This window comes from Spea bombifrons, chromosome 1 (genome assembly GCF_027358695.1).
Source record: "Spea bombifrons isolate aSpeBom1 chromosome 1, aSpeBom1.2.pri, whole genome shotgun sequence".
NCBI lineage: Eukaryota > Metazoa > Chordata > Amphibia > Anura > Pelobatidae > Spea > Spea bombifrons.
In genome coordinates this window covers 491,593-563,681 of record NC_071087.1, presented here as the reverse complement: position 1 = coordinate 563,681, position 72,089 = coordinate 491,593, and the positions used below count along the sequence as shown (strand labels likewise).

Here is a 72,089-nt window from a genome sequence, read left to right as displayed (position 1 = left end):
GTGTGTGAGCCTGAGGTCATGCTCTTTGGTTGTCTTCTATCATGCATTCATCAAAATGCGAAAAAAAAAAAAAGCCTAGCAATCGCAGGCCGCACACCACAGTAATTGAACACATCATTGCATAGGGCTTATCAGTGTGGATGTCTGTGCGCATCTTGAATAACTTAGGGTGAGGACAGAATGCTGCCCTCTGTTGGTTTTACATTGAGTAGCATAATAACTTCAAGCATATGCAACAATGCTACTTAATGTAAAACCAACAGAGGTCAGCATTCTGTCCAAAGATATATTAGACGTATGTGGCAGTGTGCTCATTTGCATTTATTCAAATAAAATATATTCCCATGATCCTTTCGTCTAACAGTTTAATAAAAAAAATAAATCAATAAATAAATAAATAAATAAATAGAAAAAAAAAAAAGAGTTTGCAAGTTCGACAGAGTGCGGACATTTAAGTGTTGCAGCAGGGAGACCAGTGGATCAGCGGGAATATATTTTATTTAAATAATTAATAAATGAAAATGAGCACACTGCCACATATGGCTGATATATCATCGGACAGAATGCTGCCCTCTGTCAGTTTTACATTGAGTAGCATAATATTCTGCCCGAGAATAGATTATATATACATGGCAGTGTGCTCATTGGTCTGCCACAAAGTGGCCAGTGGGCCAGTGAACCAAAAGAAAAAAAAAAAAAAAAAAGGCTGCAAAATGCAGAAAAACCACATTTAGGGGCCAGGGGGCCAGGGGGCCAGATCATATCCTTAACCCCTTAACGTCCATTGCCGGGTCAGGCACGTCATGCAAAACGGTCACTTAACGACCTATGATGTGCCTGACACGTCATGAGACTTAAACAAGCTTAGAAAGTGATCAACGATCACTTTCTAAGCTTAAACGGTGTTGCTGTAATGCCTCGATGCCGAGGCATTCAGCAACACCGAGATCGGCATGATGGGCCATGTCTGGCCCCTCCCCGGGGCGTCAACATCCGCCATACAGTGTATGACGGCGGACGCCCGTTTTAAAAGCGTTTAGGAGGCGATCAACGATCACCTCCTAAACTTCAATGATGTCGCTGGAATGCCTCGATCAGGAGGCATCCAGCGACACCAAACACTTACCCCAGGGTGGGCTGTGACCGCTCCGGAGAGCGGTCACAGCCGCAGCTGCACGCTGTCTTCGCCATCCGCAAGATGGCGACGGCCCGGGAAAAAGAATAATAAAGTTAAAAAAGTTAGCTAGACGGTCTCCAGACCCTCTAGAGAACTCTGGCTCCACTTGCAGGTTGAATACAGGTACTGCATTCAACCATACAAGTCAATGGAGCCCAGCTTTCTAATCACTATGTGATTAGTAAAATATTTAAAAAAAAAAAATTAAAAAAAAAATTAAAGTCAAAAAAGAAAAAGCTTAAAAAAAACATGGTAACATTTAAAAATTATTATGCTTTAGAGGAACTATCCAGTTCCAGCAAAATGTAAAAAAAAAAAGTCCAAAAAGAGTAAAATAAATAAAATAAAAAAATAAAGTTTATTATTATGAGCAAGTGCTAAAATTAGCGCTGTATCTTCCCAAAAATCCTGACATGGAAAAATTTAAATAAAAGCATTTCAAATACCCAAGGGGTGTCTAATTTAAAAAAAATTAATGGTTTGATGGGGTAAATTGGAGTGGCCGGGCTCAAAGATAGGGCATAGGCACAGACTGACCGAAATGGGGGGAAAAAAGCGCACTTCTAAAATGTGGCATTTTAACCCCAAACACCAGACAAACCCATACATGTGGGGTATGACTGAACTCGGGAGATGTTCCTGAACACATATTAGGGTGTTGTTTGATAGTGACGTATACCAGGAGCTATAAATTTATACCCAAAGTACAATTTGTGTGAAAAAAAATACAAAAAAAAAATACTACCACAAAGTGTGGCAAAGGCTGGTGGTAGAATCTGATGCATGGAAAGGGTTAAATACTACCATTTTAAGTACCTTGGGGTGTCTAGTTTTCAAAAATATATGGTTTTATGAGGTAAATTGTAGTGGCCAGGCTCAAAGATAGGGCATAGGCACAGACTGACCAAAATAGGGGTAAAAAAGCGCACTTCCCAAATGTGGCCTTTTAACCCCAAACAGCAGTCAAACCCATGCATGGGTGGTATCACTGTACTCGGGAGATGTTGTTGAACACATATTAGGGTGTTGTTTGATAATAACGTATACCTGGAGCTATAAATTTATACCCAAAGTACAATTTGTGTAAAAAAAAATACAAAAAAAAAATACTACCACAAAGTGTGGCAAAGGCTGGTGGTAGAATCTCATGCATAGAAAGGGTTAAAATACTAGCATTTGAAATACCTTGGGGTGTCTAGTTTTCAAAAATATATGGTTTGATGGGGTAAATTGAATTAGCCGGCTTCAAAGATGGCCCTATTAGGACATGGGGGCAGAATGACCAGATGTAAAAGTTCCAAGTTAAAAAATGTGCACTTCCTAAATGTGGCGTTTTACCTCCCAAACAACCCAACAAACCCATGCATGAGGGGTATGACTGTACTCGGGAGATGTTGCTGAACACATATTGGGGTGTTGTTTGAAAGTGATGTATACCAGGAGCTGTAAATCCATACCTGAAGAGCAATTTAGCGATAAAAAACACAAAATAAATTACTACCACAAAGTTTGACAAAGGCTGATGGTAGAATTAGTGCATGGAAAGAGTTAAAATTGTAGCATTTGAAATACCTTGGGGTGTCTAGTTTTCAAAAATATATGATTTGATGGGTAAATTGCATTGGCCGGCTTCACAGATACCCGAAATGGCGCATGGGGGGAAGAATTACCAGATTTGGAAAAAATGGCTTTGAAATAGCAAAACGCTACCTGTACTTAATGCTCCATAACGTGCAGAAAAAAGCAAAAAAACATAAAAACATTGGGTATTTCTAAACTCAGGACAAATAGTAGAATCTATTTAGCAGGTTTTTTCCTTAGCTTTTTTGGATGAGTAAAAGATTTTTGGGGTAAAAGTCAGAAAATGTGGGGTTTTTTTACATTTTTCATCATATTTTATTATTTTTTTTTATGGGAAATTAGATAATATGATTAAAACAATGGTATCTGAAGAAAGCCCTTCTTGTCCTGAAAAAAACAACATATAATTTGTGTGGGTTCACTAAATGAGTGAAGAGAAAATTACATCTAAACACGAACACCGCAAAAGTGTTAAAACAGCCTCGCTCCCAATGGTACAAAAGGTAAAACACAGCCTGGTCCTTAAGGGGTTAATAACCTAAGGTGAGAAAAATAACATCTCAGACCATCTTAAAAAGCACTAAATTTGCATATCAGACTGCTTCCACCCCTCAGAGAAGCTCAGGCACAAAATAAAGCCAGAAACAGAGAGTATTGAAGTAGCCACCTCAATCGGAACACACCAGCTTGGGGGGAGAACCAATTTTTTTATTTGCTTGATGTCCCCCTAGTTGTTGTGAGCAGGGACACCCGTCTGTGTATATTGAAAATAACTCAAGGTGATAAAACCAACATGGGAGCCTCATCTCAGACCAAGAACAGACAGTGCCTGCCCTATGAAATGATAGGAGGGGCAACAGCATTTTTAAAGCGTTACAGAGAAGATCTCATCATTACCATATCAGACAGATTCACCCATCAAGGCAGTCCAGTCCCAAAATGCATGGCAAGGCTCCACTGGATGAGGAATAAAAAAACGGCAAACATTTCATGCTTTCATAGGCATCACCGGTGTGCTATGGCTGATATAAGACCTCAGACCAAGAAAGTACAGAGCTGAAACAGCTTGCCCTAAAGGAAAATACAATCTCAGGTGCATCGCCATCTTTTCGCTCCATTACATTACTCTCTATGAGCTTATGAGATCGGTATCACCCATCAGGACAATCAAGACCCAAAATGCACAGGAAGAGATCGCTGCACAAAGAACCCAGCAGGCACAGATTTATTTTGTAGCATCTCGTAGAGCTCATCAGTGTAGTGCAGCTAAGTCTCCCCCATGGACGGTGAGCCAGAGACTCACACATACACTTTTCATGAACAACTTAAAGCAAGAAAAAAACCATAGGAACATCATTTTAGACCAAGAACCAACAGTGCCAAATTATCACTGTGTACTATTTGGGGTTTGTGATACCGATGGGGTAAAAATTCCGAAATTGGAAAGGAGTGATGAGGCGCCAGCGAATGCTTTGGTGGGTTGTAGAAATGCTTTAACTAAGCAGAGTTAGACCACGCCCTCCAGATTGTATGCAAATAAGCCTGTACATATGATTTCAAACATATTCCCAATTGTTCTTTAGAAGAATAATAAACAAACAAACTGTCCTTAAATGCTTAACATTAAAATATCTGTTCCTCACATGTGCAGTTGTATTATTAATTTCCTCAAATATCAATAGTGAAACATCTGGAAAAAGTACTCACCACATGCTTAAGGGGACGGTTTTCAGCATGGAAGAGACTGATGTGCCTTTTGCATGTTCAGTGATTGTAGCTTTTTTGCTGTTTGTTTGGAAGCTTTCCAGCGCGGAAGATTAGGTTGCCGGCTTAATTGTTGGCAGAATGTCCAGTTTGCTGTTTTTGGGTTGGCTTTTTGCCGCACTGTTCTGATTCTTTATGGCGGGGCTGGGAAGTCTGATCGTCCGTGCGCTGCCGATAGTGAGCCTTTTGCTCATTCGTCCTAAGGCTGTATGATGAACTGTCTGCGATTTTGTGCGTTTTCTTCCCGCCGCGGTATTAAAACAAAACCAATTTTGTTAGGTACTTTTTATAATCTTAGGTGTAACATGTTGGCACTGGTGATGCTGCTTAACACAAAAAGAAATGGAAGGAAATCAGGCATTTATTTTTTATGTGATTGTATTAATTAGTATTTTAGGTTTTTTGTCCATTGTGTTTGTTTTATGCGTGTTCTTTTAATGTAACCCACTGTGTTTAATTGTAAGATTGCATTATGATGATAAAAGAGCCTTTTACTAAAGATTTCTGTGGGGAGGAACAGCTGCAACCTAATCTTTCCACACGCATAGAGCTTCCCAACTCATGTTGGAAAACTTTTAGATGAAAGGATCATGGGAATATTTATATTTGAATAAATGCAGATGAGCACACTGCCACATATGGCTAATATATCTTCAGGCAAAATGCTGCCCTCTATTGGTAAGAAACATTGAGTAGGATTGTTTCATGTGCTTGAAATCCAAAGTTATTCTGCTACTCAATGTATAACAAACAGAGGGCAGCATTCTGCCTGAAGATATATTAGCCATATATGGCAGTGTGCTCATTTGCATTTATTCAAATATAAATATATTCCCATGAGCCTTTTGTCTAACAGTTTAATACAAAAAAACCCCCAAAATTAATAGAAAAAAAAAAACTTTGCGAGTTCGACAGAATTAATGTCCGCGAGTGCGGCGGGGAGACCAGCGGATCATGGGAATATATTTTATTTAAATAATTAATAAATGAAAATGAGCACACTGCCACATATGGCTGATATATCATCGTACAGAATGCTGCCCTCTGTTGGTTTTACATTGAGTAGCAGAATATTCTGCCCGAGAATAGATTAGCCATATATGGTAGTGAGCTCATTGGCGGCCCCCTGCTGGCGACCAATAGAGTTGCTCATACGCACATTTAAACTCCTGGCGCCAGAGCCGCTGTGATACGCGTTAACCCCGTCTTAACCCCTTAACCGGAAAAAACAAACACGAAGAATGTCCACGAATATTCGCCCGAAGAGAAGACAGGCACGGTTATTTTTTTTGCCGAAGACGAAGAGGCCCCTGGTGCCCAAGTCCAGTTAATATGTTACGGATAGTCCCTCGATAAAATCTACATAAAAAACATATGATTCCCAAGTTTCATAGAATGTTTCCTATAAAGGCCAAAGGTGGGCAAGGAATAATCTAGGGGGCGATTGCCTCCCCTTGCCCTCCTTAAATATACACAGCGTATTAAGTTATAATACATATACAGAGGATTTTATCTTACAACATACATTCATATAACATATATAAACATACCCAGCTCAATATGATATAAAACATTTACACGCTATATTATGATATGATAAATCCTGTACACACATCATATTATGATATTTAAATATATTCAATGCATTATGCTATCATAATATACAAGGCACGTTTTTTATAATGCAAATACACAGCATGGTATGATATAATTATTATGCACAGCTCGGTATGTCATAACAATCTATGTATCAAAAATATCAAAGTATGTTATAATAAATATTCACAGCACAGTGTGTTAAAATTAATATGAACCGCATATTATGTCACAAAAATATACACAGCACATTATGCTATATTAACTATGCACAGCCCATTATGTTATAAAAATATACATATATCACGTGTGATAATTAATATAGACAGCTCTTCATAACAAATATACAAACCACATTATCTTTGTTACAAATATACAAATGACATCATGTGATAGTGAATATACTTATCAAATTATGAATTAATGAATATACAGAGAGCATTTTAATAAATATACACAGCAGATGACGAAAACAATACATATTGCATTATTTTGTAATAAATATATAAAGTGCATTATGATACTATATTATGATAAATATACATAATCACATTATCATATAATATACATACACATTAGATTAAGATATAGTACACATACACATCACATTATGTTATCATATATATATATATATATTATATAACCTTATTTTATAATACACATATACAGAGTGTGTTAGGTTGTAATATATAAAGTAGATTATACTGATTGCATTATAATTATTTTTATTATACACAGCACATTATGTTAAAAAACATGTACATAAAGCATGACGTTAAAATAAATATACACAATGCATTATGATATAAGAAATATACACACTTCATTATGTTGTAATAAATATGCACAGAACATTTCATTATCAAAAATATACAGGCTACATTTTTAAAAGTATCAATACACAGCGCATTATGTCATAAAAATCAACATATCATAGTATGTTATAATAAACAGCACATTATTTTATGGTACATCTATATACCACACCATGCTATAAAAAAGTATGTACATTTCAGTTTATTTTATAATAAAGATACAAAACGCATTCTGTTCTATTAATTATACACAGAACATTATGTTATTATAATATGTATACTGCATAATAGTAAATATATAATAAATATACACAGCACATTATGTTATTATAATATGTATACTGCATAATAGTAAATATATAATAAATATACACAGCACATTATGTTATTATAATATGTATACTGCATAATAGTAAATATATAATAAATATACACAGAACATTATGTTATTATAATATGTATACTGCATAATAGTAAATATATAATAAATATACACAGCACATTATGTTATTATAATATGTATACTGCATAATAGTAAATATATAATAAATATACACAGAACATTATGTTATTATAATATGTATACTGCATAATAGTAAATATATAATAAATATACACAGAACATTATGTTATTATAATATGTATACTGCATAATAGTAAATATATAATAAATATACACAGCACATTATGTTATTATAATATGTATACTGCATAATAGTAAATATATAATAAATATACACAGCACATTATGTTATTATAATATGTATACTGCATAATAGTAAATATATAATAAATATACACAGCACATTATGTTATTATAATATGTATACTGCATAATAGTAAATATATAATAAATATACACAGAACATTATGTTATTATAATATGTATACTGCATAATAGTAAATATATAATAAATATACACAGAACATTATGTTATTATAATATGTATACTGCATAATAGTAAATATATAATAAATATACACAGAACATTATGTTATTATAATATGTATACTGCATAATAGTAAATATATAATAAATATGCACAGAACATTATGTTATTATAATATGTATACTGCATAATAGTAAATATATAATAAATATACACAGAACATTATGTTATTATAATATGTCTACTGCATAATAGTAAATATATAATAAATATACACAGAACATTATGTTATTATAATATGTCTACTGCATAATAGTAAATATATAATAAATATACACAGAACATTATGTTATTATAATATGTCTACTGCATAATAGTAAATATATAATAAATATACACAGAACATTATGTTATTATAATATGTCTACTGCATAATAGTAAATATATAATAAATATACACAGAACATTATGTTATTATAATATGTCTACTGCATAATAGTAAATATATAATAAATATACACAGAACATTATGTTATTATAATATGTCTACTGCATAATAGTAAATATATAATAAATATACACAGAACATTATGTTATTATAATATGTATACTGCATAATAGTAAATATATAATAAATATACACAGCACATTATGTTATTATAATATGTATACTGCATAATAGTAAATATATAATAAATATACACAGCACATTATGTTATTATAATATGTATACTGCATAATAGTAAATATATAATAAATATACACAGAACATTATGTTATTATAATATGTATACTGCATAATAGTAAATATATAATAAATATACACAGAACATTATGTTATTATAATATGTATACTGCATAATAGTAAATATATAATAAATATACACAGAACATTATGTTATTATAATATGTATACTGCATAGTAGTAAATATATAATAAATATACACAGAACATTATGTTATTATAATATGTATACTGCATAATAGTAAAGATATAATAAATATACACAGCACATTATGTTATTATAATATGTATACTGCATAATAGTAAAGATATAATAAATATACACAGAACATTATGTTATTATAATATGTATACTGCATAATAGTAAAGATATAATAAATATACACAGAACATTATGTTATTATAATATGTATACTGCATAATAGTAAATATATAATAATTATACACAGAACATTATGTTATTATAATATGTATACTGCATAATAGTAAAGATATAATAAATATACACAGCACATTATGTTATTATAATATGTATACTGCATAATAGTAAAGATATAATAAATATACACAGAACATTATGTTATTATAATATGTCTACTGCATAATAGTAAATATATAATAATTACACACAGAACATTATGTTATTATAATATGTATACTGCATAATAGTAAATATATAATAAATATACACAGCACATTATGTTATTATAATATGTATACTGCATAATAGTAAAGATATAATAAATATACACAGAACATTATGTTATTATAATATGTATACCGCATAATAGTAAATATATAATAAATATACACAGAACATTATGTTATTATAATATGTATACCGCATAATAGTAAATATATAATAAATATACACAGCACATTATGTTATTATAATATGTATACCGCATAATAGTAAATATATAATAAATATACACAGAACATTAAGTTATTATAATATGTATACCGCATAATAGTAAAGATATAATAAATATACACAGAACATTATGTTATTATAATATGTATACTGCATAATAGTAAATATATAATAAATATACACAGAACATTATGTTATTATAATATGTATACTGCATAATAGTAAATATATAATAAATATACACAGCACATTATGAAATAATAAAGATACTCAGAGCGTAATGTTATAATAAAAATACACACCATATTATGTTTAAAAAATGACACATCACATGATGTGATAATAAATATACACATCATGTTACGATTTCATGAATTAACATAGCATAGCTCATTATGATATAATAAATATAGATATCACATCAAGATGTAATGAATATACATACAGCATTATATTACCTCATAACCAATCTACATATCACAGTGTGTTATAATAGATATTAATAGCCTATTGTGTGACAAAAAGATATATATATAACATTCTAACAGGAGATTATGTCACAAAAAATCCACATATAGTATGTAATAAATATATACATTTATAAATACAGAGCACATTATCTCACAAGAAATCTACATCTCACATTATCTTATAAAACCATTCACAGCACGTCGTTACCATAAATATTTAACATATACAGCACAGTACATTTATAAAAACCTAAAAAAATATAAATTTCATGTGATAATACACACAAGGCATTATTTTTACACACCACACTGTGATATAATATACATAGAAACCACATGTTGTCATCGTAGATGTACATGGCTCATTATGACATCATAAAGATACACAAAGAGTTATAATACCAAACCATACATATTACATTATGGCATAGGGAATTTACACATCACAATATGTTAAATGCAATTTAACATCATCATAAATAGATTTATGATCATTTAACATTAACACATTATCATAAACACACACATCACATACGATAAAAATACATAGAAATCACATCATGTTATAATAAATATATATCACATTAATGTTATGATAAAAATACCCCGCATATAAAGTTATAATAAATATACACATATATATATACATATATTTTACAACATACATATACATAAAATATTATAATTTAATAAACATAGACAGCACATTATGTCATAATACATATACACCATATATTATGATACAATAAATATACATATTGTATTATAATATCATAAATATATGCAACTCGTTATTGTAATATAAAAAGCACATTTTTTTATAATAAAAATACACAGCACATAACGTTATTATAAATATACACATTATCATATAATTATTAGGCACAGTACATTATGCCATAAAATAAAAATATCACAGTATCTTATAATAAATATTCACAGCACAGAATGTTATAATGAATATAAACAGCATATTATGTCACACAAATATACACAGCACATTATGTTATATTAACTATGCACAGCCCATTATGTTATAAAAATATACATATACATATGCCTATCACGCTAGGGTATAATAAAAAGTCACATCACTATATGTTATGGTAAATGTATATACCATATTATTTTTCATACATATATACATTGAACACTATGTGCATTATGTGATAATAAATACACACAGCGCATTATCATAAATATACACATCACAATATGATATACATACAGATCACACTATAATACATATACGTATCATGCAATATGATAATAAATATACACAGCTTTATTACCTGATAATAAAAAAATACATCACATTAAGCTAAAATAAATATACAGAGCATACTATACCCAGCTGATTATGGTAAATGTATATCCCACCTTATGTTTCAATAAATATATACATTTTGCATGATATCATAATAAACACATACAACACATTATAAAGATACATATAACATCATATAATATACATACACAGCACATTTTGATAGAGTACACACTGACCATTATAATAAATAAGCACAATTCATGATATAATAAATATGCGCATCCCGTTATGATATCATAAATATCTACAGTTCATTATGTTGTAATAAATCTACTGTGTGCATTATTAGAGAATGCATCTAAACGAGCCTTTTCTTTACGGGAAGCGGGAATACATTTATTCTCTGTATTCTGCGCATTTATTGGGATTCCAGTGAATTTCTGTAAATCCGCAGACAAAGAGAATGCGCCAAGTTTAGCTGCGGGGGGCAAACTTAAGACCCCGTTTAATGCGCTTTATGCGGTTTTGGTTAAATTGTGTTATAAATAGCGATCGTGGATGTTTTCTGCCCCGTGTTTCTCTGTTATGTAGATCTGCCCCCGTGTTGTCTCTTTTTCTAGGTTGTGGCCCCGTGTTTGAGTGCCGTGTAATGTGAGGAGATTGTATCCGTGCCCCACGCGGGGCTGCAGTCTGAAGAAGTCGTTGATGTAGAGACGCGTTGGCTGTCGTCGGTAAGGTTTGGATCGGTTCTGTACCGGTATACGGTTAGGATTGGTGTCGGGGAATTTCCTTCCCTTCATTCTCAGCTTGGTGTTATTATAATGAATATATCCTGCGGCCGGCTAACATTATCCTTTTATGAAATGGTGGAAAACTGTAGCAAATCCCTTCCAAAATACTTTAATAATCTATCTATGCTGCAAGAAAAGCGGAAAAAAGTGAATACATTTCTGCACAAAAACCTGCAGAAAAAATACAGAGCGATGCGTTGGTGGAAGAAGCCCAAAAAATCAGGTTTTGGCTAAATTTATAGAGATTGGCGGGCAAATAGCTGCCCCCTGATTGCCCAGCGATCCCAGTGAGCCCCCCGGGCTGTCTGCTTTCCAGAAATATATATCTGTTTGGGTGATAAATGCTTCCAACGGCCATCATTCCCATTTCTAATCAGCAAAATAACCATAAAACCTGCAAAAAAGCAGCGAGTAACACTGTATCCCTCGTAATGTCTGCCCCATTACTGCCAGAAAGAGAATAGAATTCCGTCTCCTGTGTATCAGGTGCTTCCCAAATCAGGACGCCTCAAATACTACATCTTGGGAGAATTCACTTTAACAACAATTAACTGAACAATAAACGGATCGGCTCCCTAATTCCCTGCCAACGAACAAATAACAAGAAAATAATAATCCTCACAGCGCCCAGCAATAGACTCCGATCCGGCCGGAAAACACCTTAAAGGTTTCTTCTATCTCTACTGGGTTTTTATTTTGTATCAAAAGTGTTTTTGTAACATTGCAAACGTACAAAACCTCTATCGTTTCATCACCTTGAGATCACGGAACACGATGATGTCATGTCTTCATTGTGACATCACAGGTGCAGTACACAGATACAGCACATCACAGAGCAGAAGGACACTTCTACTGTAGACTCCTAACAGAGAAGATGCGGATCGTAGTAGCTTTGCTATTTGCTATTTGCTGTTTGACTTCTGAGACTTTTCCTGTTCCGCTCCCGAAAGGTAAAGAATCCGAATAACTCGAGATCCGGATAAAACTGGGGAATATCGGCTTTCTGGGTTAGATTGGAATCGCTCCCGGTGACCGCAGCAGATCAGCGGCAAATGTTTCCATGAACTATTTCTTGCTAGCGGTTATATTGTTGAGTACAAACAGCGGTATAATTCTCTTTGTATCAGTAGCTGCCGGAATCGCTGCCCTGCAGCTGCACTCGAGGCGGTTTGGTAGAAAAAATATCAGTTAAATCCGTTAGAAATCCAATGAAAACCGGGCTCTCCACCTTACAGCGGACAGCATATGATATTTAGAAATGTTTTTGGGACACAGAGGAATTGCGCGTCTCTTCCCGAGGTTCCTATGAATGAAGAAGTTCGTTGGCCGTTGATGACCCCGGTGTTGTTTTTTTTTGCAGGGACCGACGGGGATTTCCAGCCACGAGAATCCAAGCCAACATCTAATGGTAAGATACAGACGTCTCTCAGATGGGCATCCGTGCTTCAGAAGCGTGTGATCCGTGTTATGTGTGTATGTGTACGATGCACACGCGTGATTTCATTACCCGTGAGAAAGATGAAATGTGGAATATTAGATAAGAGAGGTTACAGTATTCGCTCCTCATGTAACTGTCATTTGGGGCTGGCTTTATCTGTAACTCGGGGATAATAGAAAGATATTGTATAGAGAACATGCAGCTAACGCTCCTTTTTCCTGTTTATGTCACAAAGGATCTCTGGCGATCGGAGGATTCCGTTCACTGATTACACGAATGGCGCAATCAGGTACGCTATGTGTTTTCTTTTAACATTAATGATAACCGTATGGAACAGCAAACTACACAATAATAGAAAACGCTCTCATAGTGGAGTAACTGGAGCCGGAAAAAGAAACGCGTCATTTCTAACTCCTCTACACTAAGATAGAAGCGCAGCGTTAGAGATAAAAGACGTTCTATTAATGCCTTCGGGGAGAGGAAGGTCTGGAAGCGACAATGTGTCCTACTTTCAGAAGAGGACAGAAATGACCATTTTCTCCGATCTCGTTTAGTAGCAGATCCTATTTTTCTTTAAGCTTTAATATAGAAATCTGTCTGTGTGTTATATAAATATGTATTTATCTCCACATTCTTCTCGTGCTAAGAAATATTTTTGCTCTCTCTACAGTTCATTCACGACGGGTGTTGAGGATCGTGCAGAACGCATTCTTCTGTGTTACATGCGCGGTGGTCGCCGGACTGGTGGTCTATTTCTACGTACAGTAAGTCATACAAATTGCTGGAAATTCAAATGCTGCGGAGAGACATCCAACGCAACGCACTATATAAAAAATGACCAAACAGCATGTATACTATACACGGGGAGAAACCCCCCGATGCTGCTGGAATCCATTTCTTCCTTAACGGGGTTTATTATTCTTATTTTAGGCTTCGCCGCTGTAGACAACGAAAAAACAGACCGCCGGATGAAGAGTCCCTCCGCGGCTTAACTTCCTTGGGTAACATATATTAACAATAATGAATAATAGAAAGAGTATACGCTTATTGTGACCGTATGATGTCATCAAACTTGGACTTTTAAAATTCATTGCTGGAACTTAACTCACCCGTCTTACTAAGAAATGATTTCACAATATAAATAGAATATCAATTATTTGCTACTGTAACAAAATAGAAAATAAGGTTGGAAGTCACATTATAGGAAACATTTCTTTGAAGCTTGGGAATCAGAGGGTTTTTATGTGTTTTATGTACACGTTGTCGAGGGACGATCCGTAACATATTAACCGATTTGCTTTCTTTTATTTTTTATTTGGTTTAGTAAGTCCATCAATTTCCAGTCTCCAAGAACAGGAGAGTGAAGAAAGAATTGAAAGGAAACCTAAAACATCCAGGAAGATCCTAAAACATCCAGGAAGAGACCGGACTGACAGAAGGAAAAAGAAGATTTATGATGAAGAGGAGGGTGGAGAGGAGAGTGAAGAGGAGGACTATGAGGAAAAGGAGGAACGGGCGAGAATGAAGAGAAAGGAGTACTATAAAGAAAAGGAGGAATGGGAGGGAATGGAGACAAAAAAGGAGAGGAAGAAAAGGGAGAAAAGGGAGAGAAAGGAGAAAAGGGAGGAAAAGAAGGAAAAGCATAAATGGGAGAGAAAGGATAAAAAGGAGGAAAGGAAGGAAAAGGAGAAAAAGGAGATAAGAGAGAAAAAGGAGGAGAAGAAGGACAGGAAAGAAAAGGAGAAAAGGGAGAGAAAAGATAAAAAGAAGGAAAGGAAGGAAAAGGAGAAAAAGGAGAGAAGGGAGAAAAAGGAGGAGAAGAAGGAAAAGGAGAAAAAGGAGAGAAAGGAGCGAAGGAAGAAAAGGAAAAAAGAGCTTAAAGAAAAAAGCATCAAAGAGATGAAAAAGATGCAACAGAAGGTGAAAGCAGAATCTAAGAAAGCCAAAGCCAAACTTCAACGCGAGCAGCGGAAATTGAAGTCAAAGGCAAAAACGAAACTGAAGGAAATGAAGAAAATGAAGAAACCTAAATAGAACATCGCAAAAAACTGAAATCCAACAAACGGAAAATACCAAAACTCAAGAAAAAGCCATTTCAGTTTGGAAAATTTAGGACATGAAAGTCATGGAGGGCGAAGCAAACAGACTCTAAACCTGACTATGGTTTCCTAATCATCAAGGAAGCCAGAATCTCGTTTTAATGATACCCGGCCCACATGCCAGCTCTTCATTTCACTTGATTTACCCCATTTCTCCAGTTGGATCATTCTCCATGAACTCTTCATTTCACTTCATTCACCCCATTTCTCCAGGTGGATCATTCTCCATGAACTCTTCATTTCACTTGATTTACCCCATTTCTCCAGGTGGATCATTCTCCATGAACTCTTCATTTCACTTGATTTACCCCATTTCTCCGGTTGGATCATTCTCCATGAACTCTTCATTTCACTTGATTTACCCCATTTCTCCAGGTGGATCATTCTCCATGAACTCTTCATTTCACGTGATTCACCCCATTTCTCCAGGTGGATCATTCTCCATGAACTCTTCATTTCACTTGATTTACCCCATTTCTCCAGTTGGATCATTCTCCATGAACTCTTCATTTCACTTGATTTACCCCATTTCTCCGGTTGGATAATTCTCCATGAACTCTCGGACTGCTATCATTTGGAGAGTTTGCTATCCAAGCAGCGCTCCCTAAGCCGACCTCCTTCCATTCGCTCAATAACCTTGTATGTGGATCTGTATCGCCTGCTTTCACACAATCTGAATAAATCACATCCACTGAAACTCTCTGTTCTGGGTTTTACTCAACACTTCATAGAAAGCAATTAAGTTCGTCCGGCATAAAACTGAGTTGAAGAATAATAATATTGTTTCGGGCAGAATGCTGCCCTCTATTGGTTATACATTGAGTAGCATTGTTCCATATGCTTGGAATCCAAAGTTATTCTGCTACTGAATGTATAACCAATAGAGGGCAGCATTCTGTCTGAAGATATATTAGCCATACATGCTAGTGTGCTCATTTGCATTTATTCAAATAAAATATATTCCCATGATCCTTTCGTGTAATGGTTTAATACAAAACACCCCCCCCAAAATAAATAGAAAAAAAGAGTTTGCAAGTTGGACAGAATTAATGTCCGCGAGTGCGGCGGGGAGACCAGCGGATGATGGGAATATATTTTATTTAAATAATTAATAAATGAAAATGAGCACACTGCCACATATGGCTGATATATCATCGTACAGAATGCTGCCCTCTGTTGGTTATATATTGAGTAGCATAATAATTTATTAAGCTACTCAATGTATCGTACCAGCAGAGGGCAGCATTGTGTGTGAAGTTATAGTAAGTTATTTATGCTAAGTTAAATGTCCGTACCGGTGACTTTGTTGGTCGCTGGCACGGACTTTTAACTGTTGCAGCAGGGTCCCAGGTTTTTTTTTTTTCTGCATAGCAATTAGCGGTAAGGGGCCCTGCGAGTGAGCCTATTGGTCGCTTGCACGGCCCTTTACCCTACGGATTTCTGCTCGCATTATCCAACGCAGCATCACAGGGGTTAATGGGAGCGGAAATCAGGAGTTAAAAAGGCGGTGCGAGTGAGCCTATTGGTCATCTGCAGGGTCTTCCTCTGGCATCAACCGAGAATCCGCATCAATGGCCTCCTTTCCGACCCCTTCACCATCCGCAATGGGACCCGACAGGGCTGCCCCCTATCACCGATGTTATTTGTACTATCCCTGGAACCCCTTATGGAAGCATTACGCCTGAATCCGGACATTAGGGGACTACAAGTGGGACGGTCCCAACACAAAATCTTAGGGTACGCGGATGATCTCCTTTTTACACTATCCCAACCCCGCATCTCTCTGCCTTCTGTCTTGAAGGAACGAACTTAACGACTATAGTACCTTCTCTAATTTCAAGATAAACATGACTAAGTCAGAGCTCTTAGGTGTTAACTTGCCCGGCAGTGTCCGTAACTCTCTACAACCAGCTTTCCCCTTCGCGTGGTGCGATACTAAGCTGAAACACCTGGGCGTATGGATATCCTCCGATCTTTCCCAGCTCTACGCCCATAACTTTCTGCCGCTTCTATCCGCCATACAAACCGATTTCCGTAGGTGGTCCCGACTTACGGTTACCTGGCTAGGTAGAGTCAACTCTATCAAAATGAACGGGATGCCCAGACTCCTCTACTTGTTCCAAACCCTCCCGATACACGTTTCCCCCTCCTTCTTCTCCACGGCCCGCTCTGCCTTTCTCCGGTTTATATGGGGACGTCGTTCTCCCCGTACTAAATACAACGTTTTGATCCTTCCTAAGATCAGGGGTGGACTGGGCCTGCCTTGTCCTCACACATATTACAGGGCGTGTCATCTCCTGCGGTTTTTCGTGTCATTCTCGTTCCGTGTTCACATAACTCTGAGACCGTGGATCAATGATGTACCGTCTGTCTTATTGTATTGTTTATCCCTGCGTGCTGTACTACCTTCTATGACGGGACCCTCCATCACTGGGACCACTGGAGAGGCCTGACTGCCAGCCTCCTCCCTATTGACTATGGGCACTGGGTTTGTAAAGACCGCTGTGGCTACCCCAAGCAGTATCATCTCATCACTGGCTGAGGGGATTATCTCCAGCAGACAGCCAGGATCTGCCACCACCCCATGGTGCATAATTATGTTGTATAAATCAGTCTCCCCCCCACCCCATTGTATTGTTAATCCCGTAACTGCCCCTGTTGTCTCTGGGAGGCAGATTAAGGGGGGCGGTTTGTGTTCCGGTATCTTGTTTTATGTAAATGTGTGTGTGTGTGTATATATATATATATATATATATATATGTGTGTGGGTGTGTATATATGTGTGTGTGTGTATATATGTGTGTGGGTATACATATATATATATATATATATATATATATATATATGTGTGTGTGTGTGTGTGTGTATATATGTGTATGTGTATACATATATATATATATATATATATATATATATATATATATGTGTGTGTGTGTGTGTATATATGTGTGTGTATATATATATATATATATATATATACCGTATTTGTTCGATTATAAAATGACCCTGATTATAAGACGACCCCCCAAAATCAAAATATTAATTTAGGAAAAAAAGAAAAAGCCTGAATATAAGACGACCCTATCGGAAAAAAGTTTTACCAGTAAATATTAATTCATGTAAACTAATTTTCTTATTTAATAAAAGCTATGATTGAGAAAAATATATTTTTTATTTCCCAACCTGCCCCCCCAGTTATGCACATCTGCCCCCAGGCTTGCCACCCTGCCCCCAGAAATGCCTTATACCCCCTTATTTGCTACTCTGCCCCATGATGTGCCTTTTAACCCTCTATATGCCACTCTGCCTCCAGAAATGTCTTATACCTTCCTATATGCCACTGTGCCCCATGATATGCCTTTTAACCCCCTATATGCCCCTCTGCCCCATGATATGCCTTATACCCCTATATGCCACTCTGGCATATAGGGGGTTAAAATGCATTTCTGGAGATGTATAAGGCATTTCTGGGGGCAGGGTGGCAAGCCTGGGGGCAAATGTGCATAAATGGGGGGGCAGGTTTATTTGCCAACCTGCCCCCCCAGTAATGCACATCTGCCCCCAGGCTTGCCACCCTGCCCCCAGAAATGCCTTATACCCCCCTATTTGCCACTCTGCCCCATGATGTGCATTTTAACCCCTTATATGCCACTCAGCCCCATGATATGCATTTTAACCCCCTATATGCCAGAGTGGCATATAGGGGGTTGAAAGGCATATCATTGGGCTGAGTGGCATATAGGGGGTTAAAATGCATTTCTGGAGATATATATATATATATATATATATATATTGCTAACAGCAACCACACTCCTATCAAGCCAAGGCAGCCAGTACATGCTGGAACCTGGGGATGTTAGAAGTGTGATTACAGCCTCCCTATGCCATGCTACCACCCCCACCCCCCTTACACATCCATGCTATCACACACACACACACATTCACAAACATTTAAATACTCATTCATTCCATTAATCACACATACACACACGCTCAAACCCCCCACCCCCTTACCTGAACTGCAGATCTCTCACTCGCAGACTTCTGCAGGGGCCCGGCTGTGCGAGCAACTTTTCTGGCCCCGCCCCCAGAGGAAGGAGGGGGGAGGTAGAGTTATGTGAGGACTGTGCTAGCTTCCTGTTTTCCTGCTGCTAATAGCAGAGACTGTGCTCGCGATCAAAGCCCGGTAAGCAGCCTGGCTCCAGCAGAATGAGGTCTGATTAGAAGACGACCTCGATTATAAGACGAGGGGTATTTTTCAGAGCATTTGTTCTGGAAAAAACCTCGTCTTATAATTGAGAAAATACGGTATTAGACGTATGTGGCAGTGTGCTCATTTGCATTTATTCAAATAAAATATATTCCCATGATCCTTTCGTCTAACAGTTTAATACAAAAATTAAATAAATAAAAAGAAAAAAAAAAAAGAGTTTGCAAGTTCGACAGAGTGCGGACATTTAAGTGTTGCAACGGGGAGACCAGCGGATCATGGGAATATATTTTATTTAAATAATTAATAAATGAAAATGAGCACACTGCCACATATGGCTCATATATCGATAATCTACTAGTGGAGGAAATCGCTAAAATGACAGTGAAGGGGGATGTTATAATCATGGGGGGCTTTAATCTCCCTGATGTGAACTGGAAAACGAAAGTAGCTGGTTGTACCAGGAGTGCGGATATTCTAAACTCCTTATTGGGATTGTCTTTAAAACAGGTGGTTGAGGAACCAACTCGTAAGGAGGCCACATTGGATTTAGTGTCACAAATGGAGATTTGTTAACAGATATTTCTGTAGGTGAAAGTTTGGGATCTAGTGATCATCAGTCTGTGTGGTTTAATATACGAACAGTGACTGAGTCACACCACACAAAAACAAAAGTTTTAGATTTTAGAAAAGCTGACTTTTCTAAAATGAGAAAATGTATAGAGGAGTCATTATCAGACTGGGGCAATTTAAATGGCGTTCAGGAGAAATGGGATTTTGTAAAAGCTGTTTTATGGAAGATAACAGAAAATTGTATTAGGTTGGTCAGTAAGAGTCAAAAACTAAGGAAACCGCTGTGGTACTCTGCAGAAGTGGCCAAAATCGTGAAAGACAAGAAGTTGGCCTTTAGTAGATACAAAAATAACCCAAAAAAGTGAGGAAGATAGACAGATCTATAAAATTAGGCAGAAAGAGGCAAAGAGTTATAAAAACTGCCAAATCACAGGCAGAAGAGCGAATTGCCCTATCAGTAAAAAATGGAGATAAAACATTTTTTAGATATATAAATGAGAAAAGGAAAGTTAAACAAGGATTAAAAACAAAAGGCATATATGTAGAAGAGGATAAAGGTTTAGCTGTCGGCCTCAACGAATATTTCTGTTCAGTTTTTACAGATGAGAATGATGGAATGGGACCTCAATTGGGAAAAAAGACTGAATCATTTGAAATATGTGAGTTTATCGAGGCGGAGGTTTTACTTCAGTTGTCTAAGGTAAAGACAAATAAGTCGATGGGGCCTGATGGGATACACCCCAAGTTATTAAAAGAGCTTGGGGGTGTACTAGCAAAACCGTTAACTGATATATTTAACGAATCATTGGTAACGGGAGTTGTCCCTGGGGATTGGAAAGTAGCGAATGTTGTGCCCATTCACAAAAAAGGGCAGTAGGGAGGAGTCGGGCAACTACAGGCCAGTTAGTCTTACATCTGTAGTGGGAAAATTAATGGAAACCATGTTAAAGGAAAGGATTGTTGAACATCTGAAGTCACATGGCTTTCAAGATCAAAAACAACATGGGTTTTCCTCAGGAAGATCTTGCCAAACAAATCTTATTGATTTTTTTGATTGGGTGACTAAAGTAATTGATCAAGGTGGTGCAGTAGACATTGCGTATCTGGATTTCAGTAAGGCCTTTGACGCCGTCCCACATAGAAGACTTATAAATAAACTGCAATCTCTGGGTTTAGATCCCAATGTTGTTGAATGGATTACGGAGCGGCTGAGTGACAGAAAACAGAGGGTTGTAGTGAATGGCGTATATTCAGAACAAGGTCTTGTTACCAGTGGGATACCTCAGGGATCTGTACTTGGACCCATTCTCTTTAATATTTTCATTAGTGTTATTGCAGATGGTGTTGATGGAAAGGTATGTTTATTTGCCGACGACACAAAAATTTGCAACAGGGTTGATGTTCCTGGAGGAAGAAGCCAAATGGCAAACGATCTAGGTAAGCTGGAAAAATGGTCAGAGCTGTGGCAATTGGCATTTAACGTGGATAAATGCAAAGTAATGCACCTGGGGCATAAAAACCCAAGGGCAGAGTATAGACTATTTGGTACTGTCCTAACCTCAACGTGTGAGGAAAGGGATTTAGGGGTAATTATTTCTGAGGATTTAAAGGTAGGCAGGCAATGCAGTAGAGCAGCAGGTAATGCTAGCAGAATGCTTGGTTGTATAGCGAGAGGTATTAGCAGTAGAAAGAGGGAAGTGCTCATGCTGCTGTACAGAGGACCGCTGAGACCTCACTTGGAGTATTGTGTACAGTACTGGAGACCGGATCTCCAGAAGGATATAGATATGTTGGAGAAAGTGCAGAGAAGGGCTACTAAAATGGTTTATGGATTACAAAATAAACCTTACCAGGACAGGTTAAAGGATCTTAACCTATATAGCCTGGAAAAAAGACGGGACAGGGGGGATATGATAGAAACATTTAAATACTTAAAGGGAATCAACAAAGTAAAGGAAGAAAGTTTATTTAAAAGAAGAAATAAAACCGCAACAAGAGGACACAAGCATAAACTAGAGGGGCAAAGGTTTAATGGTAACATCAGAAAATATTACTTTACGGAAAGGGTAGTGGACGCATGGAATAGCCTCCCAGTGGAAGTGGTAGATGTTAATACAGTAAAGTCATTTAAGCAAGCATGGGATAGGCATAAGGCCAAGCTAGATATAGGATAAGGGCAAGTACTAAAGGAGAGTACTCAGAGGTTGGGCAGACTGGATGGGCCTTCTGGCTCTTATCTGCCGTCACTTTCTATATATATATATATCATCGGACAGAATGCTGCCCTCTGTTGGTTGGATACATTGAGTAGCATAATATTCTGCCCGAGAATAGATTAGCCATATATGGTAGTGAGCTCATTGGTCTGCCACAAAGTGGCCAGTGGGAGGGAGGGAAAGAAAAGAAAGAAAGAAAGAAAGGAAGGAAAGAAAGAAAGAAAGAAAAGAAAAAAAAAAAGAAAGAAAAAAGAAAGAAACAGAAGAAGAAAAGAAGAAGAAAGAAGAAAGAAGAAAGAAGAAAGAAGAAGAAGAAGAAGAAGAAGAAGAAGAAGAAAAAGAAAAAGAAAAAAAAAAAAAAAAAAAAAAAAAAAAAAAAAAAAAAAAAATAATCAGGGTCCAGTGGGCTAGTGGGCCAGATCATATCCTTAATAACCTAAGGTGAGAAAAATAACGTCCCAGACCATTTTGAAAAGCACTAAATTTGCATATCAGACTGGTTCCACCCCTCAGAAAAGCTCAGGCACGAACCAATTTTTTTATTTGCTTGATGTCCCCCTAGTTGTTGTGAGCAGGGACACCCGTCTGTGTCTATTGAAAATAACTCAAGGTGATAAAACCAACATGGGAGCCTCATCTCAGACCAAGAACAGACAGTGCCTGCCCTATGAAATGATAGGAGGGGCAACAGCATTTTTAAACCGTTACAGAGAAGATCTCATCATTACCATATCAGATTCCACCCATCAAGGCAGTCCAGTCCCAAAATGCATGGCAAGGCTCCACTGGATGAGGAATAAAAAAACGGCAAACATTTCATGCTTTCATAGGCATCACCGGTGTGCTATGGCTGATATAAGACCTCAGACCAAGAAAGTACAGAGCTGAAACAGCTTGCCCTAAAGGAAAATACAATCTCAGGTGCATCGCCATCTTTTCGCTCCATTACATTACTCTCTATGAGCTTATGAGATCGGTATCACCCATCAGGACAATCAAGACCCAAAATGCACAGGAAGGGATTGCTGCACAAAGAACCCAGCAGGCACAGATTTATTTTGTAGCATCTCGTAGAGCTCATCAGTGTAGTGCAGCTAAGTCTCCCCCCATGGACGGTGAGCCAGAGACTCACACATACACTTTTCATGAACAACTTAAAGCAAGAAAAAAACCATAGGAACATCATTTTAGACCAAGAACCAACAGTGCCAAATTATCACTGTGTACTATTTGGGGTTTGTGATACCAATGGGGTAAAAATTCCGAAATTGGAAAGGAGTGATGAGGCTCCAGCGAATACTTTGGTGGGTTGTAGAAATGCGTTAACTAAGCAGAGTTAGACCACGCCCTCCAGATTGTATGCAAATAAGCCTGTACATATGATTTCAAACATATTCCCAATTGTTCTTTAGAAGAATAATAAACAAAAAAAAAAACTGTCCTTAAATGCTTAACATTAAAATATCTGTTCCTCACATGTGCAGTTGTATTATTAATTTCCTCAAATATCAATAGTGAAACATCTGGAAAAAGTACTCACCACATGCTTAAGGGGACGGTTTTCAGCATGGAAGAGACTGATGCGCCTTTCGCATGTTCAGTGATCGCAGCTTTTTTGCTGTTTGTTTGGAAGCTTTCCAGCGTGGAAGATTAGGTTGCCGGCTTAATTGTTGGCAGCATGTCTAGTCTGCTGTTTTTGGATTGGCTTTTTGCCGCACTGTGCTGATTCTTTATGGTGGGGCTGGGAAGTCTGATCGTCCGTATGCTGCCGTTAGTGAGCGTTTTGCTCATTCGTCCTAAGGCTGTATGATGAACTGTCTGCGATTTTGTGCATTTTCTTCCTGCCGCAGTTTTAAAACAAAAACAATTTTGTTAGGTACTTTTTATAATCTTAGGTGTAACATGTTGGCACTGGTGATGCTGCTTAACACAAAAAGAAATGGAAGGAAATCAGGCATTTATTTTTTATGTGATTGTATTAATTAGTATTTTAGGTTTTTTGTCCATTGTGTTTGTTTTACGCGTGTTCTTTTAATGTAACCCACTGTGTTTAATTGTAAGATTGCATTATGATAATAAAAGCGCCTTTTACTAAAGATTTCTGTGGAGAGGAACAGCTGCAACCTAATCTTTCCACACGCATAGAGCTTCCCAACTCATGTTGGAAAACTTTTAGATGAAAGGATCATGGGAATATTTATATTTGAATAAATGCAAATGAGCACACTGCCACATATGGCTAATATATCTTCAGGCAAAATGCTGCCCTCTATTGGTAAGAAACATTGAGTAGGATTGTTTCATGTGCTTGAAATCCAAAGTTATTCTGCTACTCAATGTATCTCACCAACAGAGGGCAGCATTCTGCCTGAAGATATATTAGCCATATATGGTAGTGTGCTCATTTGCATTTATTCAAATATAAATATATTCCCATGATCCTTTTGTCTAACAGTTTAATACAAAAAAAACCCCAAAATTAATAGGAAAAAAAAAAACTTTGCGAGTTCGACAGAATTAATGTCCGCGAGTGCGGCGGGGAGACCAGCGGATCATGGGAATATATTTTATTTAAATAATTAATAAATAAAAATGAGCACACTGCCACATATGGCTAATATATCTTCGGACAGAATGCTGCCCTCTGTTGGTTTTACATTGAGTAGCATAATATTCTGCCCGAGAATATATTAGCCATATATGGTAGTGTACTCATTGGAGGCCCCCTGCTGGCGACCAATAGAGTTGCTCATACGGACATTTAAACTCCTGGCGCCAGAGCCGCTGTGATACGCGTTAACCCCGTCTTAACCCCTTAACCGAAAAAACGAACACGAAGAATGTCCACGAATATTCACCCGAAGAGAAGACAGGCACGCTTATTTTTTTTGCCGAAGATGAAGAGGCCCCTGGTGCCCAAGTCTAGTTAATATGTTACGGATAGTCCCTCGATAAAATCTACATAAAAAACATATGATTCCCAAGTTTCATAGAATGTTTCCTATAAAGGCCAAAGGTGGGCAAGGAATAATCTAGGGGGCTATTGCCTCCCCTTGCCCTCCTGAAATATACACAGCGTATTAAGTTATAATCCATATACAGAGGATTTTATCTTACAACATACATTCATATAACATATATAAACATACCCAGCTCAATATGATATAATACATTTACACGCTATATTATGATATGATAAATCCTGTACACACATCATATTATGATATTTTAAATATATTCAATGCATTATGCTATCATAATATACAAGGCACGTTTTTTATAATGCAAATACACAGCATGGTATGATATAATTATTATGCACAGCTCGGTATGTCATAACAATCTATGTATCAAAAATATCAAAGTATGTTATAATAAATATTCACAGCACAGTGTGTTAAAATTAATATGAACCGCATATTATGTCATAAAAATATACACAGCACATTATGCTATATTAACTATGCACAGCCCATTATGTTATAAAAATATACATATGACATCATGAAATAGTAAAAATACATGGCGGTTTATAGACAAAATATACACAGCCCATTATGTTATAAAAAAATATACATATACATATGCCTATCACGCTAGGGTATAATAAAAAGTCACATCACTATATGTTATGGTAAATGTATATACCATATTATTTTTCATACATATATACATTGAACACTATGTGCATTATGTGATAATAAATACACACAGCGCATTATCATAAATATACACATCACAATATGATATACATACAGATCACACTATAATACATATACGTATCATGCAATATGATAATAAATATACACAGCTTTATTACCTGATAATAAAAAAATACATCACATTAAGCTAAAATAAATATACAGAGCATACTATACCCAGCTGATTATGGTAAATGTATATCCCACCTTATGTTTTAATAAATATATACATTTTGCATGATATCATAATAAACACATACAACACATTATAAAGATACATATAACATCATATAATATACATACACAGCACATTTTGATAGAGTATACACTGACCATTATAATAAAAAAGCACAATTCATGATATAATAAATATGCGCATCCCGTTATGATATCATAAATATCTACAGCTCATTATGTTGTAATAAATCTACTGTGTGCATTATTAGAGAATGCATCTAAACGAGCCTTTTCTTTACGGGAAGCGGGAATACATTTATTCTCTGTATTCTGCGCATTTATTGGGATTCCAGTGAATTTCTGTAAATCCGCAGACAAAGAGAATGCGCCAAGTTTAGCTGCGGGGGGCAAACTTAAGACCCCGTTTAATGAGCTTTGTGCGGTTTTGGTTAAATTGTTTTATAAATAGCGATCGTGGATGTTTTCTGCCCCGTGTTTCTCTGTTATGTAGATCTTGCCCCCGTGTTGTCTCTTTTTCTAGGTTGTGGCCCCGTGTTTGAGTGCCGTGTAATGTGAGGAGATTGTATCCGTGCCCCACACGGGGCTGCAGTCTGAAGAAGTCGTTGATGTAGAGACGCGTTGGCTGTCGTCGGTAAGGTTTGGATCGGTTCTGTACCGGTATACGGTTAGGATTGGTGTCGGGGAATTTCCTTCCCTTCATTCTCAGCTTGGTGTTATTATAATGAATATATCCTGCGGCCGGCTAACATTATCCTTTTATGAAATGGTGGAAAACTGTAGCAAATCCCTTCCAAAATACTTTAATAATCTATCTATGCTGCAAGAAAAGCGGAAAAAAGTGAATACATTTCTGCACAAAAACCTGCAGAATTAATACAGAGCGATGCGTTGGTGGAAGAAGCCCAAAAAATCACGTTTTGGCTAAATTTATAGAGATTGGCGGCCAAATAGCTGCCCCCTGATTGCCCCGCGATCCCAGTGAGCCCCCCGGGCTGTCTGCTTTCCAGAAATATATATCTGTTTGGGTGATAAATGCTTCCAACGGCCATCATTCCCATTTCTAATCAGCAAAATAACCATAAAACCTGCAAAAAAAGCAGCGAGTAACACTGTATCCCTCGTAATGTCTGCCCCATTACTGCCAGAAAGAGAATAGAATTCCGTCTCCTGAGTATCAGGTGCTTCCCAAATCAGGACGCCTCAAATACTACATCTTGGGAGAATTCAGTTTAACAACAATTAAAATAATAATCCTCACAGCGCCCAGCAATAGACTCCGATCCGGCCGGAAAACACCTTAAAGGTTTCTTCTATCTCTACTGGATTTTTATTTTGTATCAAAAGTGTTTTTGTAACATTGCAAACGTACAAAACCTCTATCGTTTCATCACCTTGAGATCACGGAACACTTGATGCAGCAGAGGTGATGTCACAATGCCCCGATGATGTCATGTCTTCATTGTGACATCACAGGTGCAGTACACAGATACAGCACATCACAGAGCAGAAGGACACTTCTACTGTAGACTCCTAACAGAGAAGATGCGGATCGTAGTAGCTTTGCTATTTGCTATTTGCTGTTTGACTTCTGAGACTTTTCCTGTTCCGCTCCCGAAAGGTAAAGAATCCGAATAACTCGAGATCCGGATAAAACTGGGGAATATCGGCTTTCTGGGTTAGATTGGAATCGCTCCCGGTGACCGCAGCAGATCAGCGGCAAATGTTTCCATGAACTATTTCTTGCTAGCGGTTATATTGTTGAGTACAAACAGCGGTATAATTCTCTTTGTATCAGTAGCTGCCGGAATCGCTGCCCTGCAGCTGCACTCGAGGCGGTTTGGTAGAAAAATATCAGTTAAATCCGTTAGAAATCCAATGAAAACCGGGCTCTCCACCTTACAGCGGACAGCATATGATATTTAGAAATGTTTTTGGGACACAGAGGAATTGCGCGTCTCTTCCCGAGGTTCCTATGAATGAAGAAGTTTGTTGGCCGTTGATGACCCCGGTGTTGTTTTTTTTTGCAGGGACCGACGGGGATTTCCAGCCACGAGAATCCAAGCCAACATCTAATGGTAAGATACAGACGCCTCTCAGATGGGCATCCGTGCTTCAGAAGCGTGTGATCCGTGTTATGTGTGTATGTGTACGATGCACACGCGTGATTTCATTACCCGTGAGAAAGATGAAATGTGGAATATTAGATAAGAGAGGTTACAGTATCCGCTCCTCATGTAACTGTCATTTGGGGCTGGCTTTATCTGTAACTCGGGGATAATAGAAAGATATTGTATAGAGAACATGCAGCTAACGCTCCTTTTTCCTGTTTATGTCACAAAGGATCTCTGGCGATCGGAGGATTCCGTTCACTGATTACACGAATGGCGCAATCAGGTACGCTATGTGTTTTCTTTTAACATTAATGATAACCGTATGGAATAGCAAACTACACAATAATAGAAAACGCTCTCATAGTGGAGTAACTGGAGCCGGAAAAAGAAACGCGTCATTTCTAACTCCTCTACACTAAGATAGAAGCGCAGCGTTAGAGATAAAAGACGTTCTATTAATGCCTTCGGGGAGAGGAAGGTCTGGAAGCGACAATGTGTCCTACTTTCAGAAGAGGACAGAAATGACCATTTTCTCGGATCTCGTTTAGTAGCAGATCCTATTTTTCTTTAAGCTTTAATATAGAAATCTGTCTGTGTGTTATATAAATGTATTTATCTCCACATTCTTCTCGTGCTAAGAAATATTTTTGCTCTCTCTACAGTTCATTCACGACGGGTGTGGAGGATCGTGCAGAACGCATTCTTCTGTGTTACATGCGCGGTGGTCGCCGGACTGGTGGTCTGTTTCTACGTACAGTAAGTCATACAAATTGTTGGAAATTCAAATGCTGCGGAGAGACATCCAACGCAACGCACTATATAAAAAATGACCAAACAGCATGTATACTATACACGGGGAGAAACCCCCCAATGCTGCTGGAATCCATTTCTTCCTTAACGGGTTTATTATTCTTATTTTAGGTTTCGCCGCTGTAGACAACGAAAAAACAGACCGCCGGATGAAGAGTCCCTCCGCGGCTTAACTTCCTTGGGTAACATATTAACAATAATGAATAATAGAAAGAGTATACGCTTATTGTGACCGTATGATGTCATCAAACTTGGACTTTTAAAATTCATTGCTGGAACTTAACTCACCCGTCTTACTAAGAAATGATTTCACAATATAAATAGAATATCAATTATTTGCTACTGTAACAAAATAGAAAATAAGGTTGGAAGTCACATTATAGGAAACATTTCTTTGAAGCTTGGGAATCAGAGGGTTTTTATGTGTTTTATGTACACGTTGTCGAGGGACGATCCGTAACATATTAACCGATTTGCTTTCTTTTATTTTTCATTTGTTTTAGTAAATCCATCAATTTCCAGTCTCCAAGAACAGGAGAGTGAAGAAAGCATTGAAAGGAAACCTAAAACATCCAGGAAGATCCTAAAACATCCAGGAAGAGACCGGACTGACAGAAGGAAAAAGAAGATTTATGATGAAGAGGAGGGTGGAGAGGAGAGTGAAGAGGAGGACTATGAGGAAAAGGAGGAACGGGCGAGAATGAAGAGAAAGAAGGACTATAAGGAAAAGGAGGAATGGGAGGGAATGGAGACAAAAAAGGAGAGGAAGAAAAGGGAGAAAAGGGAGAGAAAGGAGAAAAGGGAGGAAAAGAAGGAAAAGCATAAATGGGAGAGAAAGGATAAAAAGGAGGAAAGGAAGGAAAAGGAGAAAAAGGAGATAAGGGAGAAAAAGGAGGAGAAGAAGGACAGGAAAGAAAAGGAGAAAAGGGAGAGAAAAGATAAAAAGAAGGAAAGGAAGGAAAAGGAGAAAAAGGAGAGAAGGGAGAAAAAGGAGGAGAAGAAGGAAAAGGAGAAAAAGGAGAGAAAGGAGCGAAGGAAGAAAAGGAAAAAAGAGCTTAAAGAAAAAAGCATCAAAGAGATCAAAAAGATGCAACAGAAGGTGAAAGCAGAATCTAAGAAAGCCAAAGCCAAACTTCAACGCGAGCAGCGGAAATTGAAGTCAAAGGCAAAAACGAAACTGAAGGAAATGAAGAAAATGAAGAAACCTAAATAGAACATCGCCAAAAAACTGAAATCCAACAAACGGAAAATACCAAAACTCAAGAAAAAGCCATTTCAGTTTGGAAAATTTAGGACATGAAAGTCATGGAGGGCGAAGCAAACAGACTCTAAACCTGACTATGGTTTCCTAATCATCAAGGAAGCCAGAATCTCGTTTTAATGATGCCCGGCCCACATGCCAGCTCTTCATTTCACTTCATTTACCCCATTTCTCCAGTTGGATCATTCTCCATGAACTCTTCATTTCACTTCATTCACCCCATTTCTCCAGGTGGATCATTCTCCATGAACTCTTCAGTTCACTTGATTTACCCCATTTCTCCAGTTGGATAATTCTCTATGAACTCTTCATTTCACTTGATTTACCCCATTTCTCCCGTTGGATAATTCTCCATGAACTCTCGGACTGCTATCATTTGGAGTGTTTGCTATCCCAGCAGCGCTCCCTAAGCCGACCTCCTTCCATTCGCTCGATAATCTTGTATGTGGATCTGTATCGCCTGCTTTCACACAATCTGAATAAATCACATCCACTGAAACTCTCTGTTCTGGGTTTTACTCAACACTTCATAGAAAGCAATTAAATCCGTCCGGCATAATCTGAGTTGAAGAATAATAATAATTAGACTTGGGCACCAGGGGCCTCTTCGTAAAAAAAATAATCTTCATATTCCGCGAATATTCGCCCGTTCCTGTCTTCTCTTCGGGTGAATATTCGTGGACATTCTTCGTGTTCGTTTTTCCGGTTAAGGGGTTAATACGGGGTTAACGCGTATCACAGCGGCTCTGGCGGCAGGAGTTTAAATGTCCGTATCAGCAACTCTATTGGTCGCCAGCAGGGGGCCTCCTGCTGGCGACCAATGAGCACACTACCATATATGGCTAATATATTCTCGGGCAGAATATTATGCTACTCAATGTATAACCAACAGAGGGCAGCATTCTGTCCGATGATATATCAGCCATATGTGGCAGTGTGCTCATTTTCATTTATTAATTATTTAAATAAAATATATTCCCATGATCCACTGCTCTCCCCGCCGCACTCGCGGACATTAATTTTGTCCAACTCGCAAACTCTTTTTTTTTATTTATTTTTATTAAACCGTTACACGAAAGGATCATGGGAATATATTTTATTTGAATAGACAGACAGAGGTAATTGTTGCTGGGGTATATAGACAGGAAGAGGTTATTGTTGCTGGGGTACATAGACAGGGAGGGGTTATTGTTGCTGGGGTATATAGACAGGAAGGGGTAATTGTTGCTGAGGTATATAGACAGGGAGGGGTAATTGTTGCTGGGGTATATAGACAGGGAGGAGTAATTGTTGCTGGGGTATATAGACAGGGGGGGTTATTGTTGCTGGGGTATATAGACAGGAAGAGGTTATTGTTGCTGGGGTACATAGACAGGGAGGGGTTATTGTTGCTGGGGTATATAGACAGGGAGGGGTAATTGTTGCTGGGGTATATAGACAGGGGGGGTTATTGTTGCTGGGGTATATAGACAGGGAGGAGTAATTGTTGCTGGGGTATATAGACAGGGAGGAGTAATTGTTGCTGGGGTATATAGACAGGGAGGAGTAATTGTTGCTGGGGTATATAGACAGGGAGGAGTAATTGTTGCTGGGGTATATAGACAGGGGGGGTTATTGTTGCTGGGGTATATAGACAGGGAGGAGTAATTGTTGCTGGGGTATATAGACAGGGGGGGTTATTGTTGCTGGGGTATATAGACAGGGAGGGGTAATTGTTGCTGGGGTATATAGACAGGGAGGAGTAATTGTTGCTGGGGTATATAGACAGGGAGGGGTAATTGTTGCTGAGGTATATAGACGGGGGGTTATTGTTGCTGGGGTATAGAGACAGGGAGGGGTAATTGTTGCTGGGGTATATAGACAAGGAGGGGTAATTGTTGCTGGGGTATATAGACAGGGAGGGGTAATCGTTGCTGGGGTATATAGACAGGGAGGAGGGAGGGGTAATTGTTGCTGGGGTATATAGACAGGGAGGGGTAATTGTTGCTGGGGTATATAGACAGGGGGGGTTATTGTTGCTGGGGTATATAGACAGGGAGGAGTAATTGTTGCTGGGGTATATAGACAGGGAGGGGTAATTGTTGCTGGGGTATATAGACAGGGAGGAGGGAGGGGTAATTGTTGCTGAGGTATATAGACGGGGGGGTTATTGTTGCTGGGGTATATAGACAGGGAGGAGTAATTGTTGCTGGGGTATATAGACAGGGAGGAGTAATTGTTGCTGGGGTATATAGACAGGGAGGAGTAATTGTTGCTGGGGTATATAGACAGGGAGGGGTAATTGTTGCTGGGGTATATAGACAGGGAGGAGGGAGGGGTAATTGTTGCTGAGGTATATAGACGGGGGGGTTATTGTTGCTGGGGTATAGAGACAGGGAGGGGTAATTGTTGCTGGGGTATATAGACAGGGAGGGGTAATTGTTGCTGGGGTATATAGACAGGGAGGAGGGAGGGGTAATTGTTGCTGGGGTATATAGTGGACACGATGCGACCTCTTCTGTTCAGCAGCAGCCAAGTGTTTGTGGAAATTGTGGGTAGTTGGAACGCAGCTATGACGTCACGTCACACAGGCCGTGCTTTTCTAGCGACAAGGTCAAAGCGGCTTTAGCCACGCCTTCTAGAGTTTCGCTTCCGGTGTCCTGTCAGAGAAACATGGCGGCTGCGAAGAGGTTGTTTGCTGTGACCCAGGTGAGGGGAGCAGAAAGCCCCGGCTTCCTCCATGGCATATACCCGTCCGTGACATACACACACGCGCGCCCGTATATCTATCTACCTATCACCGGGCCGACCCCCGTCCGTGACATTTATATATATATCTATATATCACCCGCACTGACCCCCCCCCCGTCCGTGACATTTATTTATTTATATATATATATATATATCACCGGACCGACCCCCGTCCGTGACATTTATATATATATATATATCACCGGGCCGACCCCCGTCCGTGACATTTATATATATATCTATATATCACCCGCACTGACCCCCCCCCCGTCCGTGACATTTATTTATTTATATATATATATATCTATCACCGGGCCGACCCCCGTCCGTGACACACACACACATGTATATATCACCTGCACGACCCCCGTCCGTGACATTTATATATATATATATATATATATATATTTCTATATATCACCCGCACCGACCCCCCCCGTCCGTGACATTTATATATATATCTATCACCGGGCCGACCCCCGTCCGTGACACACACACACATGTATATATCACCTGCACCGACCCCCGTCCGTGACATTTATATATATATATATATATATATATTTCTAGAGCTGAAACAACGAATCGATAAAATCGATAATAATCGATAACGGAAATCATCGATAACGATTTCCGTTATCGATTAATCGAGTGATCAATTCGTTGTTGGAGCACTCGGCTCCTTTTACTTACCTCCGCGAGCGTTCCCCGCTTCTGCTACACGCTCTGCAGTCTCCGCCTTCTTCTAGCTACGTGACGGATGTGACGTGTTCCGGTTCGCTCTGTGCGAGTGGCTCCATTCGCACAGAGCGGTTCGCTCTGTGCGAGTGACCCCCCCTGTCCGTGACATTTATATATATATCTATCACCGGGCCGACCCCCGTCCGTGACACACACACACATGTATATATCACCCGCACCGACCCCCCCCGTCCGTGACATTTATATATATATCTATCACCGGGCCGACCCCCGTCCGTGACACACACACACATGTATATATCACCTGCACGACCCCCGTCCGTGACATTTATATATATATATATCACCTGCACCGACCCCCGTCCGTGACCCTTATATATCACCCGCACCGACCCCCGTCCGTGATATATATATATATATATATATATATATATATCACCAGGGCTGACCCCCACCTGTGACACTGATATATATATCACCCGGGCCGACCCCCGTCCGTGACACACACACACATGTATATATCACCTGCACCGACCCCCGTCCGTGACATTTATATATATATATATATATATTTCTATATATCACCCGCACCGACCCCCCCCGTCCGTGACATTTATATATATATCTATCACCGGGCCGACCCCCGTCCGTGACACACACACACATGTATATATCACCTGCACGACCCCCGTCCGTGACATTTATATATATATATATATCACCTGCACGACCCCCGTCCGTGACATTTATATATATATATATATATATATATCACCTGCACCGACCCCCGTCCGTGACCCTTATATATCACCCGCACCGACCCCCGTCCGTGATATATATATATATATATATATATATATATATCACCAGGGCTGACCCCCACCTGTGACACTGATATATATATCACCCGGGCCGACCCCCGTCCGTGGCACTTACATATACCGTATTGGCTCAAATACAGGCTGCACCCCAAAGTTTGGTGCTATTTTAAAGGAAAAAATATATACAAATATGCCCCCCGCTGTGCCCCTCTGCCCCCGTCTGCTGTGCCCCTCTGCCCCCCCCGATGTGCCCCTCTGCCCCCCCCTGATGTGCCCCTCTGCCCCCCGGATATGCTTTATAACCCCTGGATCCTAACATTGGGTGATACGAACTGCGCATCCCTGCGCTAAACCCCGAATATAGGCCCTGCCCCGTCCTTGACACATACCCGGTGTCATGCCCCTTACACCATCGCCCCCCCATGTCATGCCCCTTACACCATCACCCCCCCATGTCATGCCCCTTACACCATCGCCCCCCCATGTCATGCCCCTTACACCATCGCCCCCCCATGTCATGCCCCTTACACCATCGCCCCCCCATGTCATGCCCCTTACACCATCGCCCCCCCATGTCATGCCCCTTACACCATCACCCCCCCATGTCATGCCCCTTACACCATCGCCCCCCCATGTCATGCCCCTTACACCATCGCCCCCCCATGTCATGCCCCTTACACCATCGCCCCCCCATGTCATGCCCCTTACACCATCGCCCCCCCATGTCATGCCCCTTACACCATCGCCCCCCCCATGTCATGCCCCTTACACCATCGCCCCCCCATGTCATGCCCCTTACACCATCGCCCCCCCATGTCATGCCCCTTACACCATCGCCCCCCCATGCCATGCCCCTTACACCATCGCCCCCCCGTGTCATGCCCCTTATACCATGGCCCCCCCATGTCATGCCCCTTATACCATGGCCCCCCCATGTCATGCCCCTTATACCATGGCCCCCCCATGTCATGCCCCTTATACCATACCCCCCATGTCATGCCCCTTATACCATACCCCCCCATGTCATGCCCCTTATACCATTGCCCCCCCATGTCATGCCCCTTATACCATTGCCCCCCCATGTCATGTCCCTTGCACCATCGCCCCCCCATGTCATGCCCCTTACACCATCGCCCCCCCATGTCATGCCCCTTACACCATCGCCCCCCCATGTCATGCCCCTTACACCATCGCCCCCCCATGTCATGCCCCTTACACCATCGCCCCCCCATGTCATGCCCCTTATACCATCACCCCCCCATGTCATGCCCCTTACACCATCGCCCCCCCATGTCATGCCCCTTATACCATCGCCCCCCCCATGTCGTGCCCCTTATACCATCGCCCCCCGTCCAGAGACCAGTTCCGATGCCCCGTGAATCTGCCGTTAACGCGTTTCTCTGTTGCAGAGGTTTCTGTCCCCGCGGAGTCTCTCTGCCCCGAGGTCTCTCTCCTCCTCGTCCGTCGTCCAGCAGGCCGCATGGAGTCAGGTGAGCTGATCCAACCCCCAGCTGGTGTGTCCGTCTGTCCTGGCGTCTTAAATGTGTGTAGCGTGACGGGTGCACAGATCAGGGGGTTTAAGACGGAGCTGGGGCTCCCGGCAGCGGGGATGGGGGACGCACCGGCGGTCACCTCTCGGGGGCCGTGTCTGTTGGTATCTCTCGTTGCTTTGTCACAGAGAGTGTATATGAAGCGTTGTAGGAAGCGTATAATAATTCCGGATGTCAGCGCGCAGCCGGCGTGCTCATTTGCATATAGGGCGGTGATGGGGGCGGGGAGAACGCGCTTACATCTCTTTAAACGTTTTGCTGCAGGCTGAAGGCGGGAAGTCCGAGGGGGCTTTTCACGTCACTATGATCCCCGGCGACGGCGTTGGGCCGGAACTCATGCATTCCGTGAAGGAGGTTTTCAAGGTGCGATTGCCGTGAAGTGGCTGTCCGGCTGGGCCGGTTATAAAGTTCCCCAGTAAAACCAGTATATACCCGGCCAGCATGCAGAAAGGGCAACCAGTATGCTACTTATGTCCTGTCTACCCATTGTACAGCGCTACAGAATATGATGGCGCCATATAAAACAACTCCCATCACTTTCTGGAATTTTATTTCTGTAAAGCTCTGTAATGGGGCCCAGCATCCCATTTCATACCCGACTGGCAATACCTCACCCGGGAAAGGCCACGGAGCAAATTGTATTGTGGTCCCCCGACTATTAATGGCCTTGTCAGAACATGTTGAACTAGCCAAGCGTGGCCCCTGGCTCTTCTTCTGGCCCCACCTGTTTAGTACTTTCTCCCCTACAGGCTGCGGACGTCCCCGTGGAGTTTGAAGAATACCATCTCAGCGAGGTGCAGAACATGGCGTCTCCTGAGAAGCTCGACGAGGTCCTCGCCTCCATGCGCGCCAACAAGGTGGCCATCAAGGGTAAGGGTGGTGGCGGCAATCGCGGAGCGGGGGGGCTGCCGGCTCTGAGCGCTTCCCCAGTCAGTGGCCGTCCTGGACGTTCCTCCTTAACGTGGGGGGTTGTGCCATTGTGTGTGTGTGGGGGGGGTGATTGATGGGTCACCTGATTATCGTTCCTCTCTGCAGGGAAGATTCACACCCCGATGGAGTATAAGGGAGAGCTGGCGTCGTATGAGATGAGACTCAGGTGAGTGCACTCGGCTGCCCCTCAAGTATCCTCTCTACCCTGAGCTCACCGGCGAGGATCCTAATCCGCAGTGGAGCCGGACGCCAGCGTGCGTATCTCGCCAGTTAGAAGGCAGGACTAGCTGTAGGGAATCGTGCCGATTGGTACAAAGTCTGCTAACAACCAAACGTAGGAAAGAGCCGGTACCTACAGACCGTACGTGGCTTGGGCGGGTGTATGCGGCACTCTACGTGGCTTGGGCTGGTGTATATGGCGTTGTACATGGCGTGGGCGGGTCTATGCGGTGCTGTACGTGGCTTGGGCGGGTGTATGTGGCACTGTACGTGGCTTGGGCTGGTGTATATGGCGTTGTACATGGCGTGGGCGGGTCTATGCGGTGCTGTACGTGGCTTGGGCGGGTATATGTGGCGCTGTACGTGGCTTGGGCGGGTATATGTGGCGCTGTACGTGGCTTGGGCTGGTGTATATGGCGTTGTACATGGCGTGGGCGGGTCTATGCGGTGCTGTACGTGGCTTGGGCGGGTGTATGTGGCGCTGTACGTGGCTTGGGCTGGTGTATATGGCGTTGTACATGGCGTGGGCGGGTCTATGCGGTGCTGTACGTGGCTTGGGCGGGTCTATGCGGTGCTGTACATGGCTTGGGTGGGTGTATGCGGCGCTGTACATGGCGTGGGCGGGTGTATGCGGCGCTGTACATGGCGTGGGCGGGTGTATGCGGCGCTGTACATGGCATGAGCGTGGCCTCCGGCTCCATCGCTCCGGTTCCGATGCTTGTTCTCTTCTTCAGGCGGAAGCTGGATTTGTTTGCCAACGTGGTGCATGTAAGCAGCCTGCCCGGCTACAAGACCCGCCACAACAATCTGGACCTGGTGATAATCCGGGAGCAGACGGAGGGCGAGTACAGCTCTCTGGAGCACGAGGTAGGTGGAGGAACCGGCGACGGCGGTACTTCTCTGCTGCGGTGTGTGCATCTCTGACGCGGCACTCCTTCCCGACGGGAGCGCATGCGCCTGTGTACTGAAAGCTCAACGTCTCTAAGACCGAACTCATCCCGCCATCTGCTCCGTCAGCTTTTCCTGACATCTCTATTACCGCTGACAACTCCACTATCCACCAACAGACCAGGTTCACTGCCTTGGTGTCACCCTCGACTCTGCTCTCTCCTTCATCCCTTACATCCAGTCCCTCACCAAATCCTGCCGCCTCCACCTAAAAAACATCTCCCAAATCTCCCTACTAACCGGTCTCCCCCTCTCCCGCCTTTCACCACTTCAATCCATCCTCAACACTGCAGCTAGATTAATTTTTCTGTGCCCCTGGCCTATAGAGCCCTCAACAACTCTGCACCCCCTTACATCTCTATACTCCTATCCAAATACCCCCCTACCCACCCCCTTCGCTCCTCTCACGACCTGCGGCTTTCTTCTACTGTTGTTACCTCTTCCCACTCCTGTATCCAGGATTTGCCCCACGTCGCTCCCCTCCTGTGGAATTCCCTTCCCCATTCTGTCAGACTTTCTGCCTCGTAGGCGACTTTCAAAACCTCTCTGAAAACCCACCTGTTTAGGGAAACGAACAACATTCCTTCCCATCACTCCCAGCCATCATAATCAACAGCTTCAACACATCATCACAACCAGATCAACTCATCCCCATCCCAGCCGTCCTCTCCTATCGTCTCCCTTCCCCCTCAACCACCAATTAGATTGTAAGCTCCCGGGAGCAGGGCCCTCTTCTCCTTTGCACCAGTTTGTTGTTGTATGTGTTGTTGTATGTGTTGTGTGTTGTATGTGTTTGTTTGGTATTGTGTGTGTGTTGTATGCGTTGTGTTGTTGTGTACGCGTTGTGGTATTGTATGTGTTGTGTTGTATGTGGTATTGTATGCGTTGTATGTGAAATTGTTCTTCTGACTGTAACAGCGCTGCGGAATGTGCCGGCGCTTTATAAATAAATGTAATGAATGCCGGTCTTTGTAAACCAAAATATATCCGATGTCAAAAATCAGAGTATCGCAGAGTATGCGGTGATACCTTTATTATTGGACTAACATAATATTAAAAAGACAAGCTTTCGAGATTCATCCTCCATTCATCAGGTCTGAAGCAATACTAATCAACATGATAGAGATTACAACGTAACACAAGTGATGGTATAAGAGAAGGGGGGGTGAGGGGGGGTCGTAAATAATAGGTCTGGGGGTGAGAAATGCAGAGAGGTAGAGAGATAACCCAGGGACAGAACAAATAAACTCAGGGAACCAATAACCCCAGTAACTCATCAGAGATAATAACAGCGATTAGACATTGGATGACTCGATGAAGTTCATATGAAGTTCTGGTAGTGTAAGGAAACCAGAATCCACATTCAGTCCCTCTTTTATGGGGTTAAAATGTGTCTTCATCTTCATCTCAAATGTTTTTCTTTCCTGAGAGTCTCTGAAGTTTCCTTTGAGTTCTTTAATTTTTAGGTTATGGATGGAGTGATTGTTCTGTGTGAAATGATGTCCTCCCGGGGTGGGATATTTGTCTTCCTCGTGGTTATGGACGGAGTGATTGTTCTGTGTGAAATGATGTCCTCCCGGGGTGGGATATTTGTCTTCCTCGTGGTTATGGACGGAGTGATTGTTCTGTGTGAAATGATGTCCTCCCGGGGTGGGATATTTCTCTTCCTCGTGGTTATGGACGGAGTGGTTGTTCTGTGTGAAATGATGTCCTCCCGGGGTGGGATATTTGTCTTCCTCGTGGTTATGGACGGAGTGATTGTTCTGTGTGAAATGATGTCCTCCCGGGGTGGGATATTTCTCTTCCTCGTGGTTATGGACGGAGTGATTGTTCTGTGTGAAATGATGTCCTCCCGGGGTGGGATATTTGTCTTCCTCGTGGTTATGGATGGAGTGATTGTTCTGTGTGAAATGATGTCCTCCCGAGGTGGGATATTTCTCTTCCTCGTGGTTATGGACGGAGTGGTTGTTCTGTGTGAAATGATGCCCTCCCGGGGTGGGATATTTCTCTTCCTCGTGGTTATGGACGGAGTGATTTTTCTGTGTGAAATGATGTCCTCCCGGGGTGGGATATTTCTCTTCCTCGTGGTTATGGACGGAGTGATTGTTCTGTGTGAAATGATGTCCTCCCGGGGTGGGATATTTGTCTTCCTCGTGGTTATGGACGGAGTGGTTGTTCTGTGTGAAATGATGTCCTCCCGGGGTGGGATATTTGTCTTCCTCGTGGTTATGGACGGAGTGATTGTTCTGTGTGAAATGATGTCCTCCCGGGGTGGGATATTTGTCTTCCTCGTGGTTATGGACGGAGTGGTTGTTCTGTGTGAAATGATGTCCTCCCGGGGTGGGATATTTGTCTTCCTCGTGGTTATGGACGGAGTGGTTGTTCTGTGTGAAATGATGCCCTCCCGGGGTGGGATATTTGTCTTCCTCGTGGTTATGGACGGAGTGATTGTTCTGTGTGAAATGATGTCCTCCCGGGGTGGGATATTTGTCTTCCTCGTGGTTATGGACGGAGTGATTGTTCTGTGTGAAATGATGTCCTCCCGGGGTGGGATATTTGTCTTCCTCGTGGTTATGGACGGAGTGATTGTTCTGTGTGAAATGATGTCCTCCCGGGGTGGGATATTTGTCTTCCTCGTGGTTATGGACGGAGTGATTGTTCTGTGTGAAATGATGTCCTCCCGGGGTGGGATATTTGTCTTCCTCGTGGTTATGGACGGAGTGATTGTTCTGTGTGAAATGATGTCCTCCCGGGGTGGGATATTTGTCTTCCTCGTGGTTATGGATGGAGTGATTGTTCTGTGTGAAATGATGTCCTCCCGGGGTGGGATATTTCTCTTCCTCGTGGTTATGGACGGAGTGATTGTTCTGTGTGAAATGATGTCCTCCCGGGGTGGGATATTTCTCTTCCTCGTGGTTATGGACGGAGTGATTGTTCTGTGTGAAATGATGTCCTCCCGGGGTGGGATATTTGTCTTCCTCGTGGTTATGGACGGAGTGATTGTTCTGTGTGAAATGATGTCCTCCCGGGGTGGGATATTTGTCTTCCTCGTGGTTATGGACGGAGTGGTTGTTCTGTGTGAAATGATGTCCTCCCGGGGTGGGATATTTGTCTTCCTCGTGGTTATGGACGGAGTGATTGTTCTGTGTGAAATGATGTCCTCCCGGGGTGCGATATTTGTCTTCCTCATGGTTTTTGGTGGAGGTTCGGCGCAGGTTCATTCTAAGGTTTCTCCAGTGTAGCCCCCTCTGTCACATGCAGAGCATTGTATGATGTACACCACGTGTGCCGATGTACATGAGTAAGAGTCTTTGATGCTGTATGTTGTGTTGTTGTGACTGGCTGTGTTGCTGTCACATATATGTTGGTGGAGTTTGCAGCGGGATTGGTTGCACGGTACAGTGCCGTTCTGTGTATGCTCCTGTTCTGGGGCCAGTTTGCTGCGCACTGATCTTTTCCTCAGGTTTGGTGGTTGTTTGAATGCCAGTATTGGGGGCTGAGGGAATATTTTTTTCAGTATGGGGTCTTCTGAGAATATCCGCTGTAGGTCTTTAATAATTTTGCGTTGGGTTGTAGGTGACCACCAGAGGGATCCTGCTTGTGTTATCCTTTTTCTTGTATTCTAGAAGCCGTTACGTGGCGCTCTTACAGCAGATTGAATTTTTTTGGATATAGTTTTTTCCTTGTAGCCCTTCTTCTGAAATGACTCTGCCAGCGCGCCCAAAATATATATATATAGCTGAGCACCATCTTCTGTTCTGCCCCATGGCGCTCTCGTCACCCCCGTTGTGGGTATGATTCGGCCCCCCCCACGGTGCCCTGCGTAATCCTCTGGTGGTCCGTTTGTTTTCAGAGTGTCAGCGGGGTCATCGAGTGTCTGAAGATAATCACCAGAGAGAAGTCAAACCGGATCGCCAAGTTTGCCTTTGACTACGCCACGAAGAAAGGTCGCTCCAAGGTCACCGCGGTTCACAAAGCCAACATCATGTAAGGGCTGGCAGCGAGTGGGGGGTTTGCCGGCTGGCGCTTTGGGCAGTGCTGCTGCAGTGTGGCGGTGCATATATTGCGCACTGTGTATATTGCGCGGTGGGTGTGTATATCGCGCGGTGGCTGTGTGTGTGTGTGTCGCGCGGTGGCTGTGTGTGTGTGTCGCGCGGTGGCTGTGTGTGTGTGTCGCGCGGTGGCTGTGTGTGTGTGTCGCGCGGTGGCTGTGTGTGTGTGTCGCGCGGTGGCTGTGTGTGTGTGTCGCGCGGTGGCTGTGTGTGTGTCGCGCAGTGGCTGTGTGTGTGTCGCGCGGTGGCTGTGTGTGTGTCGCGCGGTGGCTGTGTGTGTGTCGCGCACTGGCTGTGTGTGTGTCGCGCACTGGCTGTGTGTGTGTCGCGCACTGGCTGTGTGTGTGTCGCGCACTGGCTGTGTGTGTGTCGCGCACTGGCTGTGTGTGTGTCGCGCACTGGCTGTGTGTGTGTCGCGCACTGGCTGTGTATATTGCGCGCTGGCTGTGTGTATATTGTATGGTGGGTGTGTATATTGCGGAGTATGTATTGCGATGTCACTTGCCGTGTCTGACTCCACGTTCTCCGGCAGGAAGCTGGGGGATGGGCTGTTCCTGCAGTGCTGCAAAGAGGTGGCCGAGCTGTACCCCAAAATACAGTTTGAAACCATGATTATCGACAACTGCTGCATGCAGGTGAGAAGTCACCCTGCGGTGGGAGGGGCAGACGCCGCGTCTCATACCCCCTTCCGTCTGTCACCCTGCGGTGGGAGGGGCAGATGCCGCGTCTCATACCCCCTTCTGTCTGTCACCTTGCGGTGGGAGGGGCAGATGCCGCGTCTCATACCCCCTTCCGTCTGTCACCCTGCGGTGGCAGGGGCAGATGCCGCGTCTCAAACCCCGTTCCGTATTTGTCACCCTGCGGTGGGAGGGGCAGACGCCGCGTCTCATACCGTGTCCCATACCCCCTCGTGTAGTGGGAGTGGTGTCGTGTAGTGTTGTATCTGTGATGCCCTGTAGTGGTGGGGTCCCCTGGTGCCGTTGCTCCCCCTGCGCCGTTGCTCCCCCTGCGCCGTTGCTCCCCCTGCGCCGTTGCTCCCCCTGCGCCGTTGCTCCCCCTGCGCCGTTGCTCCCCCTGCGCCGTTACTCCCCCTGCTGGATAGATGAGTAACTCGAGTGTCGTTCCTTCTCCCAGTTGGTACAGAACCCGTACCAGTTCGATGTGTTGGTGATGCCGAACCTGTATGGGAATATCATCGATAATCTGGCCGCGGGGCTGGTTGGCGGAGCCGGCGTGGTTCCCGGGGAGAGTTACAGCGCAGAGTACGCCGTGTTTGAGACCGTAAGTGAATCTATTGTACGAAACCCCAGTCCGGGAGGACGTTACGCTGGGCCGGACGCGGAGCCCAAGCGGTGCGTCGAACCCGTCTCCCCCGCCGCTGTGAGCTTGCAAATATTATATATTAATGCAATAAATATATATATATAATAATGTGACGGTGAAGCAGTGGAAACTCTCTCCTCCCGGGGAGAAGCCGCTCTCCTCAGGCCTTAAAGTGATCCTCTGTATAATGATGGGTAGTGGAATCGCCGGGGCTGGCCCTGTGTAATGTATAGTTGAATCAGGGAGGTGTCTCCCTCCCCGATACCCCTGGGAGTCTCGTATAACGCGCTTCTCTCCCCGTTTCAGGGCGCTCGCCATCCCTTTGCCCAGGCCGTGGGCAGGAACATCGCTAACCCCACCGCCATGCTGCTGACCGCCACCAACATGCTGCGGCACCTCAAGTGAGTGCTGGGGGCCGGAGCTGGATGGGGGTGCTGATGTCTGCACTTCTGCCATTGTTGGGGTTCAGCCTCCCGCGTACCCCACATCCTTCCCAGTGTGTGGTTTTCTGGGTGCCCCTGTAGGGAGGAGCCGGGGTGGTGTGGCCCTCCTCAGTGGCCCTCCTCAGTGACCATAAATCTCTCCTCTCTCTCAGTCTCGAGTTTCACTCCAATCTCATCTCAGACGCCGTGAGGAAGGTGATCAAACAGGGCAAGGTAAGTGCTGCCCCCTCTCCTCCGTCACTAACCCTACCTGGGGGGCCGGGTGGGAGCCACAGGCTGCGGTGGCGTTGTTACTCCTCGGGGAGGAATCACAGGGGTCGTGTGACCTTACAGCAAGGGTTAAGGGCTGGCTGAGAGTTCTGCTCCCCACCGGCTTTCCATGGCGCACAGCGCTGTGCACACTGGCAGAGGGCAGCCATCTCCAGCGGGTCTGATTCTCAGCTGTCGGGCTGAAATTTCTATCGTGACTGAGGATGCTGAGCATTGTAGTCGGTCCGTTATTCTTACGTGCCGTTTGTGCCGGTGGCTCTGCGGCGGGGGCCAGGTGGGTCATTGGTCCCGTCTAAACCTGCCTATCCAAAGCATGCTTAATATCCCTTTCTAGGTTAACTGCTACCACTTCTGCTGGGAGACTGTTCCACCTATCTACTGCCTCAGTAAAGCTTCCTTGCGTCTTGGCCTCTGACCCTCCACTATTATGGCCTCTCGTCCTGACTCTTCTCCTCCTTTCACATCTTTCCCTTCTGTGCTGTTTAACCCTTTCATGATTTGTCCAGCCATTTTATTTGTTACCCAGAGGTTTTTTGTTTTTTTTTCCTCCCCACCCTCTGTGTTTTCTTCCGTGTGTCTGTCCTACCCCTCCAGGTGAGAACGCGAGACATGGGCGGCTACTCCACCACCACGGATTACCTCAAGGCTGTGATCGACAGCCTGCACACCCGCTATGGGCATTAAGGCCGGCCGGGCCAGTCGCCCCCTCCCTGTGGGCTGGGGGGTCCCTCCGCCACCTCATCTCATACTCCAGTCGTGAGCCGCGGGGGGCCCAGCCTGTGTGACGCTGTGTGTTAAAGCCCCTCTAATCCTGCCCCAGGAAGAGTAGTGGGGCGGTTACAGTCCCCATGTCCAGGGTCGCTGTCATGCGCAGGACGCGGGGCTCAAGGGTTTGGTAGTCGCCGTGAATCTGTAGTCTCGGGCGTGACTGTTCCCTGACGGACTCCGCAGCGTGTCGAGTTACCCCGTCCGCCTCTGCCGCGTGCCGAGTTACCCCGTCCGTCGGCCCGTCTCACTGAGCAATGGCAGGAAAATAAAGATTCCGCTTTTGTTTTTTTCATTTGTTTTGTTTTTTGTGGTTATCATTTTTTATAAGTTTTATTATATAGAATGTATTTAGTATATATGATGTCATCGTCACCCCCCCGATGTAGGAGATGGGGGTTTCCCTAGCGACTGGAGTCACACACAGCGGGGGCTGCCCTAGATACATTGTATCGTGCCTCGTAGCCCTTCTCTCCCTCACATACATTGCATCACGCATCCATAGCCCTTCTCTCCCTCACATAGTTACATAGTCCATAAGGTTGAAAAAAGACCCAAGTCCATCAAGTTCAACCCTTCTACCTAACCTTCCTATTCTTGATCCAAAAGAAGGCAAAAAAAAACAAAAAAAAAACCCTAATTAAGCGACTTTGAATTCTGCCATCAGGGGGAAAAAATTCCTTCTTGACTCCAAGAGGCGATCGGATTTCTCCTTGGATCAAGAAGCTGTAAAATATTAATATTATTCTATTTATATCCCTGTATATCGTGCCTTTCTAAGAAAATATCCAGACCCCTTTTGAAGGCATCTGGTGTATTGGATAACACTGCTTCCCTTGGAAGTGAATTCCGTACCTTTATTGCCCTCACTGTAAAGAATCCCTTCCTTTGTCGTCTATTAAACCTGCGCTCTTCCAGTCTCAGAGGGCGACCTCTTGTTCTTTGTATATTTCTGTTAATGAACAGGTCACTGAAGAGCTCGTTATATCGGCCCCGCATATATTTATTTAATGTATATCGGCCCCGCATATATTTATATAATGTATATCGGCCCCGCATATATTTATATAATGTATATCGGCCCCGCGTATATTTATATAATGTATATCGGCCCTGCATATATTTATATAATGTATATCGGCCCCGCGTATATTTATATAATGTATATCGGCCCCGCGTATATTTATATAATGTATATCAGCCCTGCATATATTTATATAATGTATATCGGCCCCGCATATATTTATATAATGTATATCGGCCCCGCATATATTTATATAATGTATATCGGCCCTGCATATATTTATATAATGTATATCGGCCCTGCATATATTTATATAATGTATATCGGCCCCGCGTATATTTATATAATGTATATCGCCCCCGCATATATTTATATAATGTATATCGGCCCCGCATATATTTATATAATGTATATCGGCCCGGCATATATTTATATAATGTATATCGGCCCACATATGTATATAATGTATATGGGCCCTGCATCTATTTATATAATGTATACGGGCCCTGCATCTATTTATATAATGTATATGGGCCCGCATATATCTATATAACTTATACGGGCCCGCATCTATTTATATAATGTATACAGGCCCCCGCATATATTTATATAATGTATATCAGCCCACATATGTATATAATGTATATGGGCCCTGCATCTATTTATATAATGTATACGGGCATCTATTTATATAATGTATATCAGCCCCCAGCATATATCTATATAATGTATATCGGCCCCGCGTATATTTATATAATGTATATCGGCCCGCATATATTTATATAATGTATATCGGCCCAGAATATATTTATATAGTGTATATCGGCCCTGCATATATTTATATAATGTATATCAGCCCTGCATATATTTATATAATGTATATCGGCCCCGCATATATTTATATAATGTATATCGGCCCCGCATATATTTATATAATGTATATCGGCCCCGCATATATTTATATAATGTATATCGGCCCCGCGTATATTTATATAATGTATATCAGCCCCGCGTATATTTATATAATGTATATCAGCCCTGCATATATTTATATAATGTATATCGGCCCTGCATATATTTATATAATGTATATCGGCCCCGCCTATATTTATAAAATGTATTTTGGGCCCGCATATATTAATATAATGTATATCGGCCCCGCATATATTTATATAGTGTATATCGGCCCTGCATATATTTATATAATGTATATCGGCCCCGCATATATTTATAAAATGTATTTTGGGCCCGCATATATTTATATAATGTATATCGGCCCCGCGTATATTTATATAATGGATATCGGCCCTGCATATATTTATATAATGTATATCAGCCCCCGCATATATTTATATAATGTATATCGGCCCGCGTATATTTATATAGTGTATATCAGCCCTACATATATTTATATAATGTATATCGGCCCCGCATATATTTATATAATGTATATCGGCCCTGCATATATTTATATAATGTATATCGGCCCCGCATATATTTATATAATGTATATCGGCCCCGCATATATTTATATAATGTATATGGGCCCCGCATATATTTATATAATGTATATCAGCCCCCGCATATATTTATATAATGTATATCGGCCCGCGTATATTTATATAGTGTATATCAGCCCTGCATATATTTATATAATGTATATCGGCCCCGCATATATTTATATAATGTATATCGGCCCTGCATATATTTATATAATGTATATCGGCCCCGCCTATATTTATAAAATGTATTTTGGGCCCGCATATATTAATATAATGTATATCGGCCCCGCATATATTTATATAGTGTATATCGGCCCTGCATATATTTATATAATGTATATCGGCCCCGCATATATTTATAAAATGTATTTTGGGCCCGCATATATTTATATAATGTATATCGGCCCCGCGTATATTTATATAATGGATATCGGCCCTGCATATATTTATATAATGTATATCAGCCCCCGCATATATTTATATAATGTATATCGGCCCGCGTATATTTATATAGTGTATATCAGCCCTACATATATTTATATAATGTATATCGGCCCCGCATATATTTATATAATGTATATCGGCCCCGCATATATTTATATAATGTATATCGGCCCTGCATATATTTATATAATGTATATCGGCCCCGCATATATTTATATAATGTATATCGGCCCCGCATATATTTATATAATGTATAACGGCCCCGCATATATTTATATAATGGATATCGGCCCTGCATATATTTATATAATGTATATCGGCCCGCTTATATTTATATAATGTATATCGGCCCTGCATATATTTATATAATGTATTTTGGGCCCGCATGTATTTATATAATGTATATCAGCCCCGCGTATATTTATATAATGTATATCGGCCCTGCATATATTTATATAATGTATATCGGCTCTGCATATATTTATATAATGTTATCATATCCCCTCTGAGACGTCGTTTTTCCGGTGTATATAATTGTAACTTTTTTAGTCTCTCTTCATAACGAGTATCTCCCAATCCCCTTATTCATTTTGTTTTCCTCCTTTGCGCTTTTTCTAATTCCATAATGTCCGGTGCCCAGAATTGTACCGTATATTCAAGGTGAGGTCTTACCAATGACCATACATACAAACATTGTATCGTGCAGCCATAGCCCTTCTCTCCCTCACATACATTGTATCGTGCCTTGTAGCCATTCTCTCCCTCTCACATACATTGTATCGTGCCTTGTAGCCATTCTCTCCCCCTCACATACATTGTTTCGTGCGTCCATAGCCCTTCTCTCCTTCACATACATTGTATCGTGCAGCCATAGCCCTTCTCTCCCTCACATACATTGTATCGTGGATCCATAGCCCTTCTCTCCCTCACATACATTGTATCGTGCATCCATAGCCCTTCTCTCCTTCACATATATTATAACATGCATCCATAGCCCTTCTCTCCCTCACAGACATTGTATCGTGCCTCATCGCCCTTCTCACCCCTGCACATATATTGTGTGGTGCCTCATGGCCCTTCTCTCTTTATTTATCACTCCTCCCAGATATGTTATACCATTTCATAGCCCTTCTCTCCTCATTTGTGCTCATACTGCTCTGAGCTAAAATTATAAAAGCAAACATGGCAGATGCTTCGGGCCGACGCATGGAGCGGTGGGTTAAATATCCCTGCATCCCCCAACTGGAGACTGCTGTGATCTTTATCCCACAATGGACTACAGGACCGTCAGTGACCCCATAAACCTCTTATCAGCGCTGCAGAGTATGACGGCGATATATAAAAATAACATGTTGTACAGCACTATGGAGTATGACGGTGATATTTAAATAGTAACACATTGTACAGTGCTGCCGAGTATGACAGTGATTTATATATAAATAACACCTTGTGCAGCGCTACGGAATAGGATAGCACTATATGCACACAAGCCTCGGGTGCTGATTGGCAAGACCCTCGCAGTATCTGCCGTTATTCTGCCCACTTGTTCCCCCCACAGGTGCGGACAACAGACATGGGAGGTTATGCCACCTCACTGGATTACACCCAGGCTGTGATCGCCAACCTACACTCATAGAGCCCGGCTGATCCTCGGGGGCGGAGCCCGACATCCCCAGCCAAGGAGCCCGCCTTCACCGGAGATGTGGATCATGGTGTACAGCGCTTCGGAATTTAATGGCACTATTTAAAATGAATTGTGTTTTAGCCAATCACCTGCATGCGCTGCCCAGCTCCTGCCCAATAAACTCCCTGCTCTGCAGCTGTTGGCTTGATTAGTTTGGGGGGAGGTGTTTACATTGCACTGATCACATAGTAGCCAATCACTTTGAGCGTGTAGAGGTGCGTGTGTAGGTGCGTGTGTGTGTACAGTTATGTGTGGAAACACCCCCAGCACCCATCAACGGCCACAATGGCACCCAGTAACCTCTTGAGGGCATGCCCCCTTTCTCCTCCCCACCTCGACAGTTACTAGTAACCCCACATTTTCCAAACCATTTCACCCACAATGATTAGCAGTCAAGAGACCCAGCCCACTTTATACATAAAGAACAGGGATTAGAGAGTTTCAGTGGATGGGAAGTCACAGGAAGCAGAGAACATCCGCCCTTAGTTACACCTCCCCCCCCAGGAATCCAATCACGAGGAAGTGATCCAGCATGCCGCTGTATGACATCAGCGATGCTGCCGCACAGCCGCCCCCCCCCCCATCATAGAGCGCCCGGCCGAGTACTCTCCCCCACCGGCATTTAAACGCCTCCTCGGCCGATACCATAGAAAGCAGGGGCAATTGCTAACCAGACAGGCTGATCAATAGCTGCAGACAGCCGCAGCGCCCACCGATAAACAGAGCCCTTCAGTGGCATTTAATAGAAAACAAATTTAATGGTGAAATGCCCTTTCCAACCGGCGGGCAGCCCGGACCCCCAGTCTATGTACAAAAAAAAAAAAGTAAATAATGAAAAGTCTGTTTAACAGCACAGTCTTATCAGTCCATGGGACGGGGCCCCGGGGCCTGCTCACGATGACTCCTCCTCCTGCACTTTGGATTTTTTCTTCTTCTTCTTCGTTGAGGGAGCCTCTTCCGGGACAGACGACTTCTCTGTTGGGGGAGCCTCTTCCGGGACGGACTTCTTCTTCTTCTTCTTTTTGGACGGAGCCTCTTCCTCCTCTAACCCGTTCTCAGAGACCTCTGGCTCGGATTCCTGCTTTTTCTTCTTTTTCCCAGATTCTTGCACCTAGAGAGACGAGAGACATGACAGCTCGTCACACCCAGGGACAGCTGGGGCAATTGGACCCCCTCATTATATTTACTCCCCCAGGGAAGGATTTCTGCCGATAGACGGCTGGCACGCTGTGGAATAAAATGAGACAGGGAGCTGGGCCCGGGCCTCACCTCGACATTCTTCTTGCTTTTTTTGGGGGTCGGCTCCTCAGGCTCTTCCTCCTCGGCAGCAGCCAGAGCCTCCAGACGCCTCTTCTCGCGCTTCTTTTTCTTCTTTTCCCTCTTCTCCTGCTTCCTCTTCAACTCAGACACAACTTCAGTGGCCTGGAACGAGGAGACAAGGGGGTTAAAAGACCATCTGCTCAGAGGGCAGCAAACTGCCCGCCCCACCCCATTTACCCCCAAACATGCCGCTTGTCGGATCAGCCTCATTAAATCAGTTTTTGCCTCCATGATTTCAGTCAGGAGGTTGCAACTTACATCACCTCCAAAAGCGCCACGGGGTACAACAGGAGCCCACTGCCACCCGGACCCCTGCAGCAGGGGCCCATGAGAAGCCCACCACCACCCAGACCCCTGCTGCAGGGTACACCACAAGCCCACCGCCACCCAGACACCTGCAAAGGGGTACACCACAAGCCCACCAAGCAGGGCCGAGAGAAGCCCACTCACCTCCACCAGGGCTTCCTTCATCACATCCAGGTTCTTGCGAGGAGCGTCACCGGTTTCATAGAAAGACAGCCTCTCCTCCACCTGCTCCCGGAGCTTGTCTCCAAACACGCTGGTGGGGAACTCTGCAACAGGGAATAAATCACATCACGCTAGGCCAGAACAGCACTTGATACACAAAGAGGGGGGTCTGGGGGCGCAGCTTCGCTCAGAGAATGGCTGTCAACATACACGCCAGTGTAATACTGTTGACGAAAAATATTACACATCACAGCGAAGAGCTGGAGGCCAGAACCGGCCCGACCGGCCACTCACCCGAGAAGCAATCTATCCGAGAGGCGATGGTGCACTTGTTGGCCAGGTAGCGGGAGATGCGGCCCTTGTTCTTGGCAGCCGCTCGGCCAATGAACGTCGAGTGGAAGATTAAGCCGTACTTAGGAGTGTTTCCTCTGGTCTTCAGAGCCCTGCAATGGGATTCGTGGATTCAGATTAAACGGGGAGGAAAGGAGCGAATAAATGGGGGGGGGGGGGTTGATGATTTGTGGTTCACACGCCGCTCTATTGTATGCTTATTCCACCTCAGAGGAGACACCAAAGACCCACCTCCCCCCTGGACCCTCACATTTCTGACCTGAGCGGCTGACCAGTCATACAGGAACACGGTGGTTGTTCAGACTCCGGGGCCCGGCGTTATCACCCACACGGCGCCGGACCAGAGACCCGGCAGCGCATGTCAAACTGGGGCGCCCAGTAAGCTGCCATCACCACAACCACCCGGCAGATGTACCTGAACAGGGCTTTCTCCGCGCCGAGGATCTGCACCGTGGACGCCGGGTACTTGGCGAGGTTTGTCAGGCTGCCAGCGTGGGAGATGAGACGCGCGCCGACCTGCGGAGCAGAGACACGGTTTACCCAGATGGCCAACGAGATGGGGGAAAAACAGCAATATCCCCACGAATTCCAGGAAAAATAACATAAGCTGTCAAGCCCCACTCCCTCAGTAAATCTGGCCAATAGATGTGAACGTATCAGCATGCAGACTGGGCATGGAAATACACAAGGGGTTAATTTCCATAACCGCCGAAGAGGTGGGAAATACGCTGACTGGAAACCCCTGGGGCTTCAACTCCCAGCACCCCCAGCACTGCACGTTCATCCGCCGCGCGTCACTCACCACTTCACCGATGAGCGCCGACAGGCTGGGCGCCACCTGGTTCATCTTGGAGCGGAGATATTCCTGCAGACCCTTCCGGTACTCGGACAGCGAGATGACGCGGCTCGAGAAGCTCTCGATATTAATCAGGTCAATGGGAGAGATGTCCATCCCTGCGGGGGAAGGCGGAGTCAGAACAGGGGTCCCCCCAAGACACGCCGACACAGAATGCCCCCCGTGAGCACGGCCTCCCCCACAGGGCAGAACGTACCCATGGATGAGCGCGACGCCTCGAGGATGGCCTGGGCCTTGGCGCCATCCATGGCGATCTCTTCCATCTCCTCCAGCTTCTCCTCGCTCAGCTCCTTGCGGTTCCCGATGAACTTGGCCAGGCGGCAGTACGTGAAGTTATCAGACACGATCTTTATCAGCTCCGGGAAGTGATAGCCGTACCACTCCCTGCGGGAAGAGCCGTGGTGAGTGACCCCGCACAGACGTCATAAGGGGCAAGCAAAGGGGGCATTTAACTGTCTCGCCGGTAACAAAACAGCACGGCCACGGGCGGCCCCGCTGTGGTGTATTCGGAGACGTTTCTCTGCCTCCGCTTTCTGTACAGGCAGCGGGAGGGACAGCACTGCCTGTGGTAAGCATCGGGAGGGAGCAGCACACATCGGCTGGACGGCGTTTCATGCGTGCAGCGCCGCGGAATACGACGCCGCTATATCTATTAAGTACTACCCCACGAAACCAAACCCAAGCTTCCTTCCCCATTGGATGAGGATGACGGTCGCTCACCTGACTCTCATGGAGAAGGTGTTGATGTCCTTGTCCAGCTGGTCCAACAAGCTGATGGACTGAATGATCATGTTGTCCACCCTGTTGACGTTGAACTTCACCTTGGCTCGGGAGTAACTGTGGCCGAGTCCCAGCTGCGCCTTGGAGGCCGACTGAGCGGTGAGACCCTTCACCAGCGAGTGGAAGTGCAGCCGGATCCCTGCAGGAAAGAAGCCTTAATAACCCAGAAGCAGCATGTCTGCCGCCAGACCCTGGCCACGGACCCCCACTCTCACCTCGCAGGATCTCGGCCACCACGCCACCCGTCTGACATGCAATTTTCAGCTCCTCCTGGACGGCAGCTCCAATCTTGGGATCTCCTACACCCAGCAGTGCCTTCTTCCTCTTGGCCGGCATGTGAGTCTCCAGGAACAGCTTGAGTTCCTCGTGCAGGACCCCTGGGGGCCAGAAGAAATGCACTACAGTCACCAAAACCGCCATGACACTGGGCAACAAAGAGTTAAAAGGCACGTCATCCAAGAACTGCAACCCCCCCTGTAACACCAGAGGCCGCCAGCAGATGGCAATAGCACCCAGCAGCAACGTTACATTCATACTCTGGGGGGCAAAGCAAATCCAAAGCTGAGTGGGGCTTGTGCCTCCCACCAACCTGTGACATCATGATCAGGAGTGAGGCGATGACATAACATGTGCCCATTACAGCCCATGTTCCGGGAACGACAGAGGTGCTCAGTAACATACAAGCTGACATCACCGCATTCAGTGGATTGACAGATTAGTTACACATCACGGCACCCGGCAGAGACACGGCGCAGATCTGTGGCCCCCGGCGCGGAGCCCGGCCCCTCCCCCATCAGCCTTACCCTCAGAGATAGCGTTCACATTCTCCAGGGCACTTTGGGCCGACTTGAAGGGCAGGAAGGCGGCGAGCTTCACGATGCCGTTAAACTTGGCGATGTTCAGGAGACTCTCCTCCACCTGCAGAGAACGAAGGCGAGAGAAGAGCGGAGTTACCCCCAGACACAACAGACCCGTGGAAACCCCACTACTCTAAGCCATCCAGGCAGAGAATCACGGGACTTGCAGTCCAGTGGCTGGAGAGACGGAGCATGAGTCATCCTCAGCCAGTGAGAACACACCGGCAGGCACCAGCGACCCGGTATTACTCCGCGGCATTACCCCCAGCACCTGCGCTCAGGACAGTGAGTGACGTCATCACTTTACTCAGTGGATTGACAGATTCTGAACACATCACAGCGCATCGCCCCCCCCCACCAGGGACCCCAAAGAGCCTCACCTGCGGGAGCAGCATCCCGATCTCCTCCACCTCCTTAACGGCAAACAGCGCATAGCCGGCGGCATGTTCAAACAGCACGTGGAGCAGAACCTGGAAAGAAGGAAGAGCGCGTTACCAAAAAACGCGGAGCGGCCCGCCGGAAACGCAGCGCCACACATCTGACCTTAGCACGCGTAATCGCAGCGCCCCGCCGCCGCCACAGATAGCCAGCTGTGTAACGCAGCTCACTGTACGGCGCTGCGGAATATGACGGCGATATATTGAATCTCAACGCGGTCTACCATAACCGCTACCAGGTGCAGAAGACCTGCCGCAGATTTAGGGCAGAGGGGCCCAGAGGACGATGCCTCACCGGGTAACTGCAGATAACGGGGCCGGTGAGCTGGGGGACAGTCACGCGGTGTTACAACCCGACTACTGGCTATAACGCCATAACTCGGGGCCGGCTGCGACCCAGTACGCAGCATGAGGCGGGACAAGGTCCTCGGCCCGCACGGGGACCCTCCTGTGGAACGCACCGAATAACCTTTCGGCGAGGCCGAAGGCGCGCACACAGCCCACACTCACCATGTCTCCCTCCCGCGTGTCGCAAACAGACTGAGCTCAGTGTGCCCGCCGTCCTGAGCCACACCACGAGACGGCCCCGCCTACCCAGAACAGCCAATGACAGACGAAAGACAGGCCACGCCCATCAGGCACAGCCAGTAGCCGCGCGGCTACAGAGAGTGAGAACGAGAGGCTTCCTGTCCACGCGCCCCAGGGTGTGCTCTCTATGGTACTTCGGAGGACCCGAAAGCCTAACACGTGCTAACTGCGCAGAGGGCGCTTCCGGTGAGAGGCCGACTGGCAGACTTCTCTATGATTATTCGGAGGCCCTAATAAGAAAGCACGTGGCCAACGATTATAGAGTAAGAAGTAAAGTCAAGTGAGCACTTGGAGCCTCAGAGGTCTCTTCATCAGACGGCTCTGTAACCATGTTTTTGTGTACATGCGTATTGGAGTGAATGTTGTTTGGAGCCCGGTGCATTTCCCTGCATGCACATGACAGGAAATGCATCGGAGTCGGAGTGACACGCGCTTCAATGCGCGGTACATACACGGGCGGGACTGCCGCTTTATTTGCTGTAGGAGCCCGGTGGTGGGTAACAGTTCACATAGGAGGATCCCCGTTCAGGGGTAAAACCGTCTCTGCCACCCAGCAGAGCAGGTGCCCGGGGGATTACTTCTCAGCTGGCACGGAAATTCCGCTGGTTTCCATGGTGACTGCTCCGTTATCATTTGGTGTTAATGGCGTAAGTGACGCCGGTGCTGTAAGCGTGGCCATCGCCGGGTTAGTGAGTGACAGGAGGCAAATAGCGATGCACTAATGTCCTGTCCGCTTCATCAGGGGCAATACTGTGCAGGCTCTGTACAGCGCTACAGAGCCTGCTGGCGCTATATCAATGTGATGGGTCATGTGATCTCGCGCTACGAGGCGCCGTTAACGCCTGTTGCTGGCAGAGCTTGAGGCTCTTGGCACTCTGGTACCTGGCCCCCGGCAGGCCCCCGTGGGCACCGCTGAGCTGAGCTGTCGGTAAGTCCATGGCGGCTGGGACAGGCCGTGCTGTCCGTAAGTCGTGGAGGTCGGGACCGGTTGAGCTGTCCGTAAGTCGTGGAGGTCGGGACAGGCTCAGCTGTCGGTAAGACGTGGAGGTCGGGACCGGCTCAGCTGTCGGTAAGACGTGGAGGTCGGGACCGGCTCAGCTGTCGGTAAGACGTGGAGGTCGGGACCGGCTCAGCTGTCGGTAAGTCCGTGGTGGCCAGGACAGGCTGAGCTGTCGGTAAGTCGTGGAGGTCGGGACAGGCTCAGCTGTCGGTAAGACGTGGAGGTCGGGACCGGCTCAGCTGTCGGTAAGACGTGGAGGTCGGGACCGGCTCAGCTGTCGGTAAGTCCGTGGTGGCCAGGACAGGCTGAGCTGTCGGTAAGTCCGTTGGTGGCCGGGACAGGCTGAGCTGTCGGTAAGTCTGTGGTGGCTGGGACAGGCTGAGCTGTCGGTAAGTCCGTGGTGGCTGGGACAGGCTGAGCTGTCGGTAGTTTGTGCCAAAAGAAAGTAATGAAAACCAGTGTGAAGCGGGATTTTCAGAGAGAAAAATGTAAATATACTTCCCTTTCCCGTAAAAAACATTCTCCAGGTGTTTGAAGTACGCAAAAAGACCACTAGGGGGCGCTCGGGTATACCGGTTTGGAAAATAAAAAAGGAAAACTAATAGTGTAGTGGTTTGCACAGACAGTCTAACGGGATATCTATTGTATGCGCTCACAATGTGTATACGTATATTCAAGCCTCATATGCATCAAATCCTCCGGGAGGTGTGTGGAGTATATAAAGGAAGAAGAAAAAACACATAGGAACACAATGGTGTGCTATCAAATTTGTTGATAGTTGATGTTGCTGTAGTTTATTTCAAGGCCCAAACCATAGCAAGACACTGATTTTCCAAAAGTGGCAAATACACAGCAGGGCGCTCGTCCCGCGTCTCAACTACCTGAAGCAACTCGGCTGCCAGCCCATACTTACAGGCAGCACTCTGTGCTGGGAACCGCCGGTGGAAATTAGGGGCATGTAGTACCAGGGAGTCGGTCAGGGCCCGAAGTACCGGAGAGTAGGTCAGGGCCCACAGTACCGGGGAGTCGGTCAGGGCCCGGAGTACCGGGGAGTCGGTCAGGGCCCGGAGTACCGGGGAGTCGGTCAGGGCCCGCAGTACCGGGGAGTCGGTCAGGGCCCGCAGTACCGGGGAGTCGGTCAGGGCCCCCAGTACCGGGGAGTCGGTCAGGGCCCGGAGTACCGGGGAGTCGGTCAGGGCCCGGAGTACCGGGAGTCGGTCAGGGCCCGGAGTACAGCGGAGTCGGTCAGGGCCCCGGAGTACCAGGGAGTCGGTCAGGGCCCGCAGTACCGGGGAGTCGGTCAGGGCCCCCAGTACCGGGGAGTCGGTCAGTGCCCCCAGTACCGGGGAGTCGGTCAGTGCCCCCAGTACCGGGGAGTCGGTCAGTGCCCCCAGTACCGGGGAGTCGGTCAGGGCCCGCAGTACAGCGGAGTCGGTCAGGGCCCGCAGTACAGCGGAGTCGGTCAGGGCCCGCAGTACCGGGGAGTCGGTCAGGGCCCGGAGTACAGGAGAGTCGGTCAGGGCCCCGAGTACCGGAGAGTCGGTCAGGTACCGGAGAGTCGGTCATAGCCCGGAGTACCGGAGAGTCGGTCAGGGCCCGGAGTACCGGGGAGTCGGTCAGGGCCCGCAGTACCGGGGAGTCGGTCAGGGCCCGCAGTACCGGGGAGTCGGTCAGGGCCCCCAGTACCGGGGAGTCGGTCAGGGCCCCCAGTACCGGGGAGTCGGTCAGGGCCCCCAGTACCGGGGAGTCGGTCAGGGCCCGGAGTACCGGGGAGTCGGTCAGGGCCCCGGAGTACAGGAGAGTCGGTCAGGGCCCGCAGTACAGCGGAGTCGGTCAGGGCCCGGAGTACCAGGGAGTCGGTCAGGGCCCGCAGTACCGGGGAGTCGGTCAGGGCCCCCAGTACCGGGGAGTCGGTCAGTGCCCCCAGTACCGGGGAGTCGGTCAGGGCCCGCAGTACAGCGGAGTCGGTCAGGGCCCGGAGTACCAGGGAGTCGGTCAGGGCCCGCAGTACCGGGGAGTCGGTCAAGGCCCGGAGAGTCGGTCAGGGCCCGGAGTACAGGAGAGTCGGTCAGGGCCCCGAGTACCGGAGAGTCGGTCAGGGCCAGGAGTACCGGGGAGTCGGTCAGGGCCCGGAGTGCCGGAGAGTCGGTCAGGGCCCGGAGTACCGGAGAGTCGGTCAGGGCCCGGAGTACCGGAGAGTCGGTCAGGGCCCGGAGTACCGGAGAGTTAAGGAGTTGATGTCCCACTTAACCACTCGAGGAAGTGCCTTCTCAGGGCGATGGTTTGGGGTTGGGCCGGAGTGCTGTCATCTCCTATAATATAGTTTCACTCCCACTGGGGAAAGGTGGAGTCCCAGACACTGCAGGAAGTGAGAGGGGAGAGAGAGGAGAGAAGCGGAAGCGGGCAGGAGAGAGAAATCTGAGTGTAAGAGAGAGGCCTCCCGAGTGATATGGGGTACTGTGAAGTGGTACAGGGAGGGAGGCATTAGGGCAGATTGCGTCGGGGAGAGTCACTGAGACACTTATGGGAGAGAGTACAGAGTCAGACAGCACGGGTCTGTTTGTAATGTAGGGGATGTGACTGCGTTATCAGGACTGGTCAGACAGCGGCGGGTCTGTATGTAATGTAGGGGATGTGACTGCGTTATCAGGACTGGTCAGACAGCGGCGGGTCTGTATGTAATGTAGGGGATGTGACTGCGTTATCAGGACTGGTCAGACAGCGGCGGGTCTGTATGTAATGTAGGGGATGTGACTGCGTTATCAGGACTGGTCAGACAGCGGCGGGTTTGTATGTAATGTAGGGGATGTGACTGCGTTATCAGGACTGGTCAGACAGCGGCGGGTCTGTATGTAATGTAGGGGACGTGACTGCGTTATCAGGACTGGTCAGACAGCGGCGGGTCTGTATGTAATGTAGGGGATGTGACTGCGTTATCAGGACTGGTCAGACAGCGGCGGGTCTGTATATAATGTAGGGGATGTGACTGCGTTATCAGGACTGGTCAGACAGCGGCGGGTCTGTATGTAATGTAGGGAATGTGACTGCGGTATCAGGACTGGTCAGACAGCTGCGGGTCTGTATGTAATGTAGGAGATGTGACTGCATTATCAGGACTGGTCAGACAGCGGCGGGTCTGTACGTAATGTAGGGGACGTGACTGCGTTATCAGGACTGGTCAGACAGCGGCGGGTTTGTATGTAATGTAGGGGATGTGACTGCGTTATCAGGACTGGTCAGACAGCGGCGGGTCTGTATGTAATGTAGGGGATGTGACTGCGTTATCAGGACTGGTCAGACAGCGGCGGGTCTGTATGTAATGTAGGGAATGTGACTGCGGTATCAGGACTGGTCAGACAGCTGCGGGTCCGTATGTAATGTAGGAGATGTGACTGCATTATCAGGACTGGTCAGACAGCGGCGGGTCTGTACGTAATGTAGGGGACGTGACTGCGTTATCAGGACTGGTCAGACAGCGGCGGGTCTGTATGTAATGTAGGGGATGTGACTGCGTTATCAGGACTGGTCAGACAGCGGCGGGTTTGTATGTAATGTAGGGGATGTGACTGCGTTATCAGGACTGGTCAGACAGCGGCGGGTCTGTATGTAATGTAGGGGATGTGACTGCGTTATCAGGACTGGTCAGACAGCGACGGGTCTGTATGTAATGTAGGGGATGTGACTGCGTTATCAGGACTGGTCAGACAGCGGCGGGTGTGTATGTAATGTAGGGGATGTGACTGCGTTATCAGGACTGGTCAGACAGCAGCGGGTCTGTATGTAATGTAGGGGATGTGACTGCGTTATCAGGACTGGTCAGACAGCGGCGGGTCTGTATGTAATGTAGGGGATGTGACTGCGTTATCAGGACTGGTCAGACAGCGGCGGGTCTGTATGTAATGTAGGGAATGTGACTGCGGTATCAGGACTGGTCAGACAGCTGCGGGTCTGTATGTAATGCAGGAGATGTGACTGCATTATCAGGACTGGTCAGACAGCGGCGGGTCTGTACGTAATGTAGGGGACGTGACTGCGTTATCAGGACTGGTCAGACAGCGCGGGTCTGTGTGTAATGTAGGGGATGTGACTGCGTTATCAGGACTGGTCAGACAGCGGCGGGTCTGTATGTAATGTAGGGGATGTGACTGCGTTATCAGGACTGGTCAGACAGCGGCGGGTCTGTATGTAATGTAGGGGATGTGACTGCATTATCAGGACTGGTCAGACAGCGGCGGGTCTGTATGTAATGTAGGGGATGTGACTGCGTTATCAGGACTGGTCAGACAGCGCGGGTCTGTGTGTAATGTAGGGGATGTGACTGCGTTATCAGGACTGGTCAGACAGCAGCGGGTCTGTATGTAATGTAGGGGATGTGCCTGCGGTATCAGGACTGGTCAGACAGCGGCGGGTCTGTATGTAATGTAGGGGATGTGACTGCGTTATCAGGACTGGTCAGACAGCGCGGGGTCTGTATGTAATGTAGGGGATGTGACTGCGTTATCAGGACTGGTCAGACAGCGGCGGGTCTGTATGTAATGTAGGGGATGTGACTGCGTTATCAGGACTGGTCAGACAGCGGCGGGTCTGTATGTAATGTAGGGGATGTGACTGCGTTATCAGGACTGGTCAGACAGCGGCGGGTCTGTATGTAATGTAGGGGATGTGACTGCGTTATCAGGACTGGTCAGACAGCGGCGGGTCTGTATGTAATGTAGGGGGTGTGACTGCGTTATCAGGACTGGTCAGACAGCGGCGGGTCTGTATGTAATGTAGGGGGTGTGACTGCGTTATCAGGACTGGTCAGACAGCGGCGGGTCTGTATGTAATGTAGGGGATGTGACTGCATTATCAGGACTGGTCAGACAGCGGCGGGTCTGTACGTAATGTAGGGGACGTGACCGCGTTATCAGGACTGGTCAGACAGCGGCGGGTCTGTATGTAATGTAGGGGATGTGACTGCGTTATCAGGACTGGTCAGACAGCAGCGGGTCTGTATGTAATGTAGGGGATGTGACTGCGTTATCAGGACTGGTCAGACAGCGGCGGGTCTGTATGTAATGTAGGGGATGTGACCACATTATCAGGACTGGTCAGACAGCGGCGGGTCTGTATGTAATGTAGGGGATGTGGCTGCGTTATCAGGACTGGTCAGACAGCGACAGGTCTGTATGTAATGTAGGGGATGTGACTGCGTTATCAGGACTGGTCAAACAGCGGCGGGTGTGTATGTAATGTAGGGGATGATGCGTTATCAGGACTGGTCAGACAGCGACGGGTCTGTATGTAATGTAGGGGATGTGACTGCATTATCAGGACTGGTCAGACAGCGGCGGGTGTGTATGTAATGTAGGGGATGATGCGTTATCAGGACTGGTCAGACAGCGACGGGTCTGTATGTAATGTAGGGGATGTGACTGCATTATCAGGACTGGTCAGACAGCGGCGGGTCTGTATGTAATGTAGGGGATGTGATTGCGTTATCAGGACTGGTCAGACAGCGGCGGGTCTGTATGTAATGTAGGGGATGTGACTGCGTTATCAGGACTGGTCAGACAGCGGCGGGTGTGTATGTAATGTAGGGGATGATGTTTTATCAGGACTGGTCAGACAGCGGCGGGTCTGTATGTAATGTAGGGGATGTGACTGCGTTATCAGGACTGGTCAGACAGCGGCGGGTCTGTATGTAATGTAGGGGATGTGACTGCATTATCAGGACTGGTCAGACAGTGGCGGGTCTGTATGTAATGTAGGGGATGTGCCTGCGTTATCAGGACTGGTCAGACAGCGGCGGGTCTGTATGTAATGTAGGGGATGTGCCTGCGTTATCAGGACTGGTCAGACAGCGGCGGGTCTGTATGTAATGTAGGGGGTGTGACTGCGTTATCAGGACTGGTCAGACAGCGGCGGGTCTGTATGTAATGTAGGGAATGTGACTGCGTTATCAGGACTGGTCAGACAGCGGCGGGTCTGTATGTAATGTAGGGGATGTGACTGCGTTATCAGGACTGGTCAGACAGCGGCGGGTCTGTATGTAATGTAGTGGATGTGACTGCGTTATCAGGACTGGTCAGACAGCGGCGGGTCTGTATGTAATGTAGGGGATGTGACTGCGTTATCAGGACTGGTCAGACAGCGGCGGGTCTGTATGTAATGTAGGGGGTGTGACTGCGTTATCAGGACTGGTCAGACAGCGGCGGGTCTGTATGTAATGTAGGGGATGTGACCGCGTTATCAGGACTGGTCAGACAGCGGCGGGTCTGTATGTAATGTAGGGGATGTGACTGCGTCATCAGGACTGGTCAGACAGCGGCGGGTCTGTATGTAATGTAGGGGATGTGACTGCGTCATCAGGACTGGTCAGACAGCGGCGGGTCTGTATGTAATGTAGGGGATGTGACCGCGTTATCAGGACTGGTCAGACAGCGGCGGGTCTGTATGTAATGTAGGGGATGTGACCGCGTTATCAGGACTGGTCAGACAGCGGCGGGTCTGTATGTAATGTAGGGGATGTGACCGCGTTATCAGGACTGGTCAGACAGCGACGGGTCTGTATGCAATGTAGGGGGTGTGACTGCGTTATCAGGACTGGTCAGACAGCGGCGGGTCTGTATGTAATGTAGGGGGTATGACTGCGTTATCAGGACTGGTCAGACAGCGGCGGGTCTGTATGTAATGTAGGGGATGTGACTGCGTTATCAGGACTGGTCAGACAGCGGCGGGTCTGTATGTAATGTAGGGGATGTGACTGCGTTATCAGGACTGGTCAGACAGCGGCGGGTCTGTATGTAATGTAGGGGATGTGACCGCATTATCAGGACTGGTCAGACAGCGGCGGGTCTGTATGTAATGTAGGGGATGTGACTGCGTCATCAGGACTGGTCAGACAGCGGCGGGTTTGTATGTAATGTAGGGGATGTGACCGCGTTATCAGGACTGGTCAGACAGCGGCGGGTCTGTATGTAATGTAGGGGATGTGACCGCGTTATCAGGACTGGTCAGACAGCGGCGGGTCTGTATGTAATGTAGGGGATGTGACCGCGTTATCAGGACTGGTCAGACAGCGACGGGTCTGTATGCAATGTAGGGGGTGTGACTGCGTTATCAGGACTGGTCAGACAGCGGCGGGTCTGTATGTAATGTAGGGGGTATGACTGCGTTATCAGGACTGGTCAGACAGCGGCGGGTCTGTATGTAATGTAGGGGATGTGACTGCGTTATCAGGACTGGTCAGACAGCGGCGGGTCTGTATGTAATGTAGGGGATGTGACTGCGTTATCAGGACTGGTCAGACAGCGGCGGGTCTGTATGTAATGTAGGGGATGTGACCGCGTTATCAGGACTGGTCAGACAGCGGCGGGTCTGTATGTAATGTAGGGGGTGTGACTGCGTTATCAGGACTGGTCAGACAGCGCGGGGCTGTATGTAATGTAGGGGATGTGACTGCGTTATCAGGACTGGTCAGACAGCGGCGGGTCTGTATGTAATGTAGGGGATGTGACTGCGTTATCAGGACTGGTCAGACAGCGGCGGGTCTGTATGTAATGTAGGGGATGTGACCGCATTATCAGGACTGGTCAGACAGCGGCGGGTCTGTATGTAATGTAGGGGATGAAGCGTTATCAGGACTGGTCAGACATGGCTGCTTTGTATGTAAATCCCGTGCTCGTGTGTTTTTCGCACTCCAGGAGGATGGCGCAGAGTAGGTTACCGGACAGCCTCACCAGCATCTGTCTGCAGAACATCGCAGGGAACATGCATAGCGTGTGGCTGACAGATTACACGGATAAGTACATGGAGGAGCACATGTTCATGTACATAGAGGGGCCGTTCAATCAGCTAGGTGAGTGAGGTGGGGAGGTCACACTGTGGCCACCAGCAGTCTCTTTATGAGAGGTTGTGACCCAGTCTGCTAGCCCAATAGCCCTGCGCAGAAAGCTGTGGGGTTCAGTCACATGACGGGGGATGTACCGGCCCCCTGGACAGGCAGAGGAGATCCATCATCTATTGGAGAAATAACTAAGATACCGCTGAAAGGTGATGTCCTCATGCTGGGGACTGAAGGAGAGAGAAGAGCAAGAGAGGACTAGAGAGAGGGGATGGGGAGAGGAGTGAGAGAGGGGATGGGGAGAGGAGAGAGAGAGGGGATGGGGAGAGGAGAGAGAGAGGGAATGGGGAGAGAAGAGAGAGAGGGGATGGGGAGAGAAGAGAGAGAGGGGATGGGGAAGAGAGAGAGGGGATGGGGAGAGGAGAGAGAGGGGGGATGGGGAGAGGAGAGAGAGGGGGGATGGGGAGAGGAGAGAGAGGGGGAATGGGGAGAGGAGAGAGGGGGAATGGGGAGAGGAGAGAGGGGGAATGGGGAAAGGAGAGAGAGAGGGAATGGGGAGAGGAGAGAGAGAGAGAGAGAGGGGCTGGGGATAGAAGAGAGAGAAGGGATGGAAGAGAGAGAGGGGAGGGGGAGGGAAGAGAGAGAGGGGAGGGGGAGGGAAGAGAGAGAGGGGAGGGGGAGGGAAGAGAGAGAGAGGGGATGGGAGAGAGACATTGAAATACATAAAGGGAAAAAAGGGCAGGAGGGAAGTTTAAAGGACAACAGGTAAAATGCTGACATGTAACTTTACTGAGGGGGTGGTAGATAAGTGGAACAGCCTCCCAGTAGAGATGGTAGAGTTTAATAGAGCAATAAAAGCCTGCACTGAAACGTTGCAGTACGGGCCGTGGTGTGTGTGTGTGTAACTCCGTTTCCCCTCCCCCGCAGCAGGGAACATGGTGCAGGAGCTGATAAAGATACTAGGAGACTCTCACAAGTTGACCCGAGCCGCCCTCCACCTCCTCCTCCAGCCTCACCTCACCCAGCTCAGCCTGCGACCATGCGCAGGACTCGTTAACAACACGATCGCTCAGTTAGTGAGCATGCGCTGTAAGGTGAGTACACTGTCCCACCATATAATGCACCGTACACCACCTGACCATATCAACACTCCTCTGCTTACTGCCTGACCATATACACCCCTCTGTACCGTACCTCCTGACCCTGTATATACCCCCCCATCCCACAGTCTGACCCTCACCCCCTGTATACCGCCACCTGACCCTATATATATATACCATCCCCATATACCATGGTCTGACTCTCTATATTCCTTCTCTGTAAAGCACCCTCTGACCCTGACCTGTGCTCCGTTCTCTGCTGGTTTTTCCTCCCCAGTAATAACTCCCCGCTTCCTTTCCAGTCCCTCACATCTCTGGATTTGCACTCCTGCCACCGTGTAGGCGCCCCATCCCTGACTCTGCTGGTTGAACGATTGCCTCGTCTTGTCAAGCTCTGCCTGTCGGACACTCAGTGTGACGCTCTCGTGCTGTCCGCCGTGGGCTCTCGCTGCCAGAGACTCCGCGAGCTGGACGTGTCCCGCTGCAGGAAGGTGACCCCGTTATCCCTGCTCAGCCTGGGGTACAACTGTAAAGAGGGCTCTTTCCGCGGCCAGGCCCTGCGGGGGCTTCTGATACGGGATGTGATATCACAGAATTGCCCGGAGGAGTGGGTGCATGCGCTGACCTTCCTGCTGCTGGCCCTACCCAGACTGGAGCTCCTTTCTCACCCTCTCCTCCCCCACGCTCTACGCCTCCTCCATGGACAAAGGTTCGGCTGCGCAGGAAGGTCGCCCGATGGCTTCCCTTCACTGGCTGAGGTGGCCCGCGCCCGGACAGCGAAGGAGAGTCTCCAGAACGGTGTCACGGATTTACCAAGCCACGCCCCCCAGGAGCAGAGGGCGGGACGCAGAGGGAAGGGCGTGGTGGGCTTGGTCCTGCCCCTGAAGAAGCTCGAAGACCTGGAGGAGCCAGACGTGTCCTTGTTGGGGTGTCTGTGCCCAGGGGTGGAAGACGTTACCATCTCCCTCGGGGGCCAGGCCGGGCCGGTTTGGAGCCTCATGCAATGGCCGTCCCTGAGCCGCCTCACGCTGCACTGCCCCGAACACCCCACCAGGAGCCTGGAGGAGCTGTTGCCCCCACTGGGCGGTGTGGCCAGGAGGCTGCGTTTTCTCTCTATTCAGAACTTGGTGTGGGGTGAGGAGGACTCGCTCTCCACGCTGCTCTCCCTCTGCTCTGATCTCCACACCTTTCAGGGTCATCTCGCCCCGAGCCGCCGGACCTGGCCTCAGAACGAGGCAGAACTCCCTCCATGGGGCGAGGATACCATCCCTCTGCCTCGGCTGAAGATCTTCAGTCTGCTCATGGAAGAGGGGGAAGCGTGGCCCCCACGCCTCCAGCACAGCCTGGGGGGCTCCTTGGTGTCTGTCCTGCGCGGCAGCCCTGAGCTGGAGAGCCTGTCTCTTGTGGGGGTCTCGTGTAACTTGGATCTGGTGTTCCAGACCACCTTCGCTCTCGTTTCTCCTCCTCTGTTCCCGAAGCTGAAGGAGGTTTCACTGCGTCGGAGTCTGGTTTCGGCAGCCGGGGCGTCAGCGTTACTGAGACTGAAGGGGTTAAAGGTCCTGGACCTGTCCCACTGCCAGGATGTCACACGGAGAGACCACCACAGACTTCAAGAAAAAGCCCAAAAGGCCGGTCTCGGCGTTCTGATAAGCTGGCAGTGAAGTGGTGGGGTGCGCCCCCCAGGGAAGGAAAGGGTTAAACGGAGCACTAATACAGAAGCAGCACTTTATACAGAAAGCTTTATGCAGTAATTTGACTAAAATGTCGCATTTTCATAGTAAATTGATTGTTAATTAGACTCTATCGTTATTCTGTCGCCGACCAATTAACACTTTACTACCTGTAGCAGGAAGTCACTCTCCAACACCTAGAAACCCAGAACCTGCCGGCAGATCGGCCCCGTCTCTCTCTCCCCTCCTTTCTCTCCTTTCCCACGTCTCTCCAGGGCCAGACAGTCCAGGTGCCGGTCGACCCGCACAGATGTGGCCCAACGGTCGCCTAATGCTGGGCCTGTGCGAAGAAAATCCTTTACCCCACAGGTTCCTGCTTCCCCTGGGCAGAAAAAGAGAGTTTCTTCACACAATGTGCGGATGGCACAACGGTAAGCTGCAGGCCAGCGTTAGTCCGCTGTCGGGCCACATGGACATTAACAAGGCCGCCGTGAAACATCCTACAATGTTTTCAGCAGCGAAGAAGCTGGGCGGGAGCGAAACCCAAACAGGAATCTCCCACGCAAGGAAGTAACGATGTTTATACTCCTCGAAGCCACACTTCGTAATCTAACCTATTGCATGCGCCACCAGACTCTGGCAGCAGATGAGGCGCGTTCGGCCCCCACCGGCCGGGTACCAGGTGACTTATCAGTCTTTAGGAAGTTCTCTGTCGCTGCGTTATCGATCATAGCGAGCGATATAATTTATATAAAATATAAGTGAACGGCAGCGGCCTCCATCTCTGCGAGGCCCCAAAGTCCCACTCGAGGCTCCTCTGAGGTGTGCGCCTACTCTGTGATCGTTTATTAATGGCTGAGGAATCTGGAGCATTTGAATCCTCCTCCTGAATGTTATAGAGGGAACTAAACATTGATCTGACACCGGGGAGTTGTCTGCAATGCAGGGGGTACTGGGCAGCAGGGGGTACTGGGGTCACCATCAGGACCATCATCAGAAGACAGGACTTCCCTGCCCAGTGCCACTCCAGGTCCTCCCTGCCCCATCCCACCCTAAGGTCCTACCTGCCCCATCCCACTCCAGGACCTACCTCCCCTATCCCACCCCTGGTCCTACCTGCCCCATGCTTTTCCCACTGTCACACCCCATGAGCAACTAGGCCCCAAATTCAGAAAGGGGCCAGGAGCCTGATTTTCATGTACTGTCCCGCTGTCCTACTTTCTCGTTCCTCATTGGCTGTTTCTGTCAAGCTCCACCCTACAGTGACAGTTTTCCTGTCTTGCTGTGGTCGATTTCTGGATTTCTGTATGCTCTGTTCTGTGCTTCTGATTCCTGGATTCCAGTCCTGCTCTTTGCTTCAGCTTCTGTTTCCTTTATAAGGTGCGCCTCACCCGTTTGTTATGTTTGTCTCAGTCAGCAGTCTAAAGGTATCTCCTTCTCTGTCCTTCTCTGTCCTGTGTATAGATTCAATGTTCAGTTTCAGCTTTAGTTATTCAGTAGGCAGGGTTTAGCGTTAGGACCCACCGTCATTGGAGTACTTTGGCGTAGTGGTGGGCTAAGCATACTATGGCCATATGATGTGACAGAATCTCCAATTGTTATCACACAGTCCTAGGCTAGTTCCTGTATCCATGTGTGTCAGTGTTTTGTGTACCTTTGCCCTTCTTCCCTGAATCATCTGAGGAGTTCAGTTCCTCTCCCCATGTCCCAGTTAAGTAGTCCTATCCTTGCTTAAAGGAGAAGCGTCCGAGGATTCTGGCTCCCCATTCCTTCCCCTGTGTTCCTTATTCCCTGTCCTTTGTTGTGCCCTGTACCATGTATGTCTTGTCTGGTTATGTCCTCTTGCTCTGTCTCTGCTGTTACTCTGCTCAGCTTCCCTGCTCCCGGCCTGCAGCATCCTGCACATTTCTATGTTCCGTTATGTCTCATGCCTGCGCCAAGGTGCCTGCAGGATATCATGTTCTGCTTTGTTCTGGACTACATCTGCTGCTATGTCAGGGCCCTGGTATGGGCTGCACAACCCTAGATGCCCACCCGGGCAGCCGCCCTGCACCAAGCCCTGTCCGACTCCGCTACTGCGCAATAACTCCTGAACACCATCTTTGGGCGCTCTGGGTCATTACAGTCGTCTGTACAGACCCCGTCCCTGACAGTTTCTTTATCCAACTTCCTGTAATATGAAAGCTCACTTTTATATTTATTCTAGAACATTATTGGCTAATATGGAGCACATGGACCAGTGACCGCATGCCACATACTTAATACGCTAATATAATGGGGTGTATGAGTCCACCAATTATACAACATCATTTGGGTCCTCGGGGGCAGATTTATGGGCTCTTCTGATAAAGTCCAGCCCCCTTTCAGCAGGTAGGTGAGAGACTCTAGTGCAAAGAACCGCAACACAAATATGGGTGCATTGAGACATAGAGGGGCCACGGGTTTGTTCCAGGAGTCATTGCTTTCAGATGGAATCATTTCCAAACATTATCTGACCTTTTCCACATTCTGGAACACAAACACAAACAAAATCCAACAGGGACAAGGGGTTACACAGAGGGGTATACGGGGCAATAGAGCAGGTATATGGAGTAATAGGAGAGGTTACACAGAGGGGTATACGGGGCAATAGAGCAGGTATAGGGAGGGGTATATGGAGTAATAGGAGGGGTTACACAGAGGGGTATATGGGGCAATAGACCGGGTATAGGGAGGGGTATATGGAGTAATAGGAGGGGTTACACAGAGGGGTAAACAGGGCAATAGAGCGGGTATAGGCAAGGGTATATCGAGTAATAGGGGTTACACAGAGGGGTATACGGGGCAATAGAGCAGGTATATGGAGTAATAGGAGAGGTTACACAGAGGGATATACGGGGCAATAGAGCAGGTATATGGAGTAATAGGAGAGGTTACACGGAGGGGTATACGGGGCAATAGAGCAGGTATGGGGAGGGGCATATGGAGTAATAGGAGGGGTTACACAGAGGGGTATATGGGGCAATAGACCGGGTATAGGCAAGGGTATATCGAGTAATAGGGGTTACACAGAGGGGTATACGGGCAATAGTGCGGGTATATGGAGTAAGAGGAGGGGTTACAAGGAGGGGTATATGAAGTATAGGGAGGGCCAGTGGTGTATTTTGGCTTTTTGCTGCCCTAGGCAAGACTAAACTGGGGCACCCCCTTATCTAAAATTGGCCCACTCCTAACCATAACTTCCCCTAAATTAACCCTAAACACCCCATTAACCATAACTGCCCCTAAATTAACCCAAAAGACCCCATCAACCATAACTGCCCCTAAATTAACCCTAAAGACCCCCATTAACCATAACTGCCCCTGGGAAGCAGAAAGGGGCCAATCATCAGTGTGACTGCAGGGAGGGGCTGGGAAGCAGTTTGGGGGTTTGGGGCGGTGTTTCTTGTCGCCTCCCTGAAATGTACCGCCCAAGGCAGTTGCCTTGTCTGCCTCGCAGCAGATACAGCACTGGGGGGGGGCCATATGGAGTAATAGGAGGGGTTACACGGAGGGTTATATGAGTAATGGGAGGGGCTATAGGCAGGGTTATATAAGTAATAGGAGGGGTTACAAGGAGGGTTATTTTGAGTAATGGGAGGGGTTACAGGTATGAAGTAATAATTCAGAGATACTGATGACATTTCTGCGTTAGAGCCGTGGTCACAGTCAAGGCCGGCCTTAGGGATGTGCGAGCTGTGTGGCCGCACAGGGCGCCATGGCAGCAGGGGCGCCAGGCAGCCGTCCCATCACCAAAGCCAGGGAATATCCCAATGCTGATCGGTGAAGCTGTGCGCGCCGGGACGGGACAGCGAGACTGAGGCCTTGCGCTCCCACCACAGGACTTCACCAGGGTAAGTGAACTGCAAAGGGGGGGTAGAGAGTAAGAAGGGGGCGAGAGGCAGGAGATAGTGAGTGTAATAAATATAAGTCAACTATTAATCTCCATGGACAACAGCTGGCTCCCAACACAATGGGATTCCTCTTGAGTAAACCAGTTTCAAGGAATTACACTAGTGGAGAAACCCAAATGTCCAGGAACTCACAATACATCAAAGGGCTATCTCTCTACTAGGTGGGAACAATAAACAGGAGATAGTATCTGGGCTGGAGACAAGCATGTGTTTGTCCTACAACAAAAGGATTGCAGGAGACAATACCAACATTCCAAAGACCCACCCTGAATTTGCCCTGAGGACCATCAACTTCACTGTGGGGGCAATCTAACTTCATGGACAAGAGCGGTCTCTACAGGCAGCTGGTGCAGGTACAAGATTGTGCCTTCCTAAGGATGAGTGGACACGAACTAAGAAGATGATTGGCTGGGACTGTTTGGGCATGGTGGCTATAAAGGTGTGAGCAACAAAGACAGAGAGAGAGAGAACCAGAAAGAAAAAGAGAGAGAACCAGAAAGAAAGAAGGAAGGATAACATCAAGGTGACAGGGACATCCCATCCTTACATGCACACATAGAGTCATTAGCATAGTGTAGTTAGAGTCATAGAGCCTTGTATTTCAGACGCTTCTCTATATACTCATATATATGTATTTGTTATGTTAATAAACCCATTGTTTTAAGCCACTGGTGTAAGTGGAGTTTCATACGACGAGGAATCGGTAGTAGTTAAAGGAAAGCCAGACGGGTGAAGGTTATATATCCCGGGATTCAAAGGGGCTTTTCTACAGTGAGAAGGGTAGTAAAGAGGGTAGACAGTGAGTAGGGGGGGGAGTGGGTAGATTGTGAGAAGGGGGAAGAGATCATCATATATATAACGGCATATTTTCAGATAACGCTTTACCTTTGTGGTTCTGTATTCAGCAG

The 72,089-nt window shown here is 45.8% G+C and overlaps 3 protein-coding genes and 2 non-coding genes across 7 annotated transcripts; 2 read left to right on the top strand and 3 right to left on the bottom strand.

Moving 5' to 3' along the window:
- Positions 1-33,220: 33,220 nt before the first annotated feature.
- IDH3B (isocitrate dehydrogenase (NAD(+)) 3 non-catalytic subunit beta) lies at positions 33,221-50,132 on the top strand. Of its 2 annotated transcripts, none has more exons than XM_053458030.1 (12): positions 33,221-33,278; positions 36,253-36,333; positions 36,658-36,756; positions 37,143-37,263; positions 37,429-37,489; positions 38,277-38,409; positions 42,344-42,477; positions 43,075-43,177; positions 43,677-43,823; positions 44,172-44,266; positions 44,461-44,521; positions 49,872-50,132. In XM_053458030.1, exons 1-12 carry the CDS (start codon positions 33,243-33,245, stop codon positions 49,947-49,949), a joined length of 1,149 nt encoding a protein of 382 aa, XP_053314005.1. In that variant the 5' UTR covers positions 33,221-33,242; the 3' UTR covers positions 49,950-50,132. The 2 variants fall into 2 exon arrangements, with proteins under 2 accessions (XP_053314005.1, XP_053314003.1); XM_053458028.1 differs by lacking the exon at positions 49,872-50,132 and adding an exon at positions 45,173-45,638.
- Positions 50,133-50,721: 589 nt separating this feature from the next.
- On the bottom strand, positions 50,722-55,614 carry NOP56 (NOP56 ribonucleoprotein). 2 transcript variants are annotated; one of them, XM_053458026.1, is made up of 12 exons: positions 55,577-55,606; positions 55,010-55,099; positions 54,576-54,690; positions 53,988-54,149; positions 53,713-53,911; positions 53,189-53,376; positions 52,939-53,090; positions 52,552-52,652; positions 52,080-52,228; positions 51,768-51,889; positions 51,267-51,419; positions 50,722-51,108 (listed from the first exon to the last, which is right to left on the bottom strand). In XM_053458026.1, exons 1-12 carry the CDS (start codon positions 55,577-55,579, stop codon positions 50,890-50,892), a joined length of 1,653 nt encoding a protein of 550 aa, XP_053314001.1. In that variant the 5' UTR covers positions 55,580-55,606; the 3' UTR covers positions 50,722-50,889. The 2 variants fall into 2 exon arrangements, with proteins under 2 accessions (XP_053314001.1, XP_053314002.1); XM_053458027.1 differs by having other exon boundaries at positions 51,080-51,202; positions 51,244-51,419; positions 55,577-55,614.
- On the bottom strand, positions 51,515-51,585 carry LOC128468406 (small nucleolar RNA SNORD57). The gene has a single exon (XR_008345832.1). It is a non-coding gene; the product is annotated as a small nucleolar RNA SNORD57 (small nucleolar RNA).
- On the bottom strand, positions 53,443-53,577 carry LOC128468495 (small nucleolar RNA SNORA51). Its single transcript, XR_008345848.1, has one exon. It is a non-coding gene; the product is annotated as a small nucleolar RNA SNORA51 (small nucleolar RNA).
- A 3,402-nt stretch (positions 55,615-59,016) lies between the features above and the next one.
- On the top strand, positions 59,017-67,377 carry LOC128468322 (uncharacterized). Its single transcript, XM_053450014.1, has 4 exons — positions 59,017-59,078; positions 64,340-64,494; positions 65,407-65,573; positions 65,882-67,377. Exons 2-4 carry the CDS (start codon positions 64,344-64,346, stop codon positions 67,238-67,240), a joined length of 1,677 nt encoding a protein of 558 aa, XP_053305989.1. The 5' UTR covers positions 59,017-59,078; positions 64,340-64,343; the 3' UTR covers positions 67,241-67,377.
- Positions 67,378-72,089: the final 4,712 nt, after the last annotated feature.

Coding starts and splice junctions, on each gene's coding strand:
- NOP56 (XM_053458026.1), bottom strand. Junction 53,091..53,188: donor GGCGTCGCGCTCATCCATGG/GTACGTTCTGCC, acceptor CTTCCCCCGCAG/GGATGGACATCTCTCCCATT. Junction 51,420..51,767: donor TGAAGGAAGCCCTGGTGGAG/GTGAGTGGGCTT, acceptor TCCTCGTTCCAG/GCCACTGAAGTTGTGTCTGA.
- IDH3B (XM_053458028.1), top strand. CDS start 33,243: ATGGCGGCTGCGAAGAGGTTGTTTGCTGTGACCCAG. Junction 33,279..36,252: donor GGTTGTTTGCTGTGACCCAG/GTGAGGGGAGCA, acceptor TCTCTGTTGCAG/AGGTTTCTGTCCCCGCGGAG. Junction 43,178..43,676: donor TCGACAACTGCTGCATGCAG/GTGAGAAGTCAC, acceptor TCCTTCTCCCAG/TTGGTACAGAACCCGTACCA.
- LOC128468322 (XM_053450014.1), top strand. CDS start 64,344: ATGGCGCAGAGTAGGTTACCGGACAGCCTCACCAGCATCTGTCTGCAG. Junction 64,495..65,406: donor GGGGCCGTTCAATCAGCTAG/GTGAGTGAGGTG, acceptor CCTCCCCCGCAG/CAGGGAACATGGTGCAGGAG. Junction 65,574..65,881: donor TAGTGAGCATGCGCTGTAAG/GTGAGTACACTG, acceptor CTTCCTTTCCAG/TCCCTCACATCTCTGGATTT.